Consider the following 72,089-nt stretch of genomic DNA (forward strand, 5'->3'; position numbering starts at 1 on the left):
TGTCTATATAAACCGGAGAGTTTTAATCCATAGGACGAACAACAATCATACCATAGGCTAGCTTCTAGGGTTTAGCCTCTCTGATATCGTGGTAGATCTACTCTTGTACTACCCATATCATCAATATTAATCAAGCAGGACGTAGGGTTTTACCTCCATCAAGAGGGCCCGAAACTGGGTAAAACATCGTGTCCCCTGCCTCCTGTTACCATCCGGCCTAGACGCACTGTTCAGGACCCCTACCCGAGATCCGCCGGTTTTGACACCGACATTGGTGCTTCCATTGAGAGTTCCTCTGTGTCGTCACTTTTAGGCCCGATGGCTTCTCCGATCATCAACAGCGATGCGATCCAGGGTGAGACTTTTCTCCCCGGGCAGATCTTCGTATTCGGCGGCTTTGCACTGCGGGCCAATTCGCTTGGTCATCTGGAGCAGATCGAAAGCTACGCCCCTGGCCATCAGGTCAGATTTGGAAGTTTGAACTACACGGCCGACATCCACGGAGACTTGATCTTTGACGGATTCGAGCCACAGCCGAGTGCGCCGCACTGTCACGATGGGCATGATTTAGCTCTGCCGCCGAACAGTGCCCTGGAGGCCGCACCCGTGTCCGCACCGACCCCTAGCTTGGAGCCGATTACACCAACCGAGGATTGGTGGTTAGACACCGCCTCGGGGGCTGCAATCCCTACGGCAATCGAGCCGAACACCAGCCCTATTCTCTGCGAAGCCCGTGACTCCAAGGAGCCGGACTCCTCTCCGGACTCCGAGCCCTCTGCGCCCCGACCGATCGAACCCGATTGGGCGCCGATCATGGAGTTCACCGCCGCGGACATCTTCCGGCACTTGCCCTTCGGCGATATTCTGAATTCACTAAAGTCTCTCTCTTTGTCAGGAGAGCCCTAGCCGGACTATGGTCGGCAAGGTTGGGATGCGGATGATGAAGAAATTCAAAGCCCACCCACCACCCACTTCGTAGCCACTGTCGATGATTTAACCGACATGCTCGACTTCGACTCCGAAGACATCGACGGTATGGACGCCGTTGCAGGAGACGATCAAGAACCAGCGCCTATAGGGCACTGGAAAGCCACCTCGTCGTATGATATATACATGGTGGACACCCCAAAAGAAGGCAATGGCGATGGAACAGCGGAGAATGACCCCTCCAAGAAGTAGCCCAAGCGCCGGCGTCAGCGGCGCCGCTCTAAATCCCGCCAAAACAAAAACGGTGATTCCGGCACGGGGGATAATAACACCCCGGACAGTGCCGAAGACAACCACCTCCAGCACGATTTAGCACAGGAGGATAGAGAAGCCAGCCCTCATGAGAGAGCGGCAGACAGAGAGGTCGAGGACGATAATTATATGCCTCCCTCCGAAGACGAGGCAAGCCTCGACGACGACAAATTTGTCGTGCCGGAGGATCCCGTCGAACAAGAGCGTTTCAAACGCAGGCTTATGGCCATGGCGAGCAGCCTCAAGAAAAAACAGCAACAGCTTAGAGCTGATCAAGATTTGCTAGCCGACAGATGGACTGAAGTCCTTGCGGCCGAAGAGTATGAACTCAAACGCCCCTCCAAGAGCTACCCAAAGCGCAGGTTGCTACCCCAATTAGAGGAGGAAGCACCTAAACCTACATCACTAGCGCATGATGCGGCTGACCGGCCACCCCGTGGCTGCGACAGAGAGGCCTCTCGGCCCTCCACTCAAGTCGCACCCCAGCGCCACTCAAAAACTACCAAGGCATGGGAAAATGCGCCAGACCTGCGAGATATATTGGAGGATAAGGCAAGGCAAACAAGATCGATTTACGGATCACGTGGGCGCCCCACGGCACGAGACGGTACTCGTCACGCCGGATACAGTAAATCCGGCCGGGGCGAACACAGTAGACAAAGCTCGCTTGAGCTGCGTCGTGATGTAGCCCAATACAGAGGCGCCACACACCCACTATGCTTCACAGATGAAGTAATGGTCATCAAATCCCCGAGGGTTTCAAACCCGTGAACATCGAATCATACGATGGCACAACAGATCCTGCAGTATGGATCGAGGACTATCTCCTTCATATCCACATGGCCCGCGATGATGACCTACACGCCATCAAATACCTCCCACTCAAGCTTAAAGGACCAGCCCGGCATTGGCTTAACAGCTTGCCAGTAGAATCAATTGGTTGTTGGGAGGACCTAGAAGCCGCATTCCTCGATAATTTCTAGGGCACTTATGTGCGACCACCAGACGCCGATGACCTAAGCCACATAATCCAGCAACCAGAGGAATCGGCCAGACAATTCTGGACACGGTTCCTAACCAAGAAAAATCAAATCGTCGACTGTCCGGACGCAGAGGCCCTAGCAGCCTTCAAGCATAACATCCGCGACGAGTGGCTTGCACGGCACCTAGGACAGGAAAAGCCGAAATCTATGGCAGCCCTCACGACACTTATGACCCGCTTTTGCGCGGGAGAAGACAGCTGGCTAGCTCGCAGCAATAACATGACCAAGAGCCCTGGTAATTCGGATACCAAGGACAGCAGTGGCAGGTCGCGTCGCAACAAGCAAAAGTGCCGCATTAACGGCGACAATGCTGAGGATACGACAGTTAATGCCGGATTCAAAGGCTCTAAACCCGGTCAGCAGAAAAAGCCATTCAAAAGAAATACTCCGGGCCCGTCCAGTTTGGACCGAATACTCGACCGCTCATGCCAGATACATGGCACCCCCGGAAAACCAGCCAATCACACCAACAGGGATTGTTGGGTGTTCAAGCAGGCAGGCAAGTTAAATGCCGGAAGCAGAGACAAGGGGCTGCATAGCGATGACGAGGAGGAGCCCCGGCCGCCGAACAACAGTGGACAGAAAGGTTTTCCCCCACAAGTGCGGACGGTGAATATGATATATGCAACCCACGTCCCCAAGAGGGAGCGGAAGCGTGTGCTAAGGGACGTATACGCGATGGAGCCAGTCACCCCAAAGTTCAACCCATGGTCTTCCTGTCTGATCACTTTTGATCGAAGGGACCACCCCACTAGCATCCGTCATAGTGGATTCGCCGCATTGGTTCTAGACCCAATTATTGCCGGATTTCACCTCACTAGAGTCCTTATGGACGGCAGCAGCAGCCTGAACCTACTTTATCAGGATACCGTGCGGAAAATGGGCATCGATCCCTCGAGGATTAAACCCACCAGAACGACCTTTAAAGGCGTCATACCAGGTGTAGAAGCCAACTGTACAGGCTTAGTTACACTTGAAGTGGTCTTCGGATCTCCGGATAATTTCCGAAGCGAGGAGTTAATCTTCGACATAGTCCCGTTCCGCAGTGGCTATCACGCACTGCTCGGGCGAACCGCATTTGCCAAGTTCAATGCGGTGCCGCACTACGCATACCTCAAGCTCAAGATGCCAGGCCCTCGAGGCGTCATCACGGTCAATGGAAACACCGAATGCTCTCTTCGAACGGAGGAGCATACGGCGGCTATCGCAGCGGAAGTACAAAGCAGCCTCTCAAGGCAATTCTCCAGTCCGGCCATTAAACGTCTGGACACCGTCAAGCGCGCCCGGAGTAACCTACAACAAGACCGCCTGGCACGTTCCAAGCAAGCGTAGCAATGCGGCCTCAACCCCAGCCCTCACGAACTTGCGAAACCAGTGTTGCGCGTACATAACTACGCTCTAGAAATACCATGGGCACAGGGGGAGGGGCACCATCACGGCACGCCCGAAACGCGGCTTAAACCGCACTAGGGGCTGCCGATTTCTTAATTTTCTCTTATTTTCAGGACTCCATTCTTCGGAAGGCTTGTCCGGCAGTACAATTGCCACACAAACGATACAACGAGGGAAGAAGAAAGCTACGCCGCACTACGGAACTCTAAGGTGGTCTCTATAACGAGCAGTATACCTGTTTCGCATAACATTCCACAGCTCGCCCCAGGAAAGGACATATTTGATAGTCCCATCTTTTTCTTATCGCACTATTTGTATCGTTCTGCTTTGATTGCAGCTTTTTTTAAATAAACAATGCATAGCTTCCGTCTATTATTGCATTACCTCTTTTTTACGAATATATGTTCATTAATGACATGTTGCACCCATACACTTTGGTACGGCCAATACGCCAGGGGCTTAAGTACCCCACAACATGGTGTGAGAAGTCCGAACACTTTCACAAGTGCGGCACCCCGAACTTATAGCATTATATGCATCGGCTCCGAATCATGTCTTGGGTCAATAGTTGGGTTTGCCCGGCTCCTATGTTTTGGTACCTTACGTTCCGTCATATCGGCTAAGGTAGCACTAGGAGAACTACTGCGATTGTTCCCCAGTTGAGCTGGGCTAAGCACCTCAGTAGAGAAAGCTAAAACTGACCGTCATGATGAGGCGAGAGCTGGTGGCTGTTCGAGAGGTTTTCGAGTCCCTAAAGACTTATGCCGCTTAGAGCAAGGAGTCGGCTTTGTCCGGCCTAGGCGTGGATAGCGCCTCGAACTCGGTCTTCCGAACACTAGGGGCTTCGCCGAAATTTAAAATTATAGAATTCTATGGCTAAGTGAGAGTGTTCAAGCACTATAGTCCGATTGCCTTGTTCATTGTGTTGAGCGCCTCCCTTGAAGGACCCAAGAATGGGAAAAAGAGCGCTCATGCTTATCCCGAACACCCCAGCACTCGTGCCTTGGGGGCAGAAGCCGACGACTCGCCATCTCTAAAATTTGATAAACGGCCGCACAGAAGGTAATATTTTAAATTCAAAAAGCATTGCTTAGCGCACATGAACAAGTTTTCAGCGCACAGGACAAAACGAGCGAGTTCACTGAAAAATTACATTCATGGAACATTCATCCGCCACAAGGCGGGCACCCTCCAGAACGCCCTCATAATACATCTCGGGCTTGCGATGCTCATTGCCCGGCGGTGGCCCGTCCTTCACAAGCTTCTCAGCATCCAGCTTGCCCCAGTGCACCTTCGCACGGGCAAGCGCCCTACGGGCACCCTCGATGCATACGGAGCGCTTGATGACTTCGAGCCTTGGACAGGCCTCCACCAGCCGCCTCACCAGCCCGAAGTAGCTCCCAGGCATGGCCTCTCCAGGCCACAGCCGGACTATGAGGCCCTTCATGGCCTGTTCGGCCACCTTATGGAGCTCGACCAGCTGTTTCAGCTGGTCGCTTAAGGGCACCGGGTGTTCGGCCTCAGCATACTGAGACCAGAACACCTTCTCCGTCAAGCTTCCCTCCTCGACGCGGTAGAAGGCGGCGGCATCCGACACGCTACGGGGCAAGTCTGCGAATGCTCCTGGAGAGCTCCGGATTCGGGTAAGTGACAAGTAATTCACTTTTACGTGCTTGCTTTGCATAAAGAATGTCTTACCTGCCGCTATCTTTTTTATTGCCTCAACCTCCTGGAGGGCCTTCTGGGCTTCGGCCTTGGCAGACTTGGCATCTTCAATGGCCGCCGCGAGCTCAGACTCTCGCGTCTTCGAGTCAAGCTCCAAACTCTCATGTTTTTTCATAAGAGCCTAGAGCTCTTGCCGCACCTCGCCAACCTGCATTTCATGCTTCTCCCGCTCGGTGCGCTCCGTGGCCGCCCTCTTTTCGGCCTCGAACAGCGCTTGCTTAAGGGTCGCCACCTCAGTTGTGGCCCCTACAATAGCCGCGTTAATCCTGTCACTTTTTGCAATTGCACCTTTCACATATTTCAATAAGGTATTTCTTACCTTCCTTCTCCTCGAGCTGCTGCTTGGCTAGGCCGAGCTCTTGCTCGGACCGCTCGAGGTTCTGCTTCAGCGTATCCACCTCCGCAGTCAGTGCGGCGGAGGCCAGCAGCGAAGCCTGCATACGCATATTGACTTGATTATGTTAGACTCCTGCGATTATTAGATCCTCTATTCGGCTTTTCTTTCCGAACACCGAACAGAGCATCAGGGACTACTGTTTATGCGGTAATATTTTTACATATTCTTTACTTACCTCAAAGTCTGTTAGAAGGCTGGCACAGGCTTCAGTCAGTCCGCTCTTGGCGGACCAAACCTTCTGGATCACCACACTCATAATAGTGCGGTGCTCCTCGTCGATGGAGGCGCCGTTAAGCGTCTCCAGCAAATTGTCCGGTGCCTCCGGTTGGACGGAGGTCACCGGCTCGGTAGGCTTGCTCCTCTTGGAAGGAGGCTGCCTACCGGACTCCAGAACCGTTGAAGGTTCCGGCGCGGTGTCCGGCTCAAGGCCAGACTTGGAGCCCTTGGGGGTTTTATCCCCTTTACGCCTGGAGTCCGGGAGGTTGCCTTGCGGCGCCTCCAGGACCACCTCCTCCTGTCTTGGAACCTGTTGGGACGCCACCTCAGCACCGTCCGTAGGGTGGGGGGAGGAAGCTGTCGGGAGCGAATTCACATCCGACGAATCCAGGGAGCCGCTCGACGACTCGTCGAGCCCGGCCTTGGGCGGGCTGCACAATCATGTTCGACGTAAGGAAAAACTGTGCAATGGGGGAATACTATGAATCACTCTGGTATCCGGGTACTTATCTCGCCAGGGGCTTGGCCCTGTGCGGCCACTCCTCTTCGCCGTCGTCGGCATTGGTGGAGTAGTCCGGAGGAGGGGTCTTCCCCCTCTTGGACCCTTCGGCCTCCCCGGTTGGGGCGGCCTTCCTTTTCTTCCCTCCCCCCGCTGGAGGGGGAGAGGTCTCTTCTTCCTCCTCCTCGTCTTCATGGGAGGAGCGCGCCTTGGAGTCGTCGGATGGTGAATCCGACACCTCCTGGCGTCGGGCACTCTTTCGAGTCCCCGTGGCCTTCTTCTTGGCCTTCTTCTCCGGCACCATGTAAGGTGCCGGAACCAGCAGCTTCGCCAAGCGAGCGTCCGCTGGGCCTTCGGGCAAAGGAGCCGGACAGTTGATCTGTCCGGACATCTCCTGCCAATCCTGTCAAAGGTAAGGGAACTTAGATCCCGCATGGAGTCAAACTATGAAAAACTAATACCCTGTAAAAGGTGAAAACAGCCTACCGCACGAGCGTGACGCTGCGTGCTGAATCCGCGATCCTCGGTAGCGGATGCGGGGGCCTCGGCGCCCTTGAAAAGCACCTTCCATGCATCTTCATACGTCGTGTCGAAGAGCCTGCTTAGAGTTCGGTGCCGCGCCGGGTCGAACTCCCACAGGTTGAAAGCCCGTTGTTGACACGGGAGGATCCGACGGATGAGCATAACCTGGACTACGTTGACAAGTTTGAGATTCCTGTCCACCAGGGTTTGGACGCATGTTTGGAGTCCGGTCAGCTCTCCTTTTTTACCCCACGACAGGCCCATCTCTTTCCAGGAGGCGAGCCGCGTAGGGGGTCCGGATCGGAACTCGGGGGCTGTGACCCATTCAGGGTCGCGCGGCTCGGTGATGTAAAACCACCCCGACTGCCACCCCTTTAGGGACTCCATGAAGGAGCCCTTGAACCATAGGACGTTGGGCATCTTGCCCACCATGGCGCCTCCGCACTCCGCTTGGGTGCCGCGCACCACCTTCGGCTTGACATTGAAAGTCTTGAGCCATAGGCCGAAATGGGGGCGGATGAGGAAGAAAGCCTCGCACACGACGATAAACGCCGAGATGTTGAGGACAAAATTCGGGGCCAGATCGTGGAAATCCAGGCCATGGTAGAACATGAGCCCCCGGACAAATGGGTGGAGAGGGAAGCCCAGTCCACGGAGGAAATGGGGGAGGAACACCACCCTCTCATGGGGCCTAGGGGTGGGGATGAGCTGCCCCTATTCAGGAAGCCGGTGCGCAATGTCGTTAGACAAGTATCCGACCTTCCTCAGTCTTTTGATGTGTCCCTCTGTGACGGAGGAGACCATCCACTTGCCTCCCATTCCGTACATGGCTGGAGAAGGTTGAGGTGGGGTGTGCGGACTTGGGCGCTGGAGCTCGAGTGCGCGGAAATGGATAGGCAAAGGAGGAAGAAGGCGTGGATGAAAAGGTGGATCCTTATCCCCTTATATGGGCGGACGCGACTATGCGCCCCCACCAGCCTGGTAAAACTCGCTTATCTCCCAAGCGCCGTAGTCAATGGCGCGGTTGGGTTACCCACACCTGTATTGATGAGAATCCCAGAATAAGGGGACACGATCTCTGCTTTAACAAGACGTGCCAAGGAAACCGCCTTGCTAAACGCGCTGAGGTGGGACGATAAAACGATTCGAATAAAGACTTGGCCGTGGTGTGATGTCACGCTACGGAATACGTCAGCAGATTAGATTTGTGTAAATATTATTCTCTCTATGGCAATATGTGGAAACTTATTTTGCAGAGCCGGACACTACCTTTGTGTTCAAAATCTTCTATGAAGTACTTGGAGGAGGAACCTGCCTTGCAATGCCGAAGACAATCTGCGCGCCGGACTCGTCGTCATTGAAGCCTGGTTCAGGGGCTACTGAGGGAGTCTTGGATTAGGGGGTGTCCGGATGGCCGGACTATACCTTCGGCCGGACTCCTGGACTATGAAGACACAAGATTGAAGACTTTGTCCCGTGTCCGGAAGGGACTTTCCTTGGCGTGGAAGGCAAGCTTGGCGATATGGATATGTAGATCTCCTACCATTGTAACCAACTCTGTGTAACCCTAGCCCTCTCCGGTGTCTATATAAACCGGAGAGTTTTAGTCCATAGGACGAACAACAATCATACCATAGGCTAGCTTCTAGGGTTTAGCCTCTCTGATCTCGTGGTAGATCTACTCTTGTACTACCCATATCATCAATATTAATCAAGCAGAACGTAGGATTTTACCTCCATCAAGAGGGCCCGAACCTGGGTAAAACATCGTGTCCCCTGCCTCCTGTTACCATCCGGCCTAGACGCACAGTTCGGGACCCCCTACCCGAGATCCGCCGGTTTTGACACTGACAATGGCACTCGGGCCCTAGTGACAAGCATTAAGCATAGCAAAGTCATAGCAACATCAATCTTAGAACATAGTGGATACTAGGGATCAAACCCTAACAAAACTAACTCGATTACATGATAAATCTCATCCAACCCATCACCGCCCAGCAAGCCTATGATGGAATTACTCACGCACGGCGATGAGCATCATGAAATTGGTGATGGAGGATGGTTGATGATGACGATGGCGATGGATTCCCCTCTCCGGAGCCCCGAACGGACTCCAGATCAGCCCTCCCGAGAGGTTTTAGGGCTTGGCGGCGGCTCCGTATCGTAAAACGCGATGAATCCTTCTCCTTTATTTTTTTCTCCCCGAAACCAAATATATAGAGTTGGAGTTGAGGTCGGAGGAGCTCCAGGGGGCCCACGAGGTAGGGGGCGCGCCCTAGGGGGACAGGCACGCCTCCCATCCTCGTGGCTAGGGTGTGGGCCCCTGGTCTTCATATTTTGCACAGATTTTTTATTATTTCCGAAAAGATGTTCCGTGAAGTTTCGGGTCATTCTGAGAACTTTTGTTTCTGCACATAAATAACACCATGGTAATTCTGCTGAAAACAGCGTCAGTCCGGGTTAGTTCCATTCAAATCATGCAAGTTAGAGTCCAAAACAAGGGCAAAAGTGTTTGGAAAAGTAGATACGACGGAGACGTATCACCTTGGCAAAGGAATCCAGATTTCACAAGAGAACCAAGCACATCAAAAGACACTTCAATTCCATCCGCGATCAAGTCAAGGAGGGAGGCATAGAGATTTGCAAGATACATACAGATATGAATGTTGCAGACCCGTTGACTAAGCCTCTCTCACGAGCAAAACATGATCAACACCAAGGCTCCATGGGTGTTAGAATCGTTACAATGTAATCTAGATTATTGACTCTAGTGCAAGTGGGAGACCGAAGGAAATATGCCCTAGAGGCAATAATAAAGTTGTTATTTATATTCCCTTATATCATGATAAATGTTTATTATTCATGCTAGAATTGTTTTAACCGGAAACTTAGTACATGTGTGAATACACAGACAAACAAAGTGTCACTAGTGTGCCTCTACTTGACTAGCTCGTTAATCAAAGATGGTTAAGTTTCCTACCCATAGACATGAGTTGTCATTTGATGAACGGGATCACATCATTTGAGAATGATGTGATTGACTTGACCCATCCATTAGCTTAGCACTATGATCGTTTAGTTTATTGCTATTGCTTTCTTCATAACTTATACATGTTCCTATGACTATGAGATTATGCAACTCCCGAATACCAGAGGAACACTTAGTGTGCTATCAAACATCACAACGTAACTGGGTGATTATAAAGATGCTCTACAGGTGTCTCCGATGGTGTTTGTTGAGTTGGCATAGACCGAGACTAGGATTTGTCACTCCGTGTATCGGAGAGGTATCTCTGGGCCCTCTCGGTAATGCACATCACTACGAGCCTAGCAAGCAATGTAACTAATGAGTTAGTTACGAGATGATGCATTATGGAACAAGTAAAGAGACTTTCCGGTAACGAGATTGAACTAGGTATGGTGATACCGATGATCGAATCTCGGGCAAGTAACATACCGATGACAAAGGGAACAACGTATGTTGTTATGCAGTTTGATCGATAAAGATCTTCGTAGAATATGTAGGAACCAATATGAGCATCCAGGTTCCGTTGTTGGTTATTGACCGGGGATGAGTCTCGGTCATGTCTACATAGTTCTCGAACCCGTAGGGTCCGCACGCTTAACGTTCGATGACGATCGGTATTATGAGTTTATGTGATTTGATGTACCGAAGGTTGTTTGGAGTCCCGGATGTGATCACAGACATGACGAGGAGTCTCGGAATGGTCGAGAACTAAATATTGATATATTGGATGACTATATTCGGACACCAGAATAGTTCCGAGGGTCACCGGATATATATCGGAGTGCTGGAAGGGTTATCAGAACCACCGGAGAAGTAATGGGCCTTATTGGGCCTAGGGAGAGAGAGAGAGGGGCAGCCAAGGGCTGGCTGCGCGCCCCCCATGGGCCTAGTCCGAATTGGACTAGGGTGAGGGGCGGCGGCCCCTCCTTCCTTCTCTTTCTCCTCTCCTTCCTTCTTCTCCTAGTAGTACTAGGAAAGGGGGGATCCAACTCCTACTTGGAGTAGGATTGCCCCCCTTGGGCGTGCCCTATGAGGGCCGGACAGCCTCCCCCTTGCTCCTTTATATACGAGGGCAGGGATACCCTAGAACACACAAGTTGACAATTGTATTAGCCGTGTGCGGTGCCCCCCTCCACAGAAACACACCTCGGTCATATTGTCGTAGTGCTTAGGCGAAGCCCTGCATCGGCAACTTCATCATCACCGTCAACACGCCGTCGTGCTGACGAAACTCTCCCTCGACCTCAGCTGGATCTAGAGTTTGAGGGATGTCACCGAGCTGAACGTGTGCAGATCGCGGAGGTGCCGTGCATTCGGTACTTGATCGGTTGGATCGCGAAGACGTTCAACTACATCAACCGCGTTACTCAACGCTTCCGCTTTCGGTCTATGAGGGTACGTAGACACACTCTCCCCTCTTGTTGCTATGCATCTCCTAGATAGATCTTGCGTGATCGTAGGAATTTTTTTTGAAATACTGCGTTCCCCAACAAATTGGGCCGCAACTATGAAAGATGAATATGATGCCCTTCTGCAGAATAACACGTGGCAGTTAGTTCCTCGGCCTTCCAATACAAATATCGTTTCGAGCAAATGGGTTTTTCGCCATAAATTTAATTCTGATGGGAGTCTTGCACGTTATAAGGCTCGATGAGTATGCCGTGGTTACTCTCAGCAACACGGGATCGATTATGATGAGACTTTCTCTCCAGTTGTCAAGCCTAGCACTATTCGCACTGTCCTTAGCATCGCTGCCTCTTCTTCCTAGCCAATTCATCAACTAAATGTCAAAAATACTTTTTCTTCATGGCTCTCTTCAAGAAATAGTCTATTGTCAACAACCTCTTGGCTTCGAACTTTCCTCTTATCCTAATCATGTTTGTCTTCTTCAAAAATCTCTTTATGGTCTTAAACAAGCACCACATGCCTGGTTCCAACACTTTTCTACTTATGCTCAAACCATCGGTTTTACTCCTTCCCATTCTGACACTTCACTCTTCACCTTTCATCACAACAACAACACTGCTTACCTTCTTTTATATGTTGATGATATTATCCTCACTGCTTCCTCACAACAATTTTTAGATCATATTATCTCTCTTCTTCGCCACGAATTCTCTATGACAGATTTAGGTCTTCTTCACCACTTCTTAGGTATTGCTGTTATCTGTGACTCCTCTGGTCTTTTCTTGTCTCAACATCAGTACACTCTGGATCTTCTTTCTCGTGCTGGTATGCTTGATTGTCAAACTTCCCGTACCCCTGTTGATACAGATTCCAAACTCTCTGCCGACGGTGATCCTTTCTCCGATCCTTCTCTTTATCGTAGTCTTACCGGTGCACTTCAGTATCTCACTCTCACTCGTCCTGAAATTTCTTTTACTGTCCAACAAGCTTGTTTATACATGCATGATCCTCGTATTCCACACTACAATCATTTCAAACATATTCTTTGGTATCTCAAAGGCACACTAGACTTAGGTCTTCATATCAACAAATCCTCCCACCTCCTTGACAGCTTACTCTGATGCAGACTGGGCTGGTTGTCTAGATACTCGTAGGTCCACATCCGGATTTTGTGTTTTTCTTGGTAACAATTTGGTTTCTTGGTCTTCAAAAAGGCAGGTTACGGTCTTCCGCTCGTCTGCTGAAACTGAGTACCGCGTTGTGGCTCATGCGGTTGCTGATACGGTTTGCTTGCGCCAGTTGCTGTCGGAGCTGCACCGTCCTATTGAGCAAGCTACCATTGTTTACTGTGATAATATTTCAGCTGTCTACATGTCAGGGAATCCGGTTCAACACCGTCGCACCAAGCATATTGAGATCGACATTCATTTTGTTCGAGAGAAGGTGGCTCTCGGTCAAGTTCGCGTTCTCCACGTGCCTACTTCTGCTCAGTTTGCTGATATCTTTACTAAAGGCCTCGCGACTACTCTATTTCAAGACATTCGTTTCAGTCTCAACGTCGTCAAGCCTACCGTTGACACTGCAGGGGGTGTTAGAATACAACTTGTATTAGGATTATGACTCCTACTCGGTTTGTAATAAGGCTAGGTCAGGTGCGGCTTAGCTCTTATATATACTTCTTGTATCGGCACAATATTGCATCAACAATTATTCAATACAATTCTACATCGAAGCCTGGTTTTATGAAGTTCAACAAGAGGATTTTTGCAGCATGAACAATTTAGATTTTTTTACATACATATATAGCGGTGTAGTATATTGGCCAAATTTTCATGAATATACGTGCTTGCATGTGACAGTTAAAAAAGACAAATAATGAAAAAATGGGCTTGTTTTTTTTTTGTCGATTTTGAGGCCAAGATTTTGCCTTCGTTGTGCAGCGTATAATATAACGTATTATTGAACGAAATTTCACACATACTTAGACCACATGCATGCATATTTATGTAAAGAAAAAAATCTTTTAAAACATCATTTTTGAGGAGTTCCAAAAACGTGCTTCAATGCACCCGTGCTCGGAAAGTCCGCTTTATTCATTCAGTTCAGTTATTCGTGAACATTTTCTCCAACATCACATGCTACTCCTCTTCTTGTCCTCCTCTTCTGAATTCCTCTGAATACTTGTATGATTGTATCTGCTGCCAAGATAATTGATAGGGACTGTAACAGCGTTTTTTCACTTCAGCAAAGGCTAGAGCATCTACAACCGGGTTTAGTAAATCCGGCCCTCTATATGTTTGCGGACGCGTCCGTCCACATCCGCGGGCGCACCCGGACAGGCCCTCATATTTCGCTCCCAACATTCACATATCTCAAATCCGGAGTCTCAAATTCATGCTAATCCATGCATGTCAGTGGTACAAGCCAATGTTGCGCGTAAATAACAAATATTGGTACCGAACATAAACATTAAAATTATTAAGTGCACAACTCAAACATCAGTTCTCTCGGTTTCATTGTGGGTCCACATATGCTCCACAAGACCCTTGAGTAGCTGCGCGTACACCTGATGACCTCGAAGATTCTGATACATCTGCAGAAAATTCATGAGCTGAGTTGCATCTTGATCTTCCGGGATTTCAACGTGTTCTCCAGGTGCTTCAAAATCATTGGTTTGGGCTACACCATCACCCTCATCCTCGACAATCATATTGTGCAAAAGAATACAACATGTCATCAGCTGTCACAAATTTTTTGATTCCCATATCATTGCAGCGCCACGCACAATTCCCCAACGAGCTTGAAGCACACAAAATGCCTTCTCCACGTCCTTCCTAGATGCTTCCTGCATTGTTGCAAAGTGATTTTGTTTATTACCATGCTTTCAAGGGGGTAGCTTGGTGAAACCCTAGCTGTCGCCACAATGATGCCCTAGGCGACCCGGAGTTGAGCCACCGTTCCCTCATCACTAATCTCTCCTTCCATCGCCTCACTCGAGCTAACAAAGGGACGCCCTAGTGACGCATACCTGGCCTTGGCACACGTGGTCTGGGAGGTATTCAATGGGTGTCTCCTTTCGAACTTCTTCCTCGATGATGCTCCTAGGGTTTCCATGGCGACTAGTTCTTCTGCACCGAGAGCTGGCGAGGCCGATCTCGAGGAGTTGATGCTGCAGTTGAGGATTGAGGACATTGACCTTGATGATGTGGTCCTGTCCGACGCCACCCAGATGACACGCAAGAGGGAGGAAGAGGCCCAGTTGCCGCCAGCGGTGGCGAGGAGAGGGACGGAGAGATGGAGGATGTAGGCACCGGCATGATGGAGGCGCCCATGTCGCTCGTGGGAGTGACACGAGGTGAAGCTTTTTTTTCCTTTTTCTGGTAAATGGATTTACCCATTCAGCGGCGCAAGTGGCACCTTCTTTTTTCTTGTTTATAAACAATACTACCCTAGCTAGCAACCCAACCAGAAAACTGACTCCAAGATGCACCGTAAATTTCTCATTATGAAAATAAACTCAACCTTTCCAGACCTTGTCCTGTACCGGATGCTGCAATGCATGCATGTTCGGCAGTCCGGGTGCACATGAAGAGAGTGGAAATCTGGGAAAGTACTTTGATTAGTATATTGTTTGAGGTTTTTATACATAGGTGTTCGAGGAAACATGTGGCTTATTTAAACGCAGATCAACATACCAGAACACCGAAGGATAGTCCGTGCATCATAGAAAATGCATTTTTCACCCCAAATGTTGTCATCTGAGCCTGGTTTTATGAAGTTCAACAAAAGGATTTTTACAGCATGAAAATTTTGATTTTTTTTTAGATGCATGTATAGCAGTGTAGTATACCGGGCCAAATTTTCATCAATATATGTGCTTGCATGTGACTGATAAAAAAGACAAATAATGAAAAAATATGATTGTTTTCTTTTTTGTTGATTTTGAGGCCAAAATTATTGCCTTCTTTGTGCAGCGTATTATTGAACGAAGTTTCACACAGACTTAGACCACATGCATGCGTATTTATGTAAATAAAAAATAAAAAATAGAATGTTTTAAACATAATTTGTGAGGAGTTTAGAAAAATGTGCTTCAATGCACCCCTGCTCCGGAAGTCTGTTTTATTCATTCAATTCAGTTATTCGTGAACACTTTCCCCAGCCTCACATGTCCTCTTCTTCTCCTCCTCTTCTGAATTCCTCTGAATACTTGTATCTGTTGCCAAGATGATTGATAAAGACTGTAACAGTATTTCTTCCTCTTCAACAAAGGTTAGATTTTATTGACTCAAAGTAAAACATCAAATGAATACAAACACCATAAGCACATACCCCATTTCTGCATAGTTTTTTTAGGGAACCATCTCTGCATAGTTAGAACGCTCATAGGCAGCGTCAACACACAAATACAAAGGGCCTGTTTGGTTGGCTCATAGGCAGCATCAACGCACAAATACAAAGGGCCTGTTTGGTTGGCGCCCTGAGTTACGTGCCTGATAAAATGTGGCGCCTGAAGATGGCCTGGCTAGGCTGACATTCAACAGTACAATTAATGCATAAAGAACTCCAAACCATCAAATCTTTGCAAAAGAAATAATTTTTTAATATCTGCCTTGCTTCAGGCACACCCAAGCAGGAGAAATTGGAGGCCTGACTCAGGCTAAGCATATTGCCGGAGGCTACCTCCTGGCTAATCGCTTCTGCAGCTTTCACAGGTTAGGCTAATGTTTCAGGACACCAACCAAACAAGGTTCACGCCGGTCTCAGGTAAGCATCAGGTCAGGCGATTTTGCATCAGGGTGGCAACCAAACAGCACTAAATAGACACGTCGGTAATTAGCAAAGTCATACAAAACTAAAATTATGCCTGACTAGAAAAAAAAAAGAGAAACCTAGGCAATTGAAATAATGATCAACAAACTACATCAACAATCATATCCGCACCAACCAACTCTTGACACCATAAAGACAATGATGTTTTTCAACAACAACGCCTTTAGAAAGGGAATGATGCTTGAGCGGTGCCGTCACCGCATCCAAACACCAAATGTCAGATTCTAGATTTTTATCATGAAGAACAAGTCCAAGTATATCCATGCAATGCCTTGAACAAGGTTACGATGCAAAAAACATTGTTATTGTCAGGTATAACCAACTCCGATAGACCTAGAGTTTCCACCTTGAAGCTCGAGACCGGTTACTTGAGAAGCATCATCAAATCGAAGGCAATCGGGTGTTGTCGCCACCCCTTTTCCGTGACCCCAAGCAACCACATGTGTTGGGTTAGAAATCCTGCTACTGCTGTTGCACAACCATATTCTGCGTCAAGCAGCTGCTATAGATTGCAACCCATTGCCTAAAGCAGACCAACAAGATGAGAACAACCAAAACTCACAAAGAAGCTTTCTGGCTAAATCACGCATTGTCACCAGTATGAGCCACACGTAGCAACCACCGAATCCAGAGGAAGTAATCCTCACAAAGACTTTTCGATGGCCACCGCACACAGCAATGAGTGCACTGACACAGGACTGAGTGTCTACCACACAGACCGCACCGACGGTGGAGCACACCCGCTGACTACCACGTGACGGGGAGAGAGCCCACACCATGGTCACCGGAAGCGATTGAAGCCGTGCCCGCCGGCAAATGTAGAGAGCTGAACATTATCGGCAGCATCAACATGTCTCATGTACCCGCCCAGGACCCAAGCAGCCGCCAACAGACCATGCATGGTTTTTATTTGCATGGATCGATGGATGGATAAATGGACGTGGGCAACGAGTTGGCTGCCGGGAAGCCGCGGAACAAGTTCCTCCCGTACGGCCCGTGCCAGTGGACAAGCGCACACCACGCGTAGTCGCCGACTCGCCGGCGTACTGCTCCAGCCCGGCGTCCCACACCAGCGATGCTCGGCGGACTAGGAGCAGGTAGAGAGGCGCGGCACCTTCGTGTCGGAGAGGAGGAAGGGCACGTCGACGAGCCAAGGGTGATCATAGCCGGCTACACGGGTTTTCTGCCTTGAGGCCGAGGTACTCGGCGGTGACCGGCCTCAGGATGCGCGGCTCGTCAGAGTCGAGCGCGGCGGCGAGCCTTGGCCACACCACCATGCTGACGACCCACGAGCCGTCGCCTCCGGGGCGCGGGACGATCTTCACGAAGCCGGCGCACAGCCTCCCGGTCCCGGCGAGCATCATCGGCATCGCCAGGGCGGCGTGCCCGAAGCCGAAGTCCGTCTGAAGGCGGAACGACGCGAATGACGTCACGGCCAACGCCGGGCTGCCCAGCCCGACGGTCGCCGTCTCCACGAACCTGCCGCCCTTGTGCTCCTCCACCCAGTCCATCAGCTCCTGGAAATGCTCCTCGGTGGCCCTCGCCGCGATCGCCTCCCGCACCATCGACGCCACCTCCGGGAGCGGCCGCCGCCGGATCTCCTCCACGGCTGCTTCCGCGAGCGCGAACGTCCCGACGTTGCCGACGTAGTTGCGCATCGCGGCCTCGTTTCCCGGCACGCTCAGCCTCCGCCGCCCGTCCACCCACCAGCCCATGCGGCAGGTCTCGTCGGAGCCGGACGCGGCCACGACGGCGGCCAAGGCTTTCCACAGGTACGCCGACATCGCCTCGAGGCGGGTCGCGCGTAGCTCGCCGACACCCTCCCCGCTCGCCCGCGCGCGCAGCATAGCGATATCACGCTCCTCGACGTAGTACAGGCGCGTGACGCAGTAGCTCTCGGCCGTGAGCGAGTTAACCAGATGCTTGCCTTCGAACGGCGTGAACGCCTCGCTGAGCGAGGGGCTGTACGACGGCGCAGCGCGGGGGCGCGGCAGCACGGAGCGGTCGAAGCTGGGGGCCCCGCCGCCGCGGGTGGTGTCGATCCTCCCGGACCGCGCGAGCTCGGACCACATGCTGGCGAGCATGCACAGCCCGTACCCGTCCATGACCACGTGGTTGGAGCACCACGCGACGGTGAACCCGCCGCAGGCGAAGGACACGAGCTGCACCGAGAGCACGACGTCGGCGCCGTACTGGACGAGCGCGCCGATCCTCGCCAGCGACGCGCCTAGCGCGCCATAGTCCAGGCTCGCCAGTTCCACGCCGGCCTCACCGACGACAAGCTCCGCGCCCTGGTTGTCGCAGTGCACCTCCGGAACCCCGGAGCGCGGGCTGTACACGAGGCGGCCGGCGAGGGGGAAGAAGTGCTCGAGCAGGGACGGTAGACTGGCCTTGAAGATGGCCACGACATCGCCGAAGCAGCCGGTGGAGGGCTTGCGGTAGGCGCAGAGGAGCAAGGACGGTATGGGCCGAGGGAGCAGGTCGAGGTTGGAAACGGCGAGGATGCGCGGCGTGACGGTGCCGGCCGCCTTGACGAGGCTCCGACTGACGACCCTAACACGCGAGTAGTCTGCCATTTGCGTCCGTTGCTATACTAGACTACTATCACGATATCTCACCTATCCAGGCGCCAGTGGTAAAATGCTGAGATTGAGCTTTGGCTAAAAAGCCAGTCTCTCTTTTGTTCTGAAGATTGAAAGTGGGCGGAGTCCTTTGTGTTATCAGCTAGTACGTGTAGGATTTTCGGCTAGTACGTGCTAGCACATGCGACTCCGACTGATTTGATGCCATCAGCTTTCGTTCGCTGATGGCAATTCCTGGTGGCAGACAGATAAGGGTTTACGGGCCCGTAAACCACTGGCATCTTCAGAAGTGTTATGAGGGCGATCTGGAGCATGGGTTCGGCTTCGGAGGTATATGAGGAGTCAGATTCAGCTCCGGCGTGCTGACGACCGGACCTGTCATAACGTTGATCTGTGATACCGGCGCCTTTGCGGACACAGTCTGCTGGCACGTACTGGTTGATGTGACTTTATTGGAACACCACTTCAAGCCCCGGGGTGAGAAGATAACCCTTGTTCTATTCTAAGCTTGATTGGTCGAGCATGGAACCGACGAGTTTGTGCCGTGTCCTTAGAGGACTCCAGCAGGAGCGCTAGATTAGCCGCGCGTCGGAAAAAACAACTATTTGGCGCGCGTGACCGAAACCGGCGATCCAGCATACTATAAAAAACACAATTTAGGTGTAAATTGTGTGTAAATTTGGTCATTATTTATTTAGTTTTTAGTTTGTTATTTTATTTATCTTAAAGGATAATATCAATTCCACTTTTTTTTATAACTTCTTCTCCTTTATTCATTCATAAGTAAACTAGCATCGTCTACAAGTAAAGGGATAACCTTATTAGGAGCGTTATCCATTCAAACACTTGGAGAAGAAAACCTAGCTAACCTTTGCTAGTTCATGAGCTACTCGATTACGTTCCCTATTACAATGATCATAAATGACATGAGAAAAACCTAATGACATGAAATAACAGTCCTCTATAATGGATGAAGCGACTGAAGAAGAGTAGCCTTGCCTCAACACATTCACCACCTCCACGCTATCCAAATTCACTTCAATCTTACTACATCCGACGGTATTAGCAAGATTCAAACCAAACCTCACTGCAATTGCTTCTGTTGTGAACGAGTCAAAGCAAAGGTCCATCTTTTCATTAATAGCCGCTATAAATTTCCCCCTATGGTCCCGGATAACTGCTCCAAATGTTGTTGCGAGTGTGTCACTATCAAATCCCGCATCAACATTTAATTTCACGTAACCATACTTTGGTTTCAACCAAGCATCTGAACGGACGTGAGCCTTTGGGCTGTAAGAGATGGTATAATTTGCTACTAAGCCTCTCACTGACATATTGATTTGATATGCACTTTGAGTTTCTTCGTCATGTGTCAATTTTCGCCTTTCATACCACAAATACCAAGCCGTCGTTGCCATCGTTTCTCTGAACTTTGGCAAGCCCAACACTTGGATTTGTTGTTCTGGAAGGCACAGAATGTGCCAACACAAGCTCACCTGGCTTGTCAACTTTCAGTGCCTGTTTGATAACAAGCTCAAGACCGAGCATCTTCCACACTTCCATTGCCAATTTGCATTCGAACAACATATGTCTTATGTCATCAGGCCCCTGGTTACAGGCTGGGCAAGTCGGATTTATTTTCAAGTGCTTATTAGCCAGGATAGATCGACAGGGAATAGCACTCTGGAGCGCGCGCCACATAAATATTTTTATCTTTGCTGGGCAGACTAAGTTCCATACCGAGTCCCATGTATAAGATGGGTTTGAAGCTCCAGCCGTTGATTCCAACTTGTGCCCAAATTGAAATTCCCATTCTGTATGGTATGCAGATCGCACCGTGAAAGTCCCTGACTTTGTCATGTTCCATGCCAGGAAATATGTCATCTCATGTAATGGTAGTGGAATGGCCAAAATCCTTTGAACATCCACTTGCCAGAACGTTTGGTTAACCAGTTGCTCATCCCAACTCCCTGTCACCGGATCAATGAGGTCAGAAACTCTAGAAAGAAGATTGTTGCCCCTTGGTGAAATCACCTTTCTTGTTGGGCTACGAGGTATCCAGGGATCATCTCATATGCTAATTTTCTCACCATCACCAACTCTCCAAATATACCCACGTCTGAGCGTATCAACTCTGGCCGTAATTGTAACGCCCTCGATGCGGCTATATCTCCCACGTGTCAAAGCACGACTTAGAGGCATAACCGCATTGAAAGCAATGTCGCAAGTGAGGTAATCTTCACACAACCCATGTAATACTTAAGGGAAAGAGTAACATAGTTGGCTTACAATCGCCACTTCACACAATACATGAATAAAACATTACGTCATCCAAATACAATCAAGGTCCGACTACGAAACCAAAATAAAAGAAGAACCCCAAATGCAACAAAGGTCCCCGATCGACCCCAACTGGGCTCCACTACTGATCAACTAGAACGAAAACAACACAAAGGACAGATCTTCATCGAGCTCCTCCTTGAGCTTGGTTGCGTCGCCTGCTCTGTTCAACGACACCTGCAAGCTGGTTTTGGAAGAATCTGTGAGCCACGGGGACTTAGCAATATCGCACCCTCGCGATCAAGACTATTTAAGCTTATGGGTAAGGTAAAGGTATGAGGTGGTGCTGCAGCAAGCGACTAGCACATATGGTGGCTAACATACGCAAATGAGAGCGAGAAGAGAAGGCAAAGCACGTTCGAGAAAGTATGATCAAGAAGTGATCCTAAAACAACCTACGTCAAGCATAACTCCAACAACCGTGTTCACTTCCCGGACTCCGCCGGAAAGAGACCATCACGGTTACGCACACGGTTGATTCATTTTAATTAAGTTAAGGTTCAAGTTATCTACAACCGGACATTACAAATTCCCATCTGCCCATAACCGCAGGCACGACTTTCGAAAGTTCAAATCCCTGCAGGGGTGTCCCAACTTATCCCATCACAAGCTCTCACGGCCAACGAAGGAATAGACCTCCTCCCGAGACATTTCGATCAGACTCGGTATCCCGGTACAACAAGACATTTCGACAGGGTAAAACTAAACCAGCAACACCGCCCGAATGTGCCGACAAATCCCGATAGGAGCTGCACATATATCTTTCTCAGGGCACACCGGATTGTCTAAACTTCCGGTAGGCCAGCCCAAAGTTGCCCCTGGTGACCACCGGCGGCTGACAAGTTGGACCAACACTCAGAGGAGCACTGGCCCGGGGGGGGGGGGGTAAAATAATGATGACCCTCAGGAGCGCGACTCCCAAGGGAAAAGAAAAGGCTAGGTAACCAATGTTGGGCATTGCTGGAAGAGCTTTACTTAAGGCGAACTGTCAAGGGGTTCCCATTATAGCCCAACCGCGTAAGGAACGCAAAATCTGGGAACATAACACCGATATGACGGAAACTAGGGCGGCAAGAGTGGAACAAAATACCAGGCATAAGGCCGAGCCTTCCACCCTTTACCAAGTATATAGATGCATTAATTAAATAAGATATATTATGATATCCCGACAAGTAACATGTTCCAACAAGGAACAACATCTCCATGTTCCAACGAGGAACAAACTTCAATCTTCACCTGCAACTAACAACGCTATAAGAGGGGCTGAGCAAAGCGGTAACATAGCCAATCAACGGTTTGCTAGGACAAGTTGGGTTAGAGGCTTGGTTCAACAATATGGGAGGCATGATAAGCAAGTGGTAGGTATCGCAGCATAGGCATAGCAAAAGAGCGAGCATCTAGCAAACCAAAGATAGTAGTGATTTCGAGGGTATGATCATCTTGCCTGAAATCCCGCAAGAAAGAAGAACGAGTCCAAGAAGAAGACAAACGGACGTAGACAAACGGTTCCTCACAAGCACGACGTTACCGGAACCAACCCGAAGAAGCAACACCGGAAAGAAGCAAACAACATAGTAAACAACCACGACATGAACATGGCATGATGCACAATCAAGTATGATGCATGTCCGGTTTAATGAAGCATGGCATGGCAAAAATGCACAAACAATTCTACAAATTAAGTGGAGCACAATATGCAACTCCGTTGCATATTGACGAAAACACCACGTGACTTATTTAGTTCTCTCTCGTTTATGTACCAAACAAGATTAAATGTTGTTAGCATGGCAAGAGGTGAAGCAAAAGAAAACTACCTATCTAGTCAAGGTTAAATGAGGCCGGAAGCAACGAACAACAATTCCGGAAACTCCTCATGAGCATATTATAGATTTGGTACTGTTCTGATCTAAACACAATTTTAGAGTTGTTAAACATGCTAGGTGAGTGCATCATGTTAAACTAGGCATTTTTCTACCCCATTTACATATAAAATTTATTAAATTCTGAGTTACGGTTATTTAGTTATGAATTAAAGCATTTTAACATGACATAGGGGCAAAATTAATCAAACAACATTTTAAACATTTTAAACATGGATGAAAGTTGGATATTATGAATCTAGACAAAATTCTAAGCAAGTTTCATATATAATTTATTTAGATCCGATGCACGGTTGTGGAGTTATTAAATGCATGAAGTTTAGAGGGCTTTCTGTAAAACAGGCGTTCTCTGGAAAATAGCTAAAATCGCAGCGCAGGGAAAAAAATAACACGGGCCGCATCTGGCTGGGCCAACAGGAAAGGAAAAAAATCAAGAGGAGGGGGCGCTCGGGGGCTGCTCACCTTGGGCCTTGGGCCCGTTGGCAAAGCAGGCCGGTCGGAGCAATCCGTGGATCCTGGGCCACATAGGCCCACGTGGAGGACGTCCTCCTCCCGATCCCGCCTGGACCGGGGAGGCAGGCGTTGACGAACGAGGACGGTCGGTGCCGGAGAGCTGGCCGGCGTGCGACGCGCAGGGCGGGTTCCCGGCGAGAGGAAGACGCGGGGAGGCGGCAGACGGCGAGGAACGAGTCGGGCATGGTGGATCCAATCTCCAAAGAGGGAGGCCGACATGGTGGGTGCAGGGAGGCGCCGGATCCAGAGCATCCCGGCGAGATCCGAGGCAGCGGTGAGGGGATCTCCGTCGGGGCGCCCTACAGAGAGATAGATGGGTGAGATGGGAGAGATCCAGTCGGGAAGGGGAAGGAGGCGGGCGGCGTGACCTGGGTTGGTGCTCGCCGGCGGCGGAGTGACGAGGAACGTCCAGGACGGCGCCGGCGGAGTCCAGCGGTGGGGACCGGGGTCGCCGGCGAGAGGTTTGCGGGGTGCTGCGTGGATCGCGCCGTGGGCTCGCGGCTGGCCTCGGGCCCAGATCGGCCCGTGGCGGGTCTGCCATGGGCTTCGCCGGGCTCTGCGAGAGGTGGAGGGAGGCAAACACTGAGGTGGCGAGCGGCGGTTGGTTGCATCCAGCGCAGATGGCGGCGGGGGCGAATGGCGGTGCGCCAAGTGGCGGTGGCGGGTTAGACCGGCGCTGAGATTGAGGAGGGGGGTAGGTGGCTGCCGGCTGAGAGGTGGGAGGAGGGTTAGGGTAGGTTTAGGGGCTAGGGACGCCCAAAATGGCAAGGGGGGTTGCTTAAATAGGAAGGGGCTAAGGTTTTGGTGGGTTTGGGGGGCTTTTGGAGCGTTTCAGAGCCTCCGATCGCGATCTGACGGCCCGGAACGGAGGGGGCTTTAGGTGGGCTGCAGGTGGGTTGTGAAAAGAGGTTGGACTGAGATGAGAGGAGAGGAGTGCAGCCCGGCAACTGTTTCCGGAGACCAAAAACGTCCGACGTTAGACCGACTATAATGTCGCTATAGTTATCCGTTGGGGCGTCAAACGAACTCCGATTGCGATGAAACTTGGCAGGCGGTCTACCTACACTATAACAAGACCACACGTCAACTTTCATCCCAATCCGAGAACATTTTCCGGCCACTTATAAAATACTATTTCGGACATGCCGCGGGCGCGTGCAAGTGTGTCTGGGCTCAGAACGGACAACGGACGGAACTCGGAGAACCCAGACGAATGCAGGTTTTGAAAACATGATGATGCAATGCACATGATGACAAGATGAAATGCAACACGCAAGCAAATGACATGGCAACAACAGCGAATAACTGGACGACACCTGGCACATCGGTCACGGGGCGTTATAACACTCCACCACTACGAGAGGATCTCGTCCCAAGATCTAGAATGGCACCGGAGGGACAACGGAAGAGGAAGATAAGCAGTAAAAAACTAAGTTGCTTCTTTGACAAACGAGTGAAACCATGAACCTTGAGAGGTTGAAAAATTGAAAGAAAAAAATACAATGGAGATGAACGAAATGAAATCACTCTGTTGGACCAGGAACCAGAAATACGGTGAAAAAGGCGAGCTTAAGTGACAAGATAGACATTGAAGCCACTCCGGTCAAAAAAAATAGAGAAGGAATAAGAATGATATAATTAGGGCAGCACTCCGACTGAAAATGGAAGGAAAAGAACATGAACTTGACAAGATGAGAGGATACTTGATGAGATCAAACATACTCCCTCCGGAACTATTGAAAGAATGGTACAAGGGGTAAGAAAGATTTCAGACGGGGCCCTGGTTGAAAAGAGAGGGGGAAAAACTTGATGAGATGAGAGAACTTGAATGAAAACACGACATTCCGGTTGAATGGATAAGCAAAAGGAAAGAACATTATCTTTGACAAAATGGAATGATGGGTCGAAGAGTGAAACATCACAATGCCTTCGGAAGAAATAATAGAAGATAGATCATTGGAATAAAAGAATGTAGAAGAAAAGGCCAACTTCTGCTACAAAAGAGCCTGAAAAGGCATCTATAGGAGAAGGGTTGAACGGAGTTGTTGGAAACCAACAACGAAAAGAATAAGCTTGATATGGTCTTATGGAATACATCTCAAATTATGAGGTGACAACCTGCCACTCACAGGAAGCAGAATTGGATTGATATGAACAAGGAGACGAGAAACTTATATCACCGGGAGGATAAAGAAGAACTTGGGTCCTTTATAAGCACCATGGATAGCAACAAACCTTAGGGAAGGCTTTAGGTGAAGTATAACCCAAGATAATTCCAACGAATAGGTTGATGGATTTAAAATACCTCATTCATAACAACATGTGAGTTATGAAACATGAACTCAAATTATTAAGAATGACATAATACCATCCCCAATGATACGGAAGAAAGATTGAACTCCGGATTGCAAGATGAAGAAAACTTGAGCTCCTCTGAAAAGAAAGTTGATGAACGTTTCGAGAAGGAATATAAATCCTTGATGAACCATCATGTAGAACCTTCAAGAAGAACTCCGGTAACAAAAGGATCATCAAACAAAAAAGAAAGAGAAGTTGAAAACACAAGGTGAATCCTTGCAATGATTAGATGAATCTTCGTGATGAAGTAAATTGAAAGAGCTTGGAACTCCGGAAAAGAAAGATGAGCTATTGAAACCAAGAATAAGTATGATGAGGCACTCCGGAAAAACAGGAATTGAACAAACTCGATGAAACAAGAATAAGAATTACATTATGCGTATCCTTCACCAATTAAATTGATGACAATCAATGGATTTGACACACTACTTATTCTCGTAGCAAGGATTAAGAGAGATATAGCGCCAACTTGGGAAGGTCTTCTATGAACCACCGGTAGGATTGACAACAAATAAATTGATAAGGAAGAGAAATCTGGAAGAACCACCGTAAGAATTGAAAATGAACGAAGTAGGGGTGAATCACCGGTAAGAATTAGCAAATGAACGAATGTGCTTGAGACAAACTAGATGCATGAGAACGAAGAGAGCAAGAACTAATTAGAGGATATTTGATTGATGCACCGGCAAGATAGGAGAATGATAACTGACAGCTGAGCATGAATAAACCTGAATAGATGGGCTCCGGATAACAAACTGAGAAGACTCTTGAATTACTCCGGGTAGGTGAAAAGAATTGTCACGATCAAAACAATTATGAAAGGATGGTCTCAAATTAGAACCATGAATCTCTGAGAGAACGGATAAGATATAGAGGTAAAACTCTTCTTCAGTCTTCAATATCTGTGAATGGCGATGAGAAACACCACCAAATTGTTGAGATACTCCGGAATGAAAAATGTAAAGGTTGAACCAACGATGAAAGAATTCGACAGATCTTGGAGAAAAGCATTTGACTGATGATAAATCATTCTTACGTCAAACTTCAAAAGGAAATTTGAGGATAGCTCCAGGAAAATAAGAAGAGTCAGGTAAGATCCTGGGAAAAGACCTGTGGGTTAGGGCCCACTCAAAGAAACACCGTTGAAATGATTAAAGGAGAGATTGCACCGGTTGAATTAAAAGACTTGAATGAGATAACAGACTCGAGATATCTTGAACACTCCGGAACAATTGAATAGCGAGAAGTGGATGATTAAGAGGTGCACCGGCATAAATAGGCATTGGGCAAAAAGAAAAGGAGTAAGCTCAATACCAAAGCTTGAATTAAATCTACCGGAGAAGAAAAAGAATGAATAATGGTGAACTAGAAACTTCGTTAAAATCTTCATGAGCATCACCGGGTAAGAACATTGATGGAGAAGAATGGAGAGACTTCACATCAATAAGATGGATACTCGATAAAGAAATCCGAGTCCTATGAGAAACAAGGGTGGGAGGGTGGGAAAACAAAGACAACTTGGGATGGGTGAAACGAACACCGTTGAGAAAGCTGAGATTGGATCTTGCGGATGTTGAAAAGATCGGATCCACTTGAAGAGAAACACGCCGGTGAAAAAGGATTGACAAGACAATCTCGATCAAGAAGGATTAGTATTCTCATAGGAACATGAGAACACCGCTGAGAAAAGGTATGGAATCAACATTTGACATTGAAGCAACTCGAATACCACAACTGAAAACAACACAAAGGATTGGCTTGCAGAATAAGCCGGAACAAACATATGATAGAGATTTCGTCCGAAGTTTTCATGGTGGGGCCTACACGGGCTCGATCGTACAGCACCATCATGTACAAGGCAGTGCACATGACATACGAAGCGTCCCCGAGTCGGCATAGCCAAGGACTCTTTAAGACACAACGACACCACTATAAAACCAACCATGAATAGGCGGACCACTAGACGTCGAACCCCAATTTCATATCATACATCTGTCGGAAAGATATCCTAAGAGCTACTTGAATTCCCACCTATGAAACTCCCGAACCTTTCCGGTTATGCAATCAGGTGTTGGGGATACAGGGGAAGCATAATATCTCACCCAAACTAACAAATCCTACATCCAGCTGTATCCATCCTTCAACACATAACCAAGAAACCTTCGGAAAACATCTACCTCAACATTCGAAAAGCATACGTTATACGAGTTATGGCGATACTCCCGAACTCCCGCCCCAGTACTGGGTGGCGTCGAGGTTATCTCACCAACGAACTGCATAAAAGAGATTTTCGATGTCGGCGTACTAAGCTCAGGTATTCCAGAACTGCAACGATAAAATTATGACGACAACACCTCAGAGCTCAACTCCCCGAGACACTTCCTCAAAACCCCTGACAGGAGGCACCAAGACAATGTTCTCGTCACAAAACCATCGGAACGATTCCAAGATACCCGCGTGATCCTAAATTTTTTTTTGTGAAATTTGAGAAGAGAAGAGTCAAAACTCTATGTCAGGATGCCTTACCAGAGCGATGAGGAGACTGGGAAGTAAAAACAATTCCTAAAATCTCCGATATATAATTCCTAAATGACTCAAAACATTTTTTTCTAGACTCAACTCGTCCGCTAATTCGATCAAGCAATGGGGCTCCTAAGGTCGGGGAAGGCTCTGATACCAACTTGTAACGCCCTCGATGCGGCTATATCTCCCACGTGTTGAAGCACGACTTACAGGCATAACCGCATTGAAAGTAATGTCGCAAGTGAGGTAATCTTCACACAACCCATGTAATACATAAGGGAAAGAGTAACATAGTTGGCTTACAATTGCCACTTCACACAATACATGAATAAAACATTACATCATCCAAATACAATCAAGGTCCGACTACGGAACCAAAATAAAAGAAGAACCCCAAATGCGACAAAGGTCCCCGATCGACCCCAACTGGGCTCCACTACTGATCAACTAGAACGAAAACAACACAAAGGACAGATCTTCATCGAGCTCCTCCTTGAGCTTGGTTGCGTCACCTGCTCTGTTCAACGACACCTGCAAGCTGGTTTTGGAAGAATCTGTGAGCCACGGGGACTCAGCAATCTCGCACCCTCGCGATCAAGACTATTTAAGCTTATGGGTAAGGTAAAGGTATGAGGTGGAGCTGCAGCAAGCGACTAGCACATATGGTGGCTAACATACGCAAATGAGAGCGAGAAGAGAAGGCAAAGCACGTTCGAGAAAGTATGATCAAGAAGTGGTCCTAAAACAACCTACATCAAGCATAACTCCAACAACCGTGTTCACTTCCCGGACTCCGCCGGAAAGAGACCATCACGGTTATGCACGCGGTTGATTCATTTTAATTAAGTTAAGGTTCAAGTTATCTACAACCGGACATTAACAAATTCCCATCTGCCCATAACCGCGGGCACGACTTTTGAAAGTTCAAATCCCTGCAGGGGTGTCCCAACTTAGCCCATCACAAGCTCTCACGGCCAACGAAGGAATAGACCTCCTCCCGAGACATTCCGATCAGACTCGGTATCCCGATACAACAAGACATTTTGACAGGGTAAAACTAAACCAGCAACACCGCCCGAATGTGCCGACAAATCCCGATAGGAGCTGCACATATCTCTTTCTCAGGGCACACCGGATTGTCTAAACTTCCGGTAGGCCAGCCCAAAGTTGCCCCTGGTGACCACCGGCGGCTGACAAGTTGGACCAACACTCAGAGGAGCACTGGCCCGGGGGGGGGGGGGGGTAAAATAATGATGACCCTCAGGAGCGCGACTCCCAAGGGAAAAGAAAAGGCTAGGTGGCAAATGGTAAAACCAATGTTGGGCATTGCTGGAAGAGCTTTACTTAAGGCGAACTGTCAAGGGGTTCCCATTATAGCCCAACCGCGTAAGGAACGCCAAAATCCGGGAACATAACACCGATATGACGGAAACTAGGGCGGCAAGAGTGGAACAAAACACCAGGCATAAGGCCGAGCCTTCCACCCTTTACCAAGTATATAGATGCATTAATTGAATAAGATATATTGTGATATCCCGACAAGTAAACATGTTCCAACAAGGAACAACATCTCCATGTTCCAACGAGGAACAAACTTCAATCTTCACCTGCAACTAACAACGCTATAAGAGGGGCTGAGCAAAGTGGTAACATAGCCAATCAACGGTTTGCTAGGACAAGTTGGGTTAGAGGCTTGGTTCAACAATATGGGAGGCATGATAAGCAAGTGGTAGGTATCGCAGCATAGGCATAGCAAAAGAGAGAGCATCTAGCAAAGCAATTATAGTAGTGATTTCGAGGGTATGATCATCTTGCCTGAAATCCCGCAAGGAAGAAGAACGAGTTCAAGAAGAAGACAAACGGATGTAGACGAACGGTTCCTCACAAGCACGACGTTACCGGAACCAACCCGAAGAAGCAACACCGGAAAGAAGCAAACAACATAGTAAACAACCACGACATGAACATGGCATGATGCACAATCAAGTATGATGCATGTCCGGTTTAATGAAGCATGGCATGGCAAAAATGCACAAACAATTCTACAAATTAAGTGGAGCACAATATGCAACTTCGTTGCATATTGACGAAAACACCACGTGACTTATTTAGTTCTCTCTCGTTTATGTACCCAACAAGATTAAATGTTGTTAGCATGGCAAGAGGTGAAGCAAAAGAAAACTACCTATCTAGTCAAGGTTAAATGAGGCCGGAAGCAACGAACAACAATTCCGGAAACTCCTCATGAGCATATTATAGATTTGGTACTGTTCTGATCTAAACACAATTTTAGAGTTGTTAAACATGCTAGGTGAGTGCATCATGTTAAACTAGGCATTTTTCTACCCCATTTACATATAACATTTATTAAATTCTGAGTTACGGTTATTTAGTTATGAATTAAAGCATTTTAACATGACATAGGGGCAAAATTAATCAAACAACATTTTAAACATTTTAAACATGGATGAAAGTTGGATATTATGAATCTAGACAAAATTCTAAGCAAGTTTCATATATAATTTATTTAGATCCGATGCACGGTTGTGGAGTTATTAAATGCATGAAGTTTAGAGGGCTTTCTGTAAAACAGGCGTTCTCTGGAAAATAGCTAAAATCGCAGCGCAGGGAAAAAAATAACACGGGCCGCATCTGGCTGGGCCAACAGGAAAGGAAAAAAATCAAGAGGAGGGGGCGCTCGGGGGCTGCTCACCTTGGGCCTTGGGCCCGTTGGCAAAGCAGGCCGGTCGGAGCAATCCGTGGATCCTGGGCCACATAGGCCCACGTGGAGGACGTCCTCCTCCCGATCCCGCCTGGACCGGGGAGGCAGGCGTTGACGAACGAGGACGGTCGGTGCCGGAGAGCTGGCCGGCGTGCGACGCGCAGGGCGGGTTCCCGGCGAGAGGAAGACGCGGTGAGGCGGCAGACGGCGAGGAACGAGTCGGGCATGGTGGATCCAATCTCCAAAGAGGGAGGCCGACATGGTGGGTGCAGGGAGGCGCCGGATCCAGAGCATCCCGGCGAGATCCGAGGCAGCGGTGAGGGGATCTCCGTCGGGGCGCCCTACAGAGAGATAGATGGGTGAGATGGGAGAGATCCAGTCGGGAAGGGGAAGGAGGCGGGCGGCGTGACCTGGGTTGGTGCTCGCCGGCGGCGGAGTGACGAGGAACGTCCGGGACGGCGCCGGCGGAGTCCAGCGGTGGGGACCGGGGTCGCCGGCGAGAGGTTTGCGGGGTGCTGCGTGGATCGCGCGTGCGGGCTCGCGGCGGGTGGCCTCGGGCCCAGATCGGCCCGTGGCGGGTCTGCCATTGGCTTCGCCGGGCTCTGCGGGAGGTGGAGGGAGGCAAACGCTGAGGTGGCGAGCGGCGGTTGGTTGCATCCAGCGCAGATGGCGGCGGGGGCGAATGGCGGTGCGCCAAGTGGCGGCGGCGGGTTAGACCGGCGCTGAGATTGAGGAGGGGGGTAGGTGGCTGCTGGCTGAGAGGTGGGAGGAGGGTTAGGGTAGGTTTAGGGGCTAGGGACGCCCAAAATGGCAAGGGGGGTTGCTTAAATAGGAAGGGGCTAAGGTTTTGGTGGGTTTGGGGGGCTTTTGGAGCGTTTCAGAGCCTCCGATCGCGATCTGACGGCCCGGAACGGAGGGGGCTTTAGGTGGGCTGCAGGTGGGTTGTGAAAAGAGGTTGGACTGAGATGAGAGGAGAGGAGTGCAGCCCGGCAACTGTTTCCGGAGACCAAAAACGTCCGACGTTAGACCGACTATAATGTCGCTATAGTTATCCGTTGGGGCGTCAAACGAACTCCGATTGCGATGAAACTTGGCAGGCGGTCTATCTACACTATAACAAGACCACACGTCAACTTTCATCCCAATCCGAGAACATTTTCCGGCCACTTATAAAATACTATTTTGGACATGCCGCGGGCGCGTGCAAGTGTGTCTAGGCTCAGAACGGACAACGGACGGAACTCGGAGAACCCAGACGAATGCAGGTTTTGAAAACATGATGATGCAATGCACATGATGACAAGATGAAATGCAACACGCAAGCAAATGACATGGCAACAACAGCGAATAACTGGACGACACCTGGCACATCGGTCACGGGGCGTTACAGTAATACTCCGCCATGTATATGAAGCCTTCTTTTTTAAAGTTGCATTCATGAGATCTCCATCAGGAAAATATTTCGCCTTAAGGATCAACGCACACAAAGAGTCCGGGTTGTCAATAAGGCGCCATGCTTGTTTTGCCAGAAGTGCGAGATTAAAGTAGTGAATATCTCTGAAGCCCATACCCCCTCTTTCTTGGGAATACACATTTTCCACCATGCAAACTAGTGCATCCTCTTATGAGTTGCGTCATCACCCCACCAAAAATGAGATATCGCATCTGTGATTCCTTTACAAATTTTCTTAGGAATTTGAAAGACCGACATCGCATAAGTTGGTATTGCTTGAGCAACAGACTTAATAAGAACTTCTTTCCCTCCTGAAGAGAGACACTTCTCCTTCCACCCCGTAAGCTTCATAATTAACCGATCTATTAGATATTGAAAACTGTCACTTTTATCAAGTCCAAGAGTAGCAGGCAGTTCTAGATACTTGTCATTTAAGGCCTCGGTCATGATATTCAGACAAGAGCAAATCTAAGCCTTCATATTTACCTCGGTGCTGGGGCTAAAAAAGATACTTGATTTGTCAACACTAACAAGTTGCCCGGACGCGACACAATATAAATCCAAAATTGATCTCAAGCACATTGAATTCTGACTATTAGCTTTCATCAAAATTAATGAATCATCAGCAAAGAGTAGATTTGTTACCGCAGGTGCATCTCTACAGACCTTGACCCCCATTAAGTCTCCACTATGTTCCGCATGAGAAAGTAGGGCTGTCAAACCCTCCGTACATAGGAGAAACAGATACGGGGAGAGTGGGTCACCTTGTCGAAGACCTCTGGAGGGTTTGAAATATTCCGTCTCCACTGAGTTATATCTCACCTTATATTCAACAGAAGACACACACAACATTATCATCTTAACCCAATCCTCATGGAATCCCAGCTTCAACAATATTGCTTCCAGGAAAACCCACTCAACTCTGTCATAGGCTTTATGCATATCAAGTTTCACCGCACACCAACCATCTTTGCCCACCTTTTTTTGTTTTATTGCATGTAAACTCTCGTAAGCTATTAGCACATTATCTGTAATGAGTCGACCAGGAACAAAGGCACTCTGGGTAAGGCTAATGATCTCTGGGAGTAACACCCTGAGTCTCGCAGCTATCATCTTAGAAATTACCTTGTATACCACATTGCATATCAATTCCACTTATTCATACTTCCTTAGAAACTTAATTATTTTGATTTTGTCTTAGTTTTTATTTCATCATCTTTCTTCTTGAGCGTAATATCATTGTCACTAATTCATTTTTCATAGAAAACTTTATTATTTCGGTTGATTTAGTTTTTACTTTATTTTCTTTATTCTTTAATGGTAATACCAATGCCACTACTTCTTTTATTCTTAGCAAACTTTAAGTTGTTGTGAAAAGTCCATTGTAATATGCTTATTCTTGCTTATTATAAAAAGCACTTTTTTTATGTAAACTGTTGCAAAAAAATCATTATTTGTTTTATTATTTTTCTTTTTTTCTCAAAGGCTAATACCAATGCCAAGAATTCATTATTTCTTAAAGAACTTCATTATTTTTATTTTGCTTTATTTTTTTCTTCTTAAAGGGTAATCGCAAAACCAGTAATTCATTATTTCTTTGAAAAGTTTATTAGTTTGTTTTTCTTATTTTTTTAATTTCATTTTCTTTATTTTTAGTGGTAATACAAATGTCACTTATTCTTGCATTTTAAAAGCTTTTTTTGTTTAAATTGTGCACAGTTTTTTTTTATTTTTCTTCTTCTTAAAGGATTACCAATACCACTAAACCATTCGTTCTTAGAAAAATTCTTTATTTTGTTTTTCTACGTTCTTTCTTCTTAAAGTGTAATACCAAAGCCACTAATTCATTACTTAGAAAACGTCATTTTAGATATACGTATTTTTATGTATAAGTAGAAACACAAGTGCTCATATGTGTGTAAATTATACTATGGTGCTAAAATTGCATTGTTCTATGCCTATTATTTGCGTATTAGAAAATGTGCATTTTCAATGCATAGTTAAGTGCAAGTTTAAGTTTTACTTTTTCTTTTCTTTTTAAGGGTAATACCAATGGCACTAGTTCATTCTTTTTATTTTTAGTTTTTATTTCATTTTCTTTCTTCTCTAAGGGCAATATCAATGTCATTAATTCATTCTTTCTAAGAAAAAAATTGCAAAAATTCCAGTATTATATAATTACTAGCAAGATGCCCGTACATTGCACGGAACATCAAGGTGCACCTTTTTTTTTATAAAACACCTGTTGTGATTGACCCATGCGGGAGTAATCTCATGTGTAAAAACTAATGATATCTTGAGAAAGAGGAGAGATAAGGTGAGGAGGAATGGGGCGTGGTGGTGATTGATGGTCGGACTGAGCGGAGGCATGGGGATGGACGACGCCGGCAGTGGCCACCATGCCAGATTGTTCCAGAAGCTTCCTTTTTTAATTGCTCAACAATGAGGTTGTGGAAGATAAGGATGAACGAGGGAAGGCCTTATCTGCAAATATGGAGAGATGTGCGGGTATCTTTTTGCAAAATTGCCATAGTTTGCTTTCTATCCGTCAGATATAGATCGGACGGTCTATATTGCAAGATGGCAGACACACCATCATCACCAACTCGGTTTTTTTTATAAAAATAGAGATTCTGGCATATATAAAAAGCACAATTTATGTGTAAAATGTGTGCTAATATTGTTTCAATTTATTTTTCATTGTCTTTTTTATGGGTAATACCAATAGCCCTAACTCATTCTTCTTTAAAAACTTCATTTTTTTTACTTTTATTTATTTTTTTCTAATATATGTACATCTACTACCCCTACAAAAGCACTAGAGGGGGCAAACACAAGTAATATGCACCATCACATTTTCAGATTGAACGCCCCGGATTATTTCCATGTTTGGCACCAAGCTACCAATCCATGTTTTAGCGTTAAGCATGTCCTGAAGCACTCACCCACGACTCTCGCCTCCCAATACTGACACTAATTGTCCCCCCTCGCTGCGGCTCCCCCATCTCCCACAACCGCAACTTCCCAGCGTCACCTCGCCATCGCACGCACCAGTCAACTCGCACGTACCACCACTCCTGTCCGGCTGGAGATCGCCGTCGTACGCGCTGTCATTTGCCCGACCAGCCGCCGCACGCACCTCTTCACCTCTTCGGGACAACAGCCTGTCGGGCCGGAGTTCCTCGCGTCAACGCCGATAGTTGTACTGCCTGCGCCTCCAAGATGCCCGACCAGATGTCCTCGCCGCCTGCCAACCTCATCTCGACGAATCAGTTCGCCGCCGACGAGAGGCGTGTGGCAGCTGAGCCACCGCAGCCGGGGACGTGGATGCACATTCTGTTGATCAGGGACGCCATGTCCGATTATGCCAACCCCATGATCTGTTTTGTATTTCACCCCATATGGACTTTGAGTAATAAAGATTGGTTTAACCCCTAAAAAAGTAGGTTGTAGCAGTGACAACTATGTGCAGTCTGACAATTGGTGCCTTTTTTATGTTGTTATTGGATTAGAGGGTTGTAGGCTGCTTCAGCCCAGTTAGTGTTTTTGGGCTTCTAATCGTTTTTGTGTGCAAATGTATGAGTTGGGTTGTGTGAGGAAATCGACTGAATAAAAATAAAATCAGTCAGTCAATTTTTGTAGTATATGATTTTTTTTGTTCTCACTTGTCGTATTGAATGGTAGATGGAAAAATGACTGACCCAAAATATTTTCCAGTCACTTAACCATTATCTGGTCCTATGTAGTACTCCATCCATTTCTTTTTTGTCGCATATAGATCTATTTTAAGTCAAACTACATATGGGTTGACCAAAATTATATTAAAAATTATTCAACATCTACAATACTCCTACTAAAGTATATACTCCATATGAAAATTAATTTCATGATCCATCTAATGATATTGATTTCTTATTGTCAATGACGATATTTGTTACTGAAATATTGCTCAAACTTTATAAAGCTTGACTTCAGACAAATTTTATATGCAGACTAACAAGAAACAAAGGGAGTAATATGAATAAAGAATAACTACAACCAAAGAATCCCGGCGCAGTCAACACAACACACACATAATTAAAACACCTGTTACGAAAAAAGAAACAACAGATGACAACACATTGCACGAATGTACAGTAGAACACATCTACCCAAGAACAAATTACACTGCTGATTTTCTTTTGTACGTAATCATTGGGTTTTTTGAGATAGTCCTAGCGAGAGGGCATGGTCTCTGACCGTCAGATCAACGCATAATATCGATCGGACGACGACGGTTAGAGAACGGTCCCGGCGCATGCAATGAGCGGAAACGTTTCAGGGATCCCTCTCGTCGTTTCTCCAGCTGCCCTTCATCTTGGGCCCCGTGGGGCCTTCCCCGACCAGCAGCTTGTTCACTAGCTGAGCCAGCCGCTCCTTGATGGCGCGCGGCAGGATCCTCGCCGCACGGTTGATCTCGCGGCCTATGTCGTACTCCTCCCTCGGCCCCCACCCCCTCTCGAACCCGAGCCACGCCGGCTCGGCCACCTTCCCGGCAGCTCCGAGGTACTCCGCCGACACCAGCTCGCACCGCCCGCCGCCGGTGTCCAACCTGCTCCCCTTGGCGCAGTCGTTCCTTATCCCGACCCCGAGCTTCGAGTCCCCCTGCAGCACCATCCCCTCCCTGGGGTAGAAGGCATGGCCGTGGCGCGACGCGTACGCCACCGGCCGGCCGTCGAGGTACTCCAGCTGCGACGCGTCCGCCCAGGCGCCCGTGCTGTGCTGGGAGAAGTACATCCGGAGGAGCTCGCCGGAGAAGTTGCTCACGCGCAGCGTCAGGTGCTCCCAGTCGCCGACGTGCTCGCCGATCATGCCGAGCGGGATGGTGAGGGGCCCGACCTTGGCCCGCGCGGGGCCGTTGAACGGGTAGAAGAAGAACAAGGCGAGGTCCGTCGCCGTCCCTCCCAGCATCGGCTTCGCCTGCACGTACGCCTTGGCGCCGGCGAGGTCGCCCTTCTTGACCCGCTCCTTCTGGCCGGCGTCCGCCGGCAGGTCCAGCCAGTAGGCGTCGTCGTTGCCGCCGCCCTGCGGGAGGTTGGACCCGTCGGCGGCCACGGGCGTCGGCGTCGGGTTGCCCTTCTGGTACAGCAGCGCGCCGTTCTCGAAGAACCACGTGACCGACGAAGGGAGATACGGGTCGCTGGGGTGGAGGTACACGTGCGGCGAGTAGGCCGCGAGGACGGCGTTCAGCTGAGGCAGGTCGGGCATGCACGACGTGTAAGCCGCGCTGTTGTTCTTGAGACACGCCAAGGCCGAGGCGCTCGCCGGCGCGGCGTTGCTTCGTGCAAGGAACGTGCCGGTGTGCACGCCGCGGGCGTCGATGCCGCGAACCGCGGGTCTCAGGCCGGTGGCGCTGAAGCCGTCCTTGTCGCTGCCCCACACCGACTCCTCGGCCTCGCACGCGTCGGTGAAGTCGGCGCGGACGCACATGACCTCTCCGGGCTGCGGCTTATCCTTGGTGGCCGTGACCGCCACGCCGACGGCCTTGTAGCCATCGGGCGGCGTCGGGAGCCAGAAGAAGCCCGCGCCATCGTCCTGGCCGCTGGACCAGACAAGGGCGTAGTCCAGCGGCGGGGCAAGGAGCGCCCCGGTGCCGGACGCGTCCCGGGCGACGAGGACGTGGCCGAAGAGCGGCCGGTTGTTGGGCTGCGCGTAGTGTCCGAGCGCGTGGAATCCGGCCGGGACAGGCGCGGGCTTGAAGAAGGTGGCGCCGAGGCCGTCTTGGCCGCCCTGCGTGGTGGACCAGACCTTGGCGAAGGTGGTGACTTGGCGCACCTCCATGCCTCCCAGGTCGATGCTGCCCTTTGCGAATCCTCCATCTGAGGCTGGAACAGCAATGCATGCCAGCGGTCAACCAAAATGTTTCAGAGTGCACAAAACCATGCTAATGAAAGTTCGGACTAGTTAGTTAAACACAATAGTAAGTGCAAGAACTCAACATGTGGCGGGATTTTGAGGCCGATTTATACGACTACATTTTTTTTGCGGGAATATACGACTAGCTAATTGTAAGAAGTACTCTTATATGGCATCTAAACAAATTGTGGAATACTGAATTCATGGACTACATTTTTTTTGCCGGAGTACTGAATTATGCTCTTATATGACATCTAAACAAATTGTGGATATGATCGGCATATTTGTGTCCGGCACACAAATTTGTAAGTCGTAATAATTAACCAATAACAGAAAACAGAAATTACACACTAATGTTATTCTGAATGAAGACAAGGCATAACGTCCAAAACATGTTGATGTGATCGATGGGTCAGGAATATGCTCCTGGCTTGCGTGTACTCCCTCCATTTCACAATGTAGTGCTTCCTCTATCCCCGTGCTTCAACTTTGACTATAAATTTAACTACCAAAATCGATTGCGGCGGGAGCAAAAATTATATCAGTGAATTCGTATTCGAAAGAAGTTTTCAATTATATAATTTTTTCTTCCGCCACAGTTGGTCTCGTTGGTTAAATTTATGGTCAAAGTTGGACTAGGAAGCGTGGGCGCACTATATTTTGGAATGAAGGGAGTATTATCCATATTCTCGCCAACTTGATCACGTACTCTATGTCGTAATGAGTTTACATTAATACTATAGAGCAATTTTGTTCACTTCGTAGTTTCAGCCAAAGCTAGCATCCTCGACATGCCTAAATTAGTCCGCTTCTTAACTACTATTTCATGAGAAGAAGAGCAAAAAGACATGGCATGAACATGCAAACGTACCGGACGAGGGCCACGACAGCTTCACCGCAGGAAGATCAAAATCCCTCTCCACGGGCAGCGCCGCCGTGCTCATGGGCACACAGCCGAACCACGACCTGCCCCTCTGCATTGCCGGCCACCGACGAGGACAGCAACGACGAGGACGACGACGGCGGCGGGAGGATCGAGAAACCTAGGCCGAGCGAGGCTGGCTTGCTTGCTCGAGGCGTGCACGGGTCGTCTGATCTCGATCCCTAGCTCGATCGAGTCAGTCGCACGCAGCTGCACAGGAAGCGAACGCCAATGGCGTGCCTTTAAATGGGTGGCTCTTGGCAGGGAGTCTGCCTACCTGTCCCTTTCGGCGCCGGCTTGGCAAAGACCGCTGGCTTATTGGCTACGTACCTGTGCTACCCCTGTCTAAGAAACTATGCATAGACACAGTGGCTGTCCGTGGCCTGTGGTTACTTGCAAGTAAGCAGGGTGCTTTTATTGCCGATGACTTCACTTCTCGTAGCCCGGCCTGGCTTTCGCTCTGGCCTTGCTTTGCTTTGCTGGCCTTGAGTAGAATAGCCGCGCTAAACTAGCGCCGCGTCGCAAATTAAGCCGTTTTAGCGCGCGTAACACGGTGGGTCGCTCCAGCGGGCGCGCAAAAACGGCGTGCGAGCTATAACGGGCTGGGCGCGCGGTCGAAAACATTTAGCCGCGCGGTGTATTTCGGGCGCCCGCTGCAGCGCGCGGCACACTCCAGCGCTCGCGCCCGCACTTCCTCTCCCACTTTCACCCTACGTCCGGCCGCGCCGCCGCCGCCGCTCGCGCCCCCCGGCGACCGTTCAGGTTTCCCAGGCCTATCCCCGCGCGCCCGCGCTTCCGCCCCATCCCCTCCTAGTCCCGCCGGCGCTCGCGCGCCTCCGTCGTCCGAGGAACAGCGCCCGAGCGCTCGCTGCCGCGCCGCGCCCGCAAGGTGTTTGACAAAACGCCTACAAGGTATGTATTGCTCAAACTTCATGAATTTGATGCATGTTTTGAATTGTAGTTTTTATAGTATAGTATTGAACATTGTAGATGAGTTCGTCGTATGATTCTTCCGAAGAAGAATTTGATATGGAAGAGGAGGAGGATCTTGCAATGATCCTAGCTATGCATATAAAAAAAACCGAAGCACGGTGGTTCGGTTATGGGTCGGCAGAAAATTTGGAGGGATAGGATCGATGCCCACAACAGATTGATCAGGCATTATTTTGCGGAGAATCCCATATACCCCGAGTCGTATGTTCGTCGCCGGTTTACGATGAGCACCGAGTTGTTCAGGCGCATTGCAGAGAAACTAGCGAGCCATGACCGTTTTTTCAGCAAAGGAGGAATGCCGCCGGAGAGCTCGGGCATAGCACCTTTCAGAAGGTGACAGCCGCTTTACGTATGTTGGCATACGGTATACCGGCTAATCTTGTTGATGATCACTTGGCTATGGGTGAGAGCCAAGCCATCATGTGTGTCAAGCGCTTTGCAGTGGGAATTGTGCAAGTGTTTGGCGAGGAGTATTTGAGATCTCCCAATGCTGAAGACGTCGCAAGGCTATTGGCGATGAACAAAGCTCGCGGTTTTCCTGGCATGCTTGGCTTAATAGATTGCATGTATTGGAGTTGGAAGAATTGTCCAAAGGCATGGCATGGGCAATTCCACGGCCAAAAAAAGGGTTCCACTATAATCCTTGAAGCGGTGGCCGATCAGGAGACTTGGATTTGTCATGCATTCTTTGGAATGCCTGGATCTTTGAATGACATCAATGTTGTCAACCGGTCACCATTGATGAATAAGATCGCAAACGGTGAGTTGCCACCGGTGCAGTTTGTAGCAAATGGCCGTACGTACAACTATGGATATTATCTAGTGGATGGCATCTATCCAAAGTGGCAAACCTTCGTGAAGCCGTTGAAAAAGCCGGAAGGTAAGAAAAATCTTGACTTCCACAATGCTCATGCGGCGGCTAGAAAAGATGTGGAGAGAGCATTTGGGATTTTGCAAGCCCAATTTGTTATTGTGAGAGGACCGGCTAGATTTTGGGATCAAAAAATGCTTTGGTACATCATGCACGCTTGTGTGATCATGCACAACATGATCATCGAGAATGAGCGTGGCCAAGATTTAGACTACTCACAGTATGAACTCTTGGGATATCCCGTGCGAGTGCGACGGAGGGCTGAAAGGGTAGCCCATTTTATTGCCTCCTATCATGCCATTCGGCGTCCCGCAACGCACAGTGAACTTCAAAATGATTTGATTGCAGAGTGGTGGGCATGGCATGGATGACAAAGAGCATGATGATATCTGCATTCGACACTGTATTGTTCATGAACTATTTGTTGTGTTTATTACATTTGTTGTACTGAACGATAAACTATTTGTTTGAGTTGTAATGATAACGAAATTGAACTATTTATTGTTGATTTATTTTGTTTGTTTGATCATTTTTGCTCATAATACATGTATATGTGGTTTGTGCGGCGCACGCGTGCTGTATTTTTGCGCTCTGCTGGAGCGGCGCGCGCGCGCTGCACTATAACGCGGCTGCTGGAGCCAGCGCAGGCGGGCACGCTAAACCAGCCGAAGCGCGCGTGGCAAACATGTTTTTTGTACGCGGCGCTTAGCGCGGCTGTTGGAGATGCTCTAAGTATGACTTGCCTTGACGGCTCTTCCACCCCCGGGAGAACACAAGTCTGCTCTGGTCTCATCCATTATCCATCTCATCATCTGCATCACGACACCAACCTCACTTTCCATGCGTACATACAAGGTGCGTTGTTTAGTGTTTCGTGCCCGTCTGGACTACCGGCCCGGACGTGTGTTAGTTGGAGACCAGCCAGCGTACAAGGGATCGTTGGACGTGGAGAGACTATAAATAAAACGTGCGGCAAAAAGCCACCATCTGCCGCTAGGTACGGGATATGAGCTGCATTGTAGTAGTAAGTAGTAATTGTTATAGACTTGTAGAGCAGGTCCGGTCAGTCATGGACAAACACATGCATCGATCTCGACAAGAAGGCGGAGACTTAATATGCCACATTATTGCAACATGTGCGTAGTGGTTGGCATGACGACAGGGCGGCCACGGCCGGGCCTTCGTCGAGGGATGGTTTGGAATAAGAAAGACGTTCATGCTCTGCGTGTTGGTTTGTTTAGTTGGTTCACACACCAATCACGCGGGGCAGCTGACCAATTATCAGCCGGGTATTCGGGGATGAACGAGCCTTGTCTCCCAGTGGGACTGTGCAAGCGTTCACATTCATGGGGGCAGCCTGCAGTTTAGTTTGTAGTAGTAGTAGTTCCTAGGTGGAGAAAAAAGTAGCCAAATAACTCGCGAGAATATGCGACTAGAACATCCATTTCCGACTTCCATCTGGCAACAGTCCTGGCATTGATTTCAATGGATGAACCGTTCGTGTGCTCCTGTCAGGGCTGAAGAAATTAGAAGGGGGGCGGGCCAGGAAGCATTCCACGCACGATAATGAAAATGCACTATTACTAACTTACAACGTGGTGAATTTTTGAAAATGAAATGATGAAATGTGGCCCCGTAAACTTTGGTGCAAAAGTATGAGAGACACGTATCCGGAGGATAGAGGGGTGGCGGGCAAAACCTAGCCGCCGACGTCATGACGGGCAAGCTTTATGCCGCAATTACTTTCTTATTCTCAGCGGAAGCAGAGACGAATATGGAAATCCCAGAAATGGAAATGGAAGTAGATATTGTCAGAACTGAATACAACACAAATACTGTGCAGATACACACGTATGTGAAACAAAAAGTATGCCAGAATTTTAAAACCTGCTCGAACAATACAGAAAAGCGCAACCAAGAGTGTTGCATTGAAAATAGTAATAGTAGTGAAAATTTTAAAATTTTGGTCAAGCATTCCTAGGGGAGAAAAAACTTTTTACTTAAGATACTGTAGATCACTTCAAATCTCTTCTTCTGCATGCAAAGAAACCTCAAGTGAAAAGATAGGTAATTTGACTATGCAGACAAGGACGAAAATTAGCCACTACTTCTCCAAATTATATACATATATATGAACTTGCGTTCACTTTCGATGAACCTCCAACAGTTTCGACCAGAATAAAACACCTGTGCTGCTCATACTGATCTCCGTTCTGAGGAGACTGGTTCTTCTGCTGTAATAAGATGAAATAAGATAGTTCCTCCTCATGTCTCATACCTCAGCTATAAATGTGTTTCCTGTCAGTGCTCAAATGGAAGTTCTGCAGAGAGAAATTGCAAATTTTATTCCCAATGAAATAAGCAATGCAGTATTTTCTACAACGATTTCACATCAAGTGTTTGTGGTAAAAATTCTTACCACGGCCTACAAAAGAATGGACCGTTTGTGATCCTCAAGTAAAATTGGCATCCCCATATTCCAGCAACTCTTCGCTCGAGTTGACCATGTACCCATGTAAATAGGAAACAATCTACCCATGTACGTACTAACTATGGAGCTTAACAAATGATTCAACAAGTGGATTTACAAGCTCAGGTGCTTCATCCTGCAAGGACAAATACAAACAAGTGAGACAGATGTTACTTGATGCATACAGATGGTTACTAAAATGCTAGATTACAGTACAAAAATATTCGACTAAACCCAGCTTCCGATAGAGCACCTGAGGGCAGTGTCCAACATTCGGGAGGACAACAAAATCTTCGACAGCATCAAAAGACCCGTAGGCTCTTCCAAGTTCCACAGGCTCCCATGGATCCTTCTCTCCCCAAGCTACCAAAACTGGACACTGCACAATCCAAAACAAAACCTTATATTACTAACAAAATCGAAAGAAACGGTCAATCACACAACTGGGGAATCCTAACCTTCACCATGGGAAGTAAGTCTTCAGGTAGAGGACCTCCAGAATAGCAGATGAACTCAAGGAATACATCCACAGCACCGGGATCAAGCCCTGGCTGCAAGATCATCTGAACCAATTCATCTGTGACAGCGGATGTGTCATGGTAACACTGGAATTTCAGCAGAATTCGAAAAAAAGCAAAGATAGAGAAAATAAGTCCCAATGTAAGTGAAATATCCAAGCAAACTTTAAATAACTAAAACAGAAAAGGTTGAGAAAATAAGTTCCAATGTAAGTGAAACTATCCAAGCGAACTTTAAATAAGTAAAACAGAAAATCACATTCTGTACTTCAGAGACGATTAAACCAAAGCATGGTATTATTAGGTGGTTCATGAAAAAAGTCCGATATTGTATTCTTTTATTTGCATGAAGCTGTTTCAGTTGCAAGTTTCTGGGAGGGAAATCCTATTAGCGTGTAATTAAGCCAAATGAAGCTGTCCTCTAGAATGCAAGGTATACAACTCACATGCTTGCTATAACATGCATGCATATCATATCTCTTCCCTTATCAGATTCAAAATAATGTGCCATCAGGCATATTCTAAACTGAATGACATACATAAATGTGATACAAATTATCTTATACAAACTTCTACATAAGAGATAAATAAATAAATAAATAAGCTATACTGCAACTTCAATGGGGCAAACATACATATTGCTGGGAAGAATACACTTTGCCAGTCTTATGGAAAATGAATTGAGTAATAAATTGTAAAATTTTCTCTCAGATGGAGAAAGGCAAGCTTATAGGCATGATTTTGGTTTAGAGCTTAAGCTTATAGTAGCTTTCAGTTTCAGATCAAGCTTACAGGCCTTAGCTCCAATACTAGTAATGTTTATGGCACATCTAATTGTATTTAGAGAAGGATTTGTTTCTCCTCATATGATTCAATTGGAGCAATCCAGACCTTTTGCTTCTACCTATTCATGATGTTCGCCATCTGAATATTATGCTGTATAGTATCTTTATAAAGATAGTAGGTTAAAATAATTACCTGACAAAGAATATTTTTCACGGATTCTGGTGTTGCAACAGCATTAAAGAAGAGCTTCCCAATAACAGTGTTCCTGACAATCAGAAAAGGCATTATACCAAACTACCAGTGCAAACCAAGATAACGAGAAAGCATAAAATGTGAGTTACCTTAGGAGATTTTGAAATGATCTGATGAAAGGCCTTCCAAACCATGGCTGCTTATTGATATGAAGCATCCTTAATGAAATATCCAATAAAACAATACCTTTGCATGTTTGGGGTTCCATAACAGCTGCCTGCAGACCAACAAGCCCTGCAGAATAATGAAACAACTGCAAGGGTTAAGAAAGATGTTTCTGCTAAAATAAATCGTCCTCAGTTCATATATAAATAAATAAACACAAGATTGTTGATCAATCTAATTTTAATCAGCGTCATTCATTTACTCATCATGGTAATAATTAGAAATATTAACACTTTTAATTTCTGAGCCAGGATATTGCTATAAATTCATTGGCTATATAAAAAAATAGAATGTTCCATTGCTCTGCATAAACATCCAACATACCTCCAATTGAATTGCATATGAAGAAAGCATCACTCTTGACAACTTCAGCACAAAATGTATTCAACTGTTCTCCCCAAGTCTCAAAAGTATAAAAGCTCTCTTCGAACTCACGTGGATTAGGTTTATCAGAATACCCATAGCCAATTAGATCAATTGCATAAACTCTATTTGCCATGGCAAGAACAGGAATATTTTTCCGCCAATGGTCACTGAGAAAAGAAGAGAAATAAGTACAAGGTTCCTAAGAAAATGGAAGACGGCTAACTTACAGGGGAGAGGAAACATTATGATTCTAACAAAAGAAAAAGAAACCCAGTCTAACAGGGGAGAGACCTCATGGAATTAAATTAAGGTAGAGCCCACCCCTGTCTGAGGCTGGTCATAGTGGGAAATAACTTAGACCAGTAACATGCATATGTCACTAGTCCATGTTAGTACCTCCATAGTGGGTAGTAACATATGTGTAGTATCATGCAAACCTTCAATTATTTAGATGTAGACTCATTTTGTCTTGGGGTGTGTTATGTTACGGTAATATATTATGTTACACAAACATCTCTCTCCTCATTAACTACTTGCCATATAAGCAAATTCGCCTTGGGATGCGTTATGTTACTAGCTAAGTTATTCCCACTATGGCCAGCCTCAGGTGAGATACCAGAAATTCCATCATGACTGGAGTTGAACCTTGGTCGGCAGGAATGCACCACCGTGATCCTACCACTAGCCCAGTTTAATGATTCTAACAGAAGAACTAATATACTCTGGCAGACTCACTTAAATCAATTGTGTCATTTATTCCATGAATACATGCTATGTGCACCTTTGAAGTTCATATCACCATCATACAACATGATGAAAAATCACCCAGACAGTTCCTATGGTATGGTAAAGATATTCACAAAATAGGTAAACACATTGCTAGCTAAAAAGATATATATTCAGACCTAAATAACAAGGTGGACTTGGTGTTCTAAATCTCTGGGCTCGAAACACCACCCTCCTCCACAACTTTTATAACCATGCAAACATCCCATGGGTAAATCTGCTATGGAATGCCTACTATACTGAAAATACAGTCCCCCATGCAGCTGCACCCAAGGGATCATTTTGGTGGAGATTATTTGGGATCAAATGATCTGTTCAGAGGGCTTGCATCTTGTACTGCTAGTGATGGAAAAACTATGACGTTATGTAAAGATATATGAAATGGCAATATTGTGCACAGCAAATATCCAGAACTACACTCATTTGCCAAGGATGACAACATCTCTATGTTTCAGGTAATTAGTGCAGCACAGAATGACTTTAATATTTACTCCAATTGCCCCTGTCTGTTAGGCACATCAGCAACTGCATCACCTGAGCAATGCCAAGCTTCGTGCACTAGCCAATGCAACCAAAAGTCCGAACTTATGGATTGGGCTAGGCAATCCACATATACACTTCAGTACCCCCTCTCACGTGTGACGTGGGGTCAACACGTGAATAGGCTAAGAGGTATGGCTCAAGAGGCCTATACATGGACACAAGGGGGGGGGGGCAATTTTTGGATAAATTGTGAAAGTCAGGACTTGAATTCAAGACCTTAGGCCCTGATACCATGTCAAAGCTTCATGTACTAGCCAACGCAACCAAAGGTCCGAACTTATGGAAATGACTAGGCAATCCACATATACACTTCAACAAGAGACAAAATTATCCACATGGATAGCACTCATGAAAAAGATAGTTGGAAATTCCTATGGGAGATGAATCATTCTGCACCAGAAAAATATATAAAGCCCTAAATGTTACTTGTGACATACCATTGCTTGTCAAATGGATCTGGAAAACTTGCTGCTTCTCAAAGACAGAGTCAGCACTACAGATCTCCTCAGGAAACACTTTCACATTGAATCTAGTATATGTGTTCTCTGTGATGAATGTCCTGTTGAAGATCTACTTCGCTTATTTTTTGGATGTTCACTCAGCCAAGGTTTCTGGTGGGGTATTGCCGTATTGGTACCGAATCACCCGCAAAAAAATAAAATAAAAAGTATTGTTACAGAATGGGAAACTGATACAAATTTCTTTGAGATGATCATGCAAGCCAAGCAAAGATACTCTTATGAGCACTTCATGGAGATCATGATTATTGAATGTTGGAGCATATGGCTTCAGAGAAATGGAAAGATCTTTGTAAATGAACAACCATCCATTGTTTCATGCGTAGCTCTTTCAAAGTCTCTTTTGATCTTGTTATGCATAGAGCCAGGCCTAGCCTCAGAGACGGCATGCAATATTAGCTAGACAGCTTGTAAACAGTAGAACCTTTTCCCCTGTTTTTTGTTCTTCCCATATGTACACACACATTTATTATAACATACAAAATGGCGCAGTAGGGGCCTTCCCTAATGTTTTTCGCTCAAAGAAAAGAACTAATTTAGCTTAAGATCAAATAGTTCCAGCATTATTGCCAGGAGCAATGCATATTGAGCTTTTATCACAAATGAAGCACTATATTTCCAAATAGGAAAGGTGAAAAGGAAATTAACAAACTGATATCAATTATGAATAGTTATAGATTGCTACTCCAGTCTCCAAATAGTAGCCAAACCAATTTAAGTGGTAAAGCTTTTTATATACTTTATCATCAGAGACCAAAAGTCTTAACTTATATTCACAGCAGATTTTGAATTCACCACTATTCACATTGGATATGTGTCTTTTTTGTTCCCCGATGATTGGATTTTCATTTCAAAAAATTTGGTACGGTGGATGCATGGTGTGTCGTTGTCTGGTTGTCATTTTTTTTGCAGATTGTTTAGCTATTGCTTACTAGTCTAATCTTGCATTAGTAGCACAGTAGCACTTCAATACTTCTCAAAGAACAGTGCGCCAACCGGACACTTTGGCAAATTGGTACCAAGTGTAACGGCAGTCATAAACCGTATTTATGCGGCTATGCCATGAATCCATGATCACTGAAGAACTTTTGTTGCCTGCAAATCTTCTATATCTAAATAGCTAGCCCCCACTAACATATTTCTCTCAACATGCAAGCATGCCACCTCATCATTCAACATGCATAGGAAAGGCCCACCTCAACATGCAACTATGCATATTAACAATCCACTTCAACATGCAAACATGCATGCATGTAAAATTCCATTCTATTATGGTATTAAATTTAATTCTTATATCATTTTTAAAACTATTATTTCAAATATTCATGTTTCATATAACCAAAATCTCACAAAAATACTGCAAAATATTCCCGCAATGCAAACATGCATGCATGTAAAATTCCATTCTATTATGGTATTAAACTTAATTCTTATATAATTTTAAAAACTATTATTTCAAATATTCATGTTCCAGATAACCAAAATCTCACTAAAATACTGTAAAATATCCCCGCAACAACGTGCGGGGCATCATCTAGTACTTAGTAAACTGTAAACAAGAGTGTGCGTGCACGATGCGTACCTGTTTGCCCCGAAACCATGAATTAGAACCAGTGCAGGGCCAGACGTTCCGGCGCACTGATAACGAATGTTGTAGCCCTTCCAATTCCATGTACTGCACCCGAAACGAACAAAGGAAAAAATAATCAAGAACACCATTATTTTTACTTATACTATAAGGGAACTTGCCGAATCAACCAGAAGTAGGGAAATGCAGAAAGCGCAGGTAAAACAGTCCAGAAATTGGCGCCAACCTGGTACGTGCCTGGGGCAGGGGCTCCGACGGGGCAGACGGGCCCGGCGCGGCGGGAAGGCTCTCCTCGGCCGGCTCGGCCTTGGAGGCCTCGGCCCGCAGCCGAGAGCGGGGCGAGTTTCCAGAGGAGAGCCACGAACGCTTCGAGAGCCGGGTAGAGGGGGCGTGGTAGTAGGCGGCCGCGGCGGCAGTCGCGCTGCGGCGGCGCGCGGGCAGGGAGACCAGGCTGGGTGGGGCCGCGCACGCCATCTCGCCGCGCGCACGGCACGGTGCTGCTCGAGGCTGCCGAGGACAGGAGAGGAAAGCGAGGCCGCGGGGAGGGAGGGAGGGAGCTGGGAGAGAAGCTTTTTTTTTTTTTAACGGAGCGTGTGGCGCGAGTTGTCCATGTCTGATGGGCGTTCCGCCGCGTGGGCGAAACGGGACGGCGGAGGCGCTGGGCGGGACGGACGACGCAGTGGTTTTCTGTGAGCCGCGCCGGTGGACTGGAGTCGACGAGTATTTAGAGTTTTTTTTCCGACGTCAAAGTCGTATCATAGTTTACTTTTATGGAAAATGTTTCAGAGTTTTTTTTTGAAGAATTTACAATGGCATTCACTAGAAAATCCGGGAGTTCATCGACCCACTTACAAGAAGGATTACTATAATAGAAAAATGTTTTTTCCTGAAAAGAAAATGTTTCAGAGTTAAATGCACTGCAGGTTCTAAATCTTTTATCGAAATGTCGATTTAGTCCTAGTTTTTCTTGAGATGCATGTTTAGGTCCCAATTCTGTAGTAAATGGTCCACTCGAGGCCTTTTTTTGCCATGTCAACATGGAGTTGGTCTTTTACAGGAAACCCTTTATAAACCCTCCTATTCTCATTTCTCATTCCCTAGTCCCCGATCCACTAGGCAGGGGCAATGCCAGCAATCAAATGCCATAGTTCGCGGGAGAGCATGACGACGAGGCTTGGTAGCACACTGTAGTGAGCTACGACAATTGCATGTGTGTGTACGGTCTTGCGGGTGCTAACCCATGGCGTCCTAGACCAGTGGGTGCGTGTGGAGCCGCCGAAGCGACGCCGACAATGATTGATAGCGGTGGCGGTCGACGATACTAGGCGGGAGAGCGACAGAGGGAGAGAGGGAAGCATGGGAGCAACACGAAAGAACCGCTAGGCGCTAGCTCACCTTGAACACGCCATGGATGTGCAGTATGGAAAGGAGTTCGAAAAACGAATCCATGGGCGGTGGAGGCGGCTGCTGGAGTGGGCCATCGCATAAAGGACAGCTCGGGACGAAATGCTTCACATGGATGGAATGGAGACCTTCTGTAGAGCATGTCCAAGCTTTAGGAGGAGATCGTCTTCAAAGGGGCTCAACATAGTCGAGGATTGAGGCATGGTGGCGGCCACCGAAGGCAAGGAAAAAGATGAAGGGTGTGGACAACTTAGGGCATGTAGGATCAATATTTCCTCAAGAAGGCTCTAAAACTAATGGCGGAGGTATCGGGCATAGTCTTCGGGCCAAGCAAGGTCTTGAAGGAAATATGCTAGAGACAATAATACAATTGTTATTTATATTTCCTTATATCATGATAAATGTTTATAATTCATGCTAGAATTGTATTAACCGGAAACTCAGTACATGTGTGAATACATTGTCCCTAGTATGTCTCTACTTAACTAGCTCGTTAATCAAAGATGGTTAAGTTTCCTGACCATAGACATGTGTTGTCATTTGATGAACATGATCACATCATTAGAGAATGATGTGATGGACAAGGCCCATCCGTTAGCTTAGCATAAATGATCGTTTAGTTTTATTGCTATTGCTTTCATCATGACTTATACATGTTCCTCTGACTATGAGATTATGCAACTCCCTAATACCGGAGGAACACCTTGTGTGCTATCAAAGGTCACAACATAACTGGGTGATTATAAAGATGCTCTATAGGTGTCTCCGATGTTGTTTTTTGAGTTGGCATAGATCGAGATTAGGATTTGTCACTCCGATTGTCGGAAAGGTATCTCTGGACCCTCTCGGTAATGCACATCACTATAAGCCTTGCAAGCAATGTGACTAATGAGTTAGTTGCGGGATGATGCATTACAGAATGAGTAAAGAGACTTGCCGGTAACGAGATTGAACTAGGTATTGAGATCCCGACGATCGAATCTCGGGAAAGTAACATACCGATGACAAAGGGAACATCTATGCTGTAACACTCCGGATGTAATTTACCTTATATGTATCCCAACTCTTGCCATTTCCGACGCTAAGTTATTTTATTTCCTCGGGTTTGGGTTTTTGTCTCCGTGTGTTGTTGCCTTTCTCATGCATCTCATATCATGTCATCATGTGCATTGCATTTGCATACGTGTTCGTCTCATGCATCCGAGCATTTTCCCCGTTGTCTGTTTTGCATTCCGGCGCTCCTATCTCCTTCGATGGTCCTTTCTACCTCTTTTCGTGTGTGGGGGTTAAACATTTCCGGATTGGACCGAGACTTGCCATGCGGCCTTGGTTTACTACCGGTAGACCGCGTGTCAAGTTTCGTGTCATTTGTACTTCGTTTGATACTCCAACGGTTAACTGAGGGACCGAGAAGGCCTCGTTTGTGTTGCAGCCCAACACCCTTCCAATTTGGCCCAAAACCCACCTAAACCTCCTCCATCATCTCGGTCGTTCGATCATGATCGTGCGGCCGAAAACCGCACCTCATTTGGACTCTCCTAACTCCCTCTACCTATAAAAATGTCTCTTCCCCGAAAATCACGGGTCAAACCCTAACCTCCCCCTCTCCTCGCATCGCCGGACGAAAACCGCCGGGCCGGACGTGTCCGACCCATGCCGCCGCCGCCACGTGGCAGCCCCTCATTCGCCGCCGCCCCGCGCCCACTTCACCGCGCCGCCACCCGCGCGCCGGCCTGCCAGGCCCGGCGCCGGCCCCCGAGGGCCCGTACCCCGTCGCCGCTCGTCTCCACCGAGACCGCCCGAGGCCACCGCGCCTCTCACCGCCCGGCTCCGCCGCCGCCATCACCGGCCACCGCGGCCGCCATCGTCGCCTCGCCGCCACCGCGGTCGGATCCGCCGCGGGAGACGCCGCCCCTGCCGTCCGGTGCCCCCTCGTCACCGGCGCACCTCGGGAGGGCCGGATCCGCCCTCCTCCGGCCCCCTCCTCGCCTGCCTACCTCGCCGGAGCAGATCCCCTCGCCGGAGTTCCTCGGTTCGCGCGCCCGCGAAGAACCCTAGATCTGAGAGGGTTGACTTTCTCTCCTGTCCCATTAAATTTGTGCATTTTTCATCATGCCGTAACTCCACATCCGTAGCTCCGATTTGCGCGTGTAGCATATCAAAATGTTCGTCTCAGAGAGTATATCATTTCATCTCATCGCATCATTTTCATTTGAGCTCATCTTGATGCCCGAAATTCTGTTGGAAGAGGGCTATATGATAAAATTGTCAGATCTGCTGCATCAAATAGCTATTTGTCATTTTTTGCCATGATTAATGTGTGCATGATATGCTCCTGAGCTCTACATGAGTTTTGTTATATGCCATGCCATCTTTACAGAGGTGCTTACCATGTATTTTTGTGATATGTGTGGTGACTAGCACAAGCTTGCAAAGTAGTGCATTCGTTAATGCTGATTTCAGGGACTTAGAATCTCCAAGTCCTTGTTCTGATTCTGTCATTATGCCATATGTTCATGTTGTTTCCTAGTGATCCGTGCCTCTTTTGAGGATGATCAGTAAGGATGTTTTGTTAATATTGTGGTGCTCTATCCATCCATGTCTTTGTTTGCAATTATGGAGCACCCTAGCTTGAGTCAATCGAGCTCTACTTTTGCTATTTCGTGAATCCTGGCAGATTGTTGTCTTGTTAGCGATTTTGCCGAGGATGTTGCGAGTGATCCGTGCATGCTATGTTGTTGTTCTTGCCATGTCTAGCTTCTATGATATGTATTCTTGATGGTTGTATGCTTAGTTTATCATGCCATGCTCTGTAGTGAGTGCATCGAGCTCGTAAACATGCCTACCCTTTAACAGATTTGCATGCTCCAGTTTTTCACTAAGTATGTAACCTGATTATGTTTTTGGCATATTCACATGCTTGCAATTGTATTTTCTGATCCCTTTTGTCTCAAGGTCAATAACGGACTTTTGTTAACGGCTTTGAGTAGCTTCATTTCATGCCTTGCTTTGCCATGTTAAGTTCCTGTAGCATATAGTTTTCATGCTCCAAAGTGTGCTACCTGATGTTAAAAATTCCAGACTTGTGTTAATTTCACTAAGTCTGAAACCTGTTATCATTTGCACTTTTGCCATGTTTGTTTGAACCTGTTAATGGATGAATTGGCCGTAGCTCAGTGTTCATCTTTTGTCAAGCATCATGAGTGGATCCCTACCATGTATTGTGTTGTCATGTTTGAGTGCTGTAGCATAATTATCTTGATGCTTTTAGATGGCTACTTGCTGATTATCGCACACCGGTGCCATATTTGTTTTGCTTGCCATTTCCAAACCGTACATCCGATTCCGGTGATCTTTATATCAATTTCAACCAAAATCACCTCACATTTCCAGTGGCACTCTTGGATTTCCAATTTGAGGCCAGGTTCAATCATTCCTTGTCAAATCTTGCATATGCATCACATATCGCATCCCGCATAGCATACCATGTTTGCATCATGTTGTTCGAGCTTTGCACGTGGTTGATTGTGTTCCTTTTGCTTGTTTGTCTTGTTTGGGTAGAGCCGGGAGACGAGTTCGCTAACGAGGAGCCCGTTGAGTTTGCTTACGAGGATCAAGTCAACTCTGACAATTTTGCAGGCAAGATGATCATACCCTCGAAATCACTTCTATCTTTGCTTGCTAGATGCTCGCTCTTTTGCTATGCCTATGCTACGATGCCTGCCACTTGCTTTTCATGCCTCCCAAATTGCCATGTCAAACCTCTAACCCACCATGTCCTATCAAACCATTGATTGGCTATGTTACCGCTTTGCTCAGCCCCTCTTATAGCGCTGCTAGTTGCAGGTGAATATTGGAGATCGTTCCTTGTTGGAAAATTGTTTATTGTTGGGATATCACCATATTATCTTGTTATCTTAATGCATATATATACTTGGTAAAGGGTGGAAGGCTCGGCCTTATGCCTAGTGTTTTGTTCCACTCTTGCCGCCCTAGTTTCCGTCATATCGGTGTTATGTTCCCGGATTTTGGCGTTCCTTACGCGGTTGGGCTATAATGGGAACCCCTTGACAGTTCGCCTTAAGTAAAGCTCTTCCAGCAATGCCCAACATTGGTTTTACCATTTGCCACCTAGCCTCTTTTTCCCTTGGGTTTCCGGAGCCCGAGGGTCATCTTATTTAAACCCCCCTGGGCCAGTGCTCCTCTGAGTGTTGGTCCGAACTGGGCAGCCTGCGGGGCCACCAGGGGGAAACTCGAGGGTTGGTTTTACTCGTAGCTTGACCTATCTGAGTGTGCCCTGAGAACGAGATATGTGCAGCTCCTATCGGGATTTGTCGGCACATTCGGGCGGTGTTGCTGGAGTTGTTTTACCTTTGTCGAGGATGTCTTGTAGAACCGGGATGCCGAGTCTGATCGGAATGTATCGGGAGAAGGAATATCCTTTGTTGACTGTGAGAGCTTGTGATGGGCTAAGTTGGGACTCCCCTGCAGGGTTTTGAACTTTCGAAAGCCGTGCCCGCGGTTATGGGCATATGGGAATTTGTTAATGTCCGGTTGTAGATAACATGAAACTTAACTTAATTAAAATGAATCAACCGCGTGTGTAACCGTGATGGTCTCTTCTCAGCGGAGTCCGGGAAGTGAACATGGTGTTGGAGTAATGTTTGACGTAGGTTGTTCTATAGTTCTTCGTTCGTGCTTTGCTTTCTCTTCTCGCTCTCTTTTGCGAACAGGTTAGCCACCATATATGCTAGTCGCTTGCTGCAGCTCCACATATTACCTTGCCTTACCTATAAGCTTAAATAGTCTTGATCGCGAGGGTGTGAGATTGCTGAGTCCCCGTGACTCACAGTTTACTTCCAAAACGCAGGGACCGATGATTCCGTTCCAGATGATGCGCTTGAGCTCAAGTGGGAGTTCGACAAAGACTCACGCCGTTACTATGTGTCTTTCCCAGATGATCAATAGTGGTGCCCAGTTGGGGCGATCGGGACCGTGTCGCATGTGGGGTTGATCTTTTATTTTGGTACCGTAGTCGGACCATGAGTATATTGGATGATTGTAATGTTAATCATGTATTTGTGTGACGTGGCGAGTGTAAGCCAACTATGTACCTTTTTCCCCTATTATCTATTTACATGGGTTGTTGTGAAGATTACCTTACTTGTGACATTGCTTTCAATGCGGTTATGCCTCTAAGTTGTGCTTTGACACGTAGGAGATATAGCCGCATCGAGGGCGTTACAAGTTGGTAATCAAAGCCATCCCCGACCTTAGGAGCCCCCCCTGCTTGATCGAATAGCTGGCGTTGTTGAGTCTAGAAAAATGTTTTGAGTCATTTAGGGTTATATATATCGGAGAGTTTAGGAATTCTTTTTACTCCCCAGTCCCTTCATCGCTCTGGTAAGGCATCCTGACATAGAGTTTTGACTCTTCTCTTCTCAAATTTCACTAAAAAAAATTTAGGATCACGCGGGTATCTTGGAATCGTTCCGATCGATTTGTGACGAGAACATTGTTCTTGGTGCCTCCTGTCATTTAGGGGTTGTGGCAGTGTCCCGGGGAGTTGAGCTCCGAGGTGTTGTCGTCACAATTTTATCATTGCAGTTCTGGAATACCTGAGTTTAGTTTCACCGACATCGAAAATCTCTTTTATGCAGTTGTTGGTGAGATAACCTCGACGCCACCCAGTACTGGGGCGGGAGTTCGGGGGTATTGCCATAACTTGTATAACAGATGCTTTTCAAAGGTTGAGGTAGACAATTTCCGAAGTTTTTCTCGGTTATGTGTTGAAGGATGGATACAGCTGGATGTAGGATTTGTTAGATTTGGGTGAGATATTATGCTTCCCCTGTATCCCCAACACCTGATTGCATAACCGGAAAGGTTCGGGAGTTTCATAGGTGGGAATTCTTGTAGCTCTAGTTCTTCTTCCACGGATATTTGGTTTGAGATTGGGTGATCTTTACCGAGTATTCGTTCTTGTTCCGTGCCTTGTTGGTTTTATTCTTCTACCTAAATTCTAAGTGGCTTCTCAATTTATGGATATGTGACCATTTCAATTGGAATGCATTCGTTCATTTTGTTCGGATGTGAAGACTTTATGTTGCAATTTCAACCCGTTTGTTTCAGCTTCAATATTTGTCTATCAATGTGCTAATGGATGTCAACCTCTTCAGGATGGCTCCTCCAACGCGCACGACTCCGAATCCTGATCCGCCACCACCACCTCCACCTCCGGAGGCATGTCAAACTGTGATGGCCGCTACCAATGCAAACACACAGCTGATCATGCAACTTCTTCAAGAGTGCAACCAAGGGAACCAAGGCAACAATCAGAATCACTTTGCTACACTCAACCAGTTCCTTGCTAACCAGCCAAAGACCTTCAACAATTGCGTTGAGGCAACTGACGCTGATGATTGGCTCGTGGACATAGGCAAGCATTTTGAGTGCAGTAACGTCAGGCCTGAGGACTTTGTCAAGTTCGCTTCCTTCCAACTCAAAGACCAAGCTGCAGAATGGTTTCAGCAGTACAAAGATTCCAGAGGAGGCCGTGTGATTACCTGGGATGAATTCTGTCAAGACTTCAAAGCTCATCATATTCCTCAGAGCGTGGTTGAAAGCAAGCGTGAGGAATTCCGCAACCTGAAGCAAGGCTCTATGTCTGTCTACGAGTACAACAAGATGTTTCAGAAGCTCGCCCGTTTTGCTAAGCAGGACGTCCCTGACAAGAAGAGCATGATATACCAGTTCAGGGGTGGTCTCAGAGAAGAAATCCAGCTAGCTCTTGTCCTCTTTGAGCCCAGGAGGTACGATGAGTTTTACAACATGGCAATGAAGCAAGAGACTGCTCAACTGAAGTGCGATGCTTCCAAGAAGCGAGTCAGAGATGCTACTCCTTCTTCCTTAACCCAAGTGGCTAAGCAGCAGAAGTTTTGGCTTCCTCCTCCTCCGTTCCGTCAGCCTTATCAACAGAAGAGCAAAGGTGGCAGTGGATCTTCCCACCCACCCAACCCTAGCTTTCAGAACAAGACTTCGTCTCAAGCTCCAAGATCTAGTGCTCCGTATCACCATCCGCTTTCAGAGGTCACGTGCAACAAGTGCCAACAGAAGGGTCACTATGCCAACAAATGCTTCAATCAGAGGCGTCTCCCTCCTCCTCCTCCTGTGAGATCGGCAAGTACAGCTGTGGTCAAGCATAACCCCAAGCACGCCAAGGTCAACTTGATGAATGCAGCTCAGGCAGAGGACTCGTCAGATGTCATCATGGGTAACCTTCCTGTTAACGATGTTCCTACAAAAGTACTTTTTGATACTGGTGCATCACATTGTTTCATGTCAAAGCCATTTTTTGCCAAGAATGAATTCGTTTCTTCTCATTTGGGCAAACAAATGGATATCGTTTCTCCTGGCAAACGTTTGAGTGCAAGTACAGCTGTGGTCAAGCATAACCCCAAGCACGCCAAGGTCAACTTGATGAATGCAGCTCAGGCAGAGGACTCGTCAGATGTCATCATGGGTAACCTTCCTGTTAACGATGTTCCTACAAAAGTACTTTTTGATACTGGTGCATCACATTGTTTCATGTCAAAGCCATTTTTTTGCCAAGAATGAATTCGTTTCTTCTCATTTGGGCAAACAAATGGATATCGTTTCTCCTGGCAAACGTTTGAGTGCAAGTCTGGAGGTTCCAGATGTTACTATCACTTTGGGCGACTACAAGTTTCTTTCTTCTCCAATGGTCCTTGGTAACTCGGATATTGATCTTATTCTCGGAATGGATTAGCTTTCTAAGCACAAGGCTCAGCTTGATTGTGCTGCCAGGCAGATTCAATTGACTCATTCATCTGAGGATGTAATTGTCTTTGCCGCTCGTGATGATACCATTCGTCTGTTTTCTCTCAATGAGAAGGGTGAACTGGATGCCATCTCTCAAATTCCAGTCGTTTGCGAATATCAAGACGTCTTTCCAGAAGAGCCTCCAGGAATGCCTCCGCACCGGCCAGTTGAATTCGTCATCGATCTTGAGCCTGGCACGGAACCTGTTTGCAAACGTCCTTACAAGCTTGGACCTGAAGAATTGAAGGAGCTGAAGAAGCAACTCGATATTCAAGAGCGTATGGGTCTCATCCGACCTAGTTCTTCTCCGTGGGGTTGTGGAGTTCTTTTTGTGAAGAAGAAGGATGGAATGGACCGACTCTGTGTTGACTACCGTCCATTGAACAAGAAGACTATCAAGAACAAGTACCCACTTCCCAACATCAATGAGCTGTTCGAACAACTCAAAGGTGCTCAAGTATTCTCCAAGCTTGATCTCCGTATGGGCTATCACCAGATTCAAATCCGTGAGCAAGATATTCCCAAGACGGCTTTCAGAACAAGCTATGGTTCATATGAATACACTGTCATGTCTTTTAGCCTCATCAACGCTCCGCCGACTTTCTCTCGCATGATGAACTTCATCTTCAACGCCTACAAAAATGACTTTGTCTTGGTCTACCTCGATGACATTTTGGTCTTTTCGAAGAACAAGGAAGATCATGCCAAGCACTTGTGTTTGGTGCTCGATAAGCTCAGGGAACATCAATTCTACGCCAAGTTTTCAAAGTGCGAGTTTTGGCTCGATGAGGTTCTATATCTTGGGCATATCATCTCTGCCAAGGGCATAGCGGTGAATCCTAAGAAGGTATCTGCAATTGTGAACTGGGAACCACCTCAGAACGTGAAGCAACTCCGCAGCTTCCTTGGTCTCGCAAGCTACTGTCGAAGGTTCATTCAGAACTTTTCAAAGATCGCGAAGCCTCTTTCAAACCTTCTCCAGAAGCACGTCAAGTACGTTTGGTCTCCAGAATGTGACATCGCTTTCAACACTTTGAAAGAGAAATTGATCACTACTCCAGTTCTGGCTCCTCCTGATGAATCCAAACCGTTCGAGGTCTTCTGCGATGCCTCTCTTCAAGGTCTTGGTGCAGTGTTGATGCAAGAGAAGAAAGTTGTGGCTTATGCCTCTCGCCAGTTGAAGCCCAACGAGAAGAACTACCCCACTCATGACCTCGAGTTGGCGGCAGTTGTGCATGCTCTTTTGACTTGGAGACATCTATTATTGGGAAGAAAAGTGGACATCTTCACTGACCACAAGAGTCTCAAGTACATCTTCACTCAGCCTAATCTCAACCTCAGGCAGACTCGTTGGGTCGAAATGATTCAAGAGTATAATCCGAGTATCGAGTATACTCCAGGCAAGGCCAATGTGATTGCTGACGCTTTGAGCAGGAAGGCTTACTGCAACAGTCTGATTCTCAAGCCTTACCAACCCGAGCTTTGTGAAGCTTTCCGCAAACTCAATATGCAAGTTGTTCCTCAAGGTTTCCTCGCCAACCTTCAAGTCTCTCCTACTTTGGAAGATCATATTCGTGAGGCTCAACTTCTTGATGCCATGGTGAAGAAGGTGAAGGTTGGGATTGCCAAGAGTCAACCCAAGTACAAGTGCTATCGCCTTGATGACAAGGATACTCTCTTCTTCGAGGATCGCATTGTTGTGCCTAAAGGTGACATTCGTAAAGTCATTATGAACGAGGCTCACAATTCACTCCTCTCCATTCACCCTGGGAGTACGAAGATGTATCAGGACCTCAAGTAGGCATATTGGTGGACTCGAATGAAGCGCGAGATTGCTCAGTTCGTGAATGAATGTGATGTCTGCAGAAGAGTGAAGGCAGAACACCAACGACCAGCTGGTCTCCTCCAACCTCTTGCCATTCCAGAATGGAAGTTTGACCACATTGAGATGGACTTCGTGACTGGGTTTCCAAAGTCCAAGCGTGGCAATGATGCTATATTCATTCTCATCGACAAACTCACTAAAGTGGCTCACTTTCTGCCTATCAAAGAGTCTATCACTCCAGCTCAATTGGCGGAGCTTTATACCTCTCAGATTGTCTCTCTGCACGGCATTCCATAGTTGATCTCTTCAGACCGTGGCAGCATCTTTACATCCAAGTTTTGGGATTCTTTTCAGAAGGCCATGGGCACCAACATCCGCTTCAGCACAGCTTTCCATCCTCAAACTAGCGGCCAAGTCGAGTGTGTCAATCAAATTCTTGAAGATATGCTCACGGCTTGCGTTATCTCCTTCGGTATGAAGTGGGAAGATTGTCTTCCATATGCCGAATTCTCCTACAACAACAGTTTTCAAGCAAGTTCGGGCAAGGCCCCATTCGAAATTCTCTATGGCTGGAAGTGTCGTACTCCTCTTAACTGGTCAGAGACCGGTGAACGTCAACTTCTTGGAAATGACTTGATCACAGAGGCAAAGGAAATGTGCAAAGTCATTCGAGATAACCTCAAAGCAGCACAATCGCGCCAGAAGAGCTACTATGATAGTAAGCATCGTGATTTGGCTTTCGAGATCGGAGACCATGTTTACCTCCGCGTCTCTCCAATGAAAGGTACTCGTCACTTCGGTATCAAAGGGAAGCTTGCCCCTAGATACGTGGGCCCTTTCAAGATCGTCAGCAAGAGGGGCGATCTCGCCTATCAACTCGAGCTTCCTTCAAACTTTGCAAATGTGCACGACGTGTTCCATGTCTCTCAGCTCCGCAAGTGCTTCAAGACTCCTGACCACACCGTCAACTTCGAAGACATTGATCTCCAAGAAGACCTTTCTTATCGTGAGCACCCAGTTGCTATTCTTGAAGAGACTGAACGCAAGACTCGCAATAAGTCAATCAAATTCCTCAAAGTCAAGTGGTCACACCATTCCGACCGTGAAGCTACCTGGGAACGTGAGGATCACCTCCGTTCTGAGTACCCGGCGTTTTTCCAGTCCTAGATCTCGGGACGAGATCCTTTCGTAGTGGTGGAGTGTTGTAACAACCCGGATGTAATTTACCTTATATGTATCCCAACTCTTGCCATTTCCGGTGCTAAGTTATTTTATTTCCTCGGGTTCGGGTTTTTGTCTCCGTGTGTTGTTGCCTTTCTCATGCATCTCATATCATGTCATCATGTGCATTGCATTTGCATACGTGTTCGTCTCATGCATCCGAGCATTTTCCCCGTTGTCCATTTTGCATTCCGGCACTCCTATCTCCTCCGGTGGTCCTTTCTACCTCTTTTCGTGTGTGGGGGTTAAACATTTCCGTATTGGACCGAGACTTGCCATGCGTCCTTGGTTTACTACCGGTAGACCGCGTGTCAAGTTTCGTGTCATTTGGACTTCGTTTGATACTCCAACGGTTAACCAAGGGACCGAGAAGGCCTCGTTTGTGTTGCAGCCCAACACCCTTCCAATTTGGCCCAAAACCCACCTAAACCTCCTCCATCATCTCGGTCGTTCGATCACGATCGTGTGGCCGAAAACGGCACCTCATTTGTACTCTCCTAGCTCCCCCTACCTATAAAAATGTCTCTTCCCCGAAAATCACGGGTCAAACCCTAACCTCCCCCTCTCCTCGCGTCGCCGGATGAAAACCGCCGGGCCGGACGTGTTCGACCCGCGCCGCCGCTGCCACGTGGCAGCCTCTCATTCGCCGCCGCCCCGCGCCCACTTCACCGCGCCGCCACCTGCGCGCCGGCCCACCAGGCCCAGCGCCGGCTGATGAAGCTATGTACCTAGGGTAGGGTCATGGACCTGTCCCAACTGCCCTACCCAAGGACATCTCTAGAAGAAATCACCTTTCAATCGACTTGGAGGTGTTCCACTCGACAGACTCGAAGACACTCGGCCAAGACCAAACCACTCGACAGCCAGGAGACCTAAAGGCACTCCGCACGCTAACGGTCGGTTATTAAGTAGCTTTTATGGTCATCATAGCACTTTATTAGGGGCGTTACCAGTAACGCCCGACCTTAATGTATTTAAAACCCTGCACAACTGAGGGCCGGAGGGGTCCGGCGAACTCTATATAAGCCACCCCCTCCTCAGTGTAAAGGGTTCGCACCCCTGTAAACCATACATGCATAATCCAGTCGACCGCCTCCGGGCTCTGAGACGTAGGGCTATTACTTCCTCCGAGAAGGGCTTGAACTCGTAAACCTCGTGTGCTTACAACTTCTCCATAGCTAAGATCTTGCCTCTCCATATCTACCCCCCTACATTACTGTGAGACTTAGAACCATGACAGTTGGCGCCCACCATGGGGCTGGTGTTTTAGCGATTTGCTGGAGGAGTTGCGATCTTTTCCGATCCAAATCATCATGGTTTCTGGCGGAGTTTTGGTGGAGGGCCGCGAGATCCGTCTCGGCGCGCTCACGTTCATTGCCGACGACTCCGCTTGGCTTCAGGAGGCTCCGCTCGACGTGGACGCACTCCCCGTCCACGGGGCAACGCACTTTTGCGCGTGTGTCCGTGGCGTTCTCTTGCTGCAACCGTCGACCCCCTACCGGTCGGCTCCTGTGTTGTCCTCCCTCCCTGTTTCCCGCCGGCGCAAGCGCTCCGGTCAGTCGAGACTTCAGCGGTGGGTGAGGCACGCGGTGGCATGCCAGTCGGCCACCCCTCAAGTCGCGGCGATCGAGCCCGACGAATCCCTCTACGGCCTGTTCGATCTGTTGACTGGCTCTGCAGAGACCGCATCCGAGTGCGACATCAGTGATCCAGCGGCAGAGGTTCTGATGGTCGATGGACCGCCCAGTCCTCCCGGTTTTCCCCGCACCGACGGAGGCACAGGTGGAGGCGACCCATCGCGTCCCCATGAGGAATATCTCCCCGAGCCTCTCACGTCGCTGCAGAGAGAAGAACTTCGTCGCCGGAACATGGATGCACTGCACACTCCTATCATTGGAGAAACCCCCAAGGCTCGTGCCTTGGAGGACGCACGCCTGGCAAACTTGGCCGAGCGCACTCGACTAGAGAACCTCCAGCGAGCACTCAACGAGCGTGCGCGACAACGGGTTCCAGAATCCAGTCGACGTCAGCTCTTTCCGCCCCCGCAGGTATATCGAACTCCGGTTCAGAATTTAGCAGCTGCAGCCCGTATAGCAGAGTCGATTCAGCCTTCCCAGTCGGAGGCTGGCAGAGGCTTGCTGTAGATCAGAGCGTTACTCCGGGCAGCAGGAGACCAGAATTCCGCTGTTTCTCAGTCGCGGAACAGGATTCATAGCAGATCCGTTGCTGCAGACACAGTCCAGTCGGCTCATAGCCCAAGATCGCCCCCGAGGCGTGAGGGACGTGGGGACCGGCGAAATCAGTATGGGAACCGTGAGTAGTATGATCACCGATTCAATCATGACGATCGACGTCGAGTGCCCACCCCTCCCCCGAGGAGCGAGTCGTATGTGCCTCGACAGCAGGATGACAGGCGCCCTCATAGTGTTGGGCGAAGGATTCCAGTCGACCCCAGGGAACCAGGCTTTGATGCGAGATCCATTCTCGTTCAAGGTTTGGTCGACAGGAACAGAGCTCACCGAGAAGGTCACGACAGAGATGCACCTACCAGCAGCAGAGTACATGTTTTGGGGCCAGAGTGCTTTAGTAGAGCCATCAGGGCCGCTATGATTCCTCCCAACTTCAGGTTGGCGACTAGGGTCAGTAAGTTCACTGGTGAGTCCAAGCCCGCTACTTGGCTTGAAGACTATCGAGTGGCCGTCCAGATTGGCGGTGGCAATGATGAAGTGGCCATGAAGCACCTGCCTCTCATGTTGGAGGGCTCGGCCAGAGCGTGGCTGAATCAGCTAGCACCCAGCAGCATTTACACTTGGGAAGATCTTGCCCGAGTGTTTGTCACCACATTTGAAGGAACGTGCAAGTGACCGGCAGGGCTGACGGAACTGCGGTCCTGCGTGCAGAAGCCGAATGAAACTTTGAGGGATTACATCCAGAGATGGATCATGTTACATCACACGGTAGAGAATGTGCCTGACCATCAAGCGGTCTGTGCCTTCAAAGAAGGCGTCAAGTACAGAGAACTGAATCTGAAATTCGCTCGAACCGGAGACATGTTCCTGAATCGGATGATGGAGATTGCCACCAAGTACGCTAATGGTGAAGATGAGGATCGACTCAGGAGCGGCAAGCTCAAGTCAGTCGCTCAAGAAACCGGAGGGGGAAATTCCAATCGGAAACAGAAGCGGAAAGCCGAGCCAGCTGCTCCTGGGGAATCCTTGGCTGTGACTCAAGGAAAATTTAAGGGAAAACCCAAAGGACCTTGGAACCCCAAGAAAGTTAAAGACCAGGACGGAAATGATGTGTTGGATTTTCCATGTCACATCCTCACCAAGAAGGATGAAGAGGGTAATTTCATTTACCCGAAACATACCACTCGACAGTGTCGACTCTTGATCCAGCAGTTCCAGGGCAAGCAACCGAAAGATAAGGAAAAGGAGTCGGACAAAGTTGAGGGCAAGGAAGATAGTGATGATGGATACCCCCAGGTCAATTGCACCGTGATGATTTTTGCTGATGTTGAAAGCAAAAGTCGACTGAAAGTTATCAACCGAGAGGTGAATAAGGTTGCTCCAGCGACACCCAGTTATCTGAAGTGGTCTCAGACTGCCATCACATTCGACCGGTCCAATCACCCAACACACATTGCCACCCCTGGGAGGCAAGCTTTGGTGGTCGACCCAGTTGTTGAAGGCACTCGACTGACCAAAGTCTTGATGGATGGTGGCAGTGGTTTGAACATACTATATGCTGAGACGTTGAAAGGGATGGGCATTCCAATGTCCAGACTCAGTACCAGCAACATGAGTTTCCATGGAGTCATTCCTGGGAAGAAGGCTGAATCACTCGGCTAGATTGCTCTTGATGTGGTTTTTGGTGATTCCAAGAATTACCGCAAAGAAAAGTTGACGTTCGAAGTTGTAGATTTCCAGAGTGCGTATCACGCTATTTTGGGCAGGCCGGCTTATGCATGCTTCATGGCTCGACCATGTTTTGTGTATCTCAAATTGAAGATGCCTGACCCCAAAGGTGTGATCACTATTACGGGCAATCGGAAGAAAGCAGAAGAATGTTTTCAGAAAGGTTCAAAGATCGTTGATGCTCAGATGGCAGTGGTGGAGCTGCAGGAATACCAGAAGACTGCAGACCCGAGTGATTTATTGCGAGCCAAGAAGCCCGCTACAGAATCCGCTTTTCAGTCGTCTGGCGAAACGAAGACAGCTCACATCCACCCGACCGATCCCAGCACTGCTCCAACTCATATCTCAACAACACTCGACTCCAAATAGGAAGAAGCACTCATCCAGTTCCTCCGTGAGAACTGGGACATTTTCGCATGGAAGCCTTCTGACATGCCAGGTGTTCCCAGGGAGCTGGCTGAGCATCGCCTACGAGTCGACTCAAAAATAAAACCTGTCAAAGAACATCTCCGACGGTCCGCCGTCCAGAAGAGAAAGGCTATTGGCGAGGAGGTGGCTCGGCTCTTAGCAGCGGAGTTCATCCAAGAGATCTACCACTCCGAGTGGCTCGCCAACGTTGTCATGGTCCCCAAGAAGGACAAGTCACTTCGCATGTGCATTGACTTTAAACATATCAATCGGGCCTACCCGAAAGATCATTTTCCTCTCCCCCGCATCGACCAGATAGTCGACTCGACTGCGGGATGTGAGCGACTGTCTTTTTAGACGCCTATTCCGGGTACCATCAGATCCGTCTGTATGGACCTGACGAGATCAAAACAGCTTTCATCGCTCCATTCGGGTGCTTCTGTTATGTTACCATGCCGTTCGGCCTCAAGAATGCCGGAGCCACATTCATGAGGATGATTCAGAAGTGTTTGCTCACTCAAATCAGTCGGAATGTGGAAGCATACATGGATGATATTGTGGTCAAGTCACGGAAGGGTTCCGACCTGCTGACTGACCTTGCTGAAACCTTTGCCAACCTCAGGAGGTATGATATCAAGCTTAATCCATCAAAGTGCACATTCGGAGTTCCTGGCGGAAAATTACTCGGTTTTCTCGTTTCCGAACGGGGAATCGACGCCAATCCAGAAAAAGTCGGTACTATACTCCGAATGAGAAGTCCTGTGCGAGTGCACGACGTCCAGAAGCTTACTGGTTGCTTGGCCGCTTTAAGTCGATTCATATCTCGTCTCGGTGAAAAGGCATTGCCTCTTTACCGATTGATGAAGAAGTCCGACAAGTTCGAGTGGACTCCCAAAGATGATGCAGTGTTTGCAGAGCTCAAAGCTCTGCTCTCCACCCAGCCGGTGCTTGCTGCCCCAATCAGCAAGGAGCCTTTGCTGCTTTACATCGCAGCCACGGGACAAGTCATCAGTACGGTACTTATGGTCGAGCGGGAAGAAGAAGGAAAAGCCTTCAAAGTTCAACGCCCAGTATATTATATTTCTGAAGTTTTGACCCCGTCGAAGCAAACATATCCTCATTATCAGAAGCTTGTATATGGGATTTATATGACCACAAAGAAAGTTTCTCACTACTTCTCTGATCATTCCATTACAGTCGTCAGCGACGCTCCATTGTCAGAGATCCTGCATAACAGAGATGCAACTGGTTGAGTGGCAAAATGGGCGATTGAACTCCTTCCTCTAGATATCAAGTTTGAGGCAAAGAAAGCTATCAAGTCCCAGGCAATAGCAGATTTCATCGCCGAGTGGATTGAACAGAAACTGCCGACTCAGGTTCACTCGGAGCATTGGACCATGTTCTTCGATGGTTCCAAAATGCTGAATGGTTCCAGTGCTGGGGTGGTGTTGGTCTCCCCCCAAGGAGATAAGCTCAGATATGTTCTTCATATCCACTTTAATTCCTCCAATAACGAGGCAGAATATGAAGCACTTTTATATGGGTTGCGCATGGCCATTTCACTCGGCGTCCGTCGCCTCATGGTCTATGGCGACTCAGATTTGGTGGTTAATCAGGTGATGAAGGAGTGGGACGTCAGAAGTCCAGCCATGACTGGTTATTGCAATGCAGTGAGAAAGCTGGAAAAGAAATTCGAGGGGTTAGAGCTTAATCACATACCCTGACTGAAAAAACAAGCAGATGATGATTTGGCAAAAATAGGTTCCAAAAGAGAAGCCATTCCCAGCAATGTGTTTTTGGAACACATCCACACACCATCAGTTCAGGAGGATCCCTTCACTGAAGAGGCCCCACAGCCAAAAAGTGCCACGGATCCGACTGAAGTTGAAGTTCCAGCTGTGGTCGACCTGATCATGGAAGTCTTGGTCATCACTCCCGACTGGACAATACCGTACATCGCGTATATCCTAAGGAAAGAACTCCCAGAGGACGAAGAAGAGGCTCGACAGATCGTCCGTCGATCCAAGGCCTTTACAGTCATAAAGGGACAGTTGTATAGAGAAAGCGTGACTGGAGTCAGTCAAAAGTGTATAACACCAGAAGAAGGTCAGATGATCCTTGATGATATCCACTCGGGGACCTATGGTCATCATGCATCCTCTCGGACCATTGTGGCTAAAGCATACCGAGCGGGATTCTACTGGCCAAGAGCGAATGAAATGGCGAAAGAGATAGTCAACAAATGTGAAGGATGTCAGTATTACTCCAATATGTCGCACAAGCCCGCGTCAGCCCTGAAAACCATTCCACTCGTTTGGCCCTTCGCTGTTTGGGGGCTGGACATGGTTGGACCACTGAGAACGGGCAGGAGCGGCTTCACTCATGTGCTAGTAGCAGTCGACAAGTTCACCAAATGGATTGAAGCTAAGCCTATCAAGAATCTTGATGCTTGCACTGCTATCAGCTTCATCAGAGAGTTGATATTCAGATATGGAGTTCCGCATAGCATCATCATTGACAATGGGTCAAACTTCGATTCCGACAAATTCAGGGCCTTTTGCACCTCTCAGGGCACACGAGTCGACTACACTTCGGTCGCTCACCCCCAGTCGAATGGGCAAGCGGAAAGAGCAAACGGCTTAATTCTCAAAGGACTGAAACCTCGATTGATGCGCGATCTCAAGCATGCAGCAGGAGCGTTGGTCGACGAGCTTCCATCAGTTCTTTGGGGATTGAGGACAACCCCGAACCGATCGACCGGAAGAACCCCATTCTTTCTGGTCTACGGAGCCGAAGCAGTCTTGCCGAGTGACCTGCTTCACAACGCCCCCCGAGTCGAGCTCTACTCTGAATATGAAGCAGAACAAGCCTGGCAGGACGTAGTCGACCTCCTGGAAGAAGAAAGAGAAATGGCCATGATCCGATCGACCATCTATCAGCAAGACTTGCGTCGATTCCATGCCAGAAATGTGAAGAGTCGAGCCTTCCAAGAAGGAGACTTAGTCCTCCGAGTGGATCAGCAGAAACCACACAAACTCGCTCCTACTTGGGAAGGCTCCTTCATAGTCACCAGAGTCCTCCACAATGGAGCGTACCACCTCTATAATGTCGATCGCCAGATTGATGAGCCACGAGCCTGGAATGCGGAGCTACTCCGCCCCTTTTATACTTGAATTATTACTCGGATGAGATGTAATAAGAAAAACTCCTGTAGTTTATTTATCAAAGACAAGAGCGTTATAATTTTCCCAGTGATTGTTATTGTTTTTGTTTGCGTGAGAAATCCCCCAGTGGGTGGCTTAGCTGCGAATCCATTTCGCCTAAGTTTGTAAAAATAATTTCCTACCGAGCGGTGAGCCAGCCTCCCACTCGGGGGCTTAGCTGCGAACCCGTTTCGCCTAAGTATTTGAAAATACTACTGAGTGGTGAGCCAGCCTCCCACTCGAGGGCTTAGCCGCAGTCCAGTACTCGCCTAAGTATTTGAAAATCCTACCGAGTGGTGAGCCAGCCTCCCACTCAGGGGCTTAGCTGAAGTCCAGTACTCGCCTAAGTATTTGAAAATCCTACCGAGTGGTGAGCGACCCTCCCACTCGGGGGCTTAGCTGCAGTCCAGTACTCACCTAAGTATTTGAAAATCCTACTGAGTGGTGGGCGACCCTCCCACTCGGGGGCTTAGCTGCAGTCTAGTACTCGCCTAAGTATTTGAAAATCCAACCGAGTGGTGAGCCAGCCTCCCACTCGGGGGCTTAGCTGCAGTCTAGTACTCGCCTAAGTATTTGAAAATCCTACCGAGTGGTGAGCGACCCTCCCACTTGGAGGCTTAGCTGCAGTCCAGTACTCGCCTAAGTATTTGAAAATCCTTCCGAGTGGTGAGCGACCCTCCCGCTCGGGGGCTTGGCTGCAGTCCAGTACTCGCCTAAGTATTTGAAAATCCTACCGAGTGGTGAGCCAGCCTCCCACTCGGGGGCTTAGCTGCAGTCCATTACTCGCCTAAGTATTTGAAAATCCTACCGAGTGGTGAGCGACCCTCCCACTCGGGGGCTTAGCTGCAGTCCAGTACTCGCCTAAGTATTTGAAAATCCTACCGAGTGGTGAGCGACCCTCCTGCTTGGGGGCTTGGCTGCAGTCCAGTACTCGCCTAAGTATTTGAAAATCCTACCGAGTGGCGAGTGACCCTTCCACTCGGGGGCTTAGCTGCAGTCCAGTACTCGCCTAAGTATTTGAAAATCCTACCGAGTGGTGAGCGACCCCCCCGCTCGGGGGCTTAGCTGCACTCCAGTACTCGCCTAAGTATTTGAAAATCCTACCGAGTGGTGAGCCAGCCTCCCACTCGGGGGCTTAGCTGCATTCCAGTACTCGCCTAAGTACGAAACACATCTGAATCCTCAAGGACGACGAGGTACAGGTCGACTGCCACCTTCTCTTTGGGAGCTTCACCACAAATACAACGTGCGCTCCATCCCACTCTGCAGTAACGAGGTTCAGGTCGACTGCCACCTTCTCCTTGGGAGCTTCACCACAGATACAACGTGCTCTCCATCCCGCTCTGCAGTAATGAGGTGCAGGTCGACTGCCACCTTCTCCTTGGGAGCTTCGCCACAAATACAACGTGCACTCCATCCCACTCCGCAAGGACGACGAGGTGCAGGACTACTGCCACGTTCTCCTGGGGAGCTTCGCCACAAATACAATGCGCGCTCCATCGCCGACCCGCAAGGACGACGAGGTGCAGGTCGACTGCTTCCTTCTCCTTCGGAGCTGCGCCACAAATACAAAAGTTGTCTCGAATGAAGAACGAGTTCCACTCGACGGGGGATTCATGAAGATATTCAACGATAAACCAAGTTCAGATAAATCCTAAAGGTTCCAGACCACAGATCGAAGTGCTCGGGCATTCAGCCCGAAAGAGTTTAACGGTTACAAAAACCACTCGGCATTCCGAGGAAAATTTAAGGTGAGGCATAAAAGTTTGTTCACTCCGCGGGAGGAGGACTAGCAGGCTCGACGAACTCATCTAGGTCGACGCCGTCGGCGATCCGAGTGGCTGCAGCGATGAAAGTCTCCATAAAAGATCGGAAGTCATGCTTCTGGGTGTTGGCGACCTTCATTGCTGCCAGCTTATCTTGTCGCACCTCCTTGCAATGGACACGAACCAAAGACAGAGCCACATCAGCACCACACCGGGCAGAAGATTTCTTCCACTCCTGCACTCGGTCAGGGATCTCGTTAACTCGAGTCATCAGGGACTCAAGATCATTCTGGAGCGTGGCCTCTGGCCAAAGTGCCGGGTCGATCTGTGACGTGGCAACCTTCAGTCGAGCCAAGTAGTCCACAACACCGTCGATGCGGGATTCTAGTCGGAGTAGATTCATGGCAGTTTCATCTTTCATGGGAGAATTGATTGGGTCCAAACCTGGCTCAATCCGCCCAGTCTCCTCCTCGAAGTTCTGGCAAAACTCTGCATTCACGATCCAAGGATAAGTCAATTTTCGTACGCTGAGTCGACACAAAAAAAATCAGTCGGAACAAAATGTGCACCTTCAAGCTTGATGAACAACTTCTTGGAAAGGCTCCTCAGATAGCTCTCCAGATCGTCCCTCCTGCAAGCGATGCCTTCCATCTTCTCGTACAGGTTGAGATTGTCCTTCTTCAAGCACGTGCACTCCTTGTTGGCTTCGTTCAGAGCAGATTTCATCTTGGTATTCTCTTTTTCCAACTGGCCGACCGAAGCCAGTTTCTGTTCAGCCAGAGCGGTTCTGTCGTCAGCTTCCTTTCGAGCAGCAGCCAAATCCTGATCCTTCTTCGCCAGAGCTTCTCTCAGTTTTTCTGCAAAGAAATGATGCTTGATTCAGAAAGAGCAGAAGGGTACTCAAGACTAAGACAAACCAGTTGACAAACTCGTCTTACCATTGGCGCCGCCCTTGGCCTTTTGCAGCTCTGTCTTGGCCAGCTCCAAGTCAAGGTTCAGTTGGATCTGCTATTTCTCCAAGTCAGCAAAGCGAGCTCCAAGATCACAAGATTTCTGCAATCAAAGAGGAGAAGTTATTTCACAGCGAAAAACGACAAAGACAATAAGTACTAAGACTACGGTCGACTGCCCGCAGTCCACCATAGTCTCGGGGACTAC

At 48.0% G+C, this 72,089-nt stretch overlaps 3 protein-coding genes across 3 annotated transcripts; all 3 read right to left on the reverse strand.

The window, feature by feature from the left end:
- Positions 1 to 16,440: 16,440 nt before the first annotated feature.
- On the reverse strand, positions 16,441 to 19,398 carry LOC125536511 (coniferyl alcohol acyltransferase). The gene has a single exon (XM_048699737.2). It carries the CDS (start codon positions 18,875 to 18,877, stop codon positions 17,462 to 17,464), a length of 1,416 nt encoding a protein of 471 aa, XP_048555694.1. The 5' UTR covers positions 18,878 to 19,398; the 3' UTR covers positions 16,441 to 17,461.
- Positions 19,399 to 36,746: 17,348 nt separating this feature from the next.
- LOC125536510 (hypothetical protein At1g04090) lies at positions 36,747 to 39,867 on the reverse strand. The gene is made up of 2 exons (XM_048699736.2): positions 39,439 to 39,867; positions 36,747 to 38,536 (listed from the first exon to the last, which is right to left on the reverse strand). The coding sequence occupies exons 1-2, from the start codon at positions 39,545 to 39,547 to the stop codon at positions 36,990 to 36,992; spliced, it is 1,656 nt and encodes a 551-aa protein (XP_048555693.1). The 5' UTR covers positions 39,548 to 39,867; the 3' UTR covers positions 36,747 to 36,989.
- Positions 39,868 to 43,128: 3,261 nt separating this feature from the next.
- LOC125536509 (alpha/beta-Hydrolases superfamily protein) lies at positions 43,129 to 50,007 on the reverse strand. The gene is made up of 9 exons (XM_048699735.2): positions 49,572 to 50,007; positions 49,340 to 49,432; positions 45,869 to 46,077; positions 45,469 to 45,613; positions 45,320 to 45,392; positions 44,282 to 44,428; positions 44,077 to 44,202; positions 43,773 to 43,959; positions 43,129 to 43,674 (listed from the first exon to the last, which is right to left on the reverse strand). The coding sequence occupies exons 1-8, from the start codon at positions 49,817 to 49,819 to the stop codon at positions 43,900 to 43,902; spliced, it is 1,101 nt and encodes a 366-aa protein (XP_048555692.1). The 5' UTR covers positions 49,820 to 50,007; the 3' UTR covers positions 43,129 to 43,674; positions 43,773 to 43,899.
- Between the last annotated feature and the right edge of the window lie 22,082 nt (positions 50,008 to 72,089).

The sequence above is a fragment of the Triticum urartu genome, chromosome 2A, assembly GCF_056163025.1.
Source record: "Triticum urartu cultivar PI428250 chromosome 2A, HENAU_Tu73, whole genome shotgun sequence".
In the NCBI taxonomy this organism is placed as follows: Eukaryota; Viridiplantae; Streptophyta; class Magnoliopsida; order Poales; family Poaceae; genus Triticum; species Triticum urartu.

Coding starts and splice junctions, on each gene's coding strand:
- LOC125536510 (XM_048699736.2), bottom strand. CDS start 39,547: ATGCAGAGGGGCAGGTCGTGGTTCGGCTGTGTGCCCATGAGCACGGCG. Junction 38,537..39,438: donor GCTGTCGTGGCCCTCGTCCG/GTACGTTTGCAT, acceptor TTGCTGTTCCAG/CCTCAGATGGAGGATTCGCA.
- LOC125536509 (XM_048699735.2), bottom strand. CDS start 49,819: ATGGCGTGCGCGGCCCCACCCAGCCTGGTCTCCCTGCCCGCGCGCCGC. Junction 49,433..49,571: donor CTGCCCCAGGCACGTACCAG/GTTGGCGCCAAT, acceptor TTTCGGGTGCAG/TACATGGAATTGGAAGGGCT. Junction 45,614..45,868: donor CATATGCAATTCAATTGGAG/GTATGTTGGATG, acceptor ATTATTCTGCAG/GGCTTGTTGGTCTGCAGGCA.
- LOC125536511 (XM_048699737.2), bottom strand. CDS start 18,877: ATGGCAGACTACTCGCGTGTTAGGGTCGTCAGTCGGAGCCTCGTCAAG.